Source organism: Rhinatrema bivittatum, chromosome 12 (genome assembly GCF_901001135.1).
Source record: "Rhinatrema bivittatum chromosome 12, aRhiBiv1.1, whole genome shotgun sequence".
Lineage (NCBI taxonomy): Eukaryota > Metazoa > Chordata > Amphibia > Gymnophiona > Rhinatrematidae > Rhinatrema > Rhinatrema bivittatum.
The window spans coordinates 56,544,565-56,598,523 of record NC_042626.1 but is presented as its reverse complement, the minus strand read 5'-3'; the positions used below and the strand labels follow the sequence as shown (position 1 = coordinate 56,598,523).

Genomic DNA, 53,959 nt, shown 5'->3' with positions numbered 1-53,959 from the left:
GGAGGACTGGATCACCCCATCCCAAAAACAAAAATCCACAAAATAGGCAGTGAAAGGTGAATTTTAAAACTGGCACGTGGGCGCAAGGCTACTTTATAACATATGTGCATATATGTGCTTATGTTATAAAATTGCCTGGGTGCGGGCACAAATGCACCCAGTTTTAAGTGGACGCGCACTTATAAGCGCAAAAGCTGCTTCTCCTGCATAAGTGGGGAAATTTTTAAAAGGAATAGGTGCCAATGCCATTGCCTGTTTTACCAGGTCCTCCCAGTTTGCCCAATGACTTTTTTTTTTTTTTTTTTTTTTACTTACACATCATCCATACCAGAATTAGTGACATCAGAGATGAGCGCGCCGCTGCATTTACACATGTATCCGGATGGCTTTTAAAATTGGGCGCCCATGAGCCTGACATATTCGCGCCTCCCCCAATTGATGCGTGCGTCAGGCTTTTAAAGTTCGCCTTTAAAAGGTTGTAAAGTCATTCCGATATTCCTTTCACTGACTCGTTCCCTGGGCAGTCACTTTTTATTGTAAACTAGTCCATAATTTTATATCATCTTCCTCCAACCCCAAAAACAAATACGTACTCCCAATTTAATTATGCTACATTTTCCGCATGGGAAACCAATTTAAGCCCTAAAAGTAGTTTTGAAGGGAAAATAACCCCCAAAATACAAGACAAATCAGCAGCTCTGAATTAAACAACCCTCCAATAAGGTGATCACAGCGAGACGTCAAGCTTTCACCAAGCAGTACTTTTCTCGGTAAATATCCGTTTGATCAAAGACTAATATGCAAACGGCAAAAACCATGCAAATTCGGAGCTTATCTGATGTCCACCAACCACAAGGGCATGGTCCATCTTCTGCTGAACACAGAAAATCCCTTTATCTTTCCAAGGCAACCTTCAGGTCACGGCTTTGCAAAGGCTTACAGAAGAGGCTGGCTTACGTGGCTGCTTGTTGTTGTTGGGAGTTCCTCCTTGCACGCCAGGTCAGCCATATGGGTGCAGGGAGGACCCCCAGCATGCAGCAGAGGTGCTGGAGATCACAGCAGGAGGAGGGGGGAGGAGCAACAGTGGGCCTGTGGGGGAGGGAACTCTGGTTTGGCCTTTTAAGGGCATTCAAATGGCGCTATTGAGGCACGCAATGGCAGTGGCTGCACCTGGAGCCTGGTGCTTTTTTTTTTGGGCAGAGGGTGCAGTGAACGTGTCGTTTTACACCACTGGATGGCAAAGCAGTGCAATAGAGCAAAAACGTTCTGGGAGGGCACATGTTCACGAAGGGCACCAAGTCCCAGAAACCGCCGTGCCCCCCCCACAAGCACCAGCATGGCAGGAGCACTCTCTGCAAACCAATGGATTGAAAAAAATACAGACCAGTGTCCTTCAGCCTTCAGCCCCTTTTGATTCACCTGAACTGCAAAAGACTGAGGTTCAGGAGGAGGGGGGGAGGGAGAATTTAATCACCTTTCCGTATAAACAATGGATTTCATACAAACAAGGAGCAAAACTGTCCTCGGGGCTTCACACAAAGCGCCACTCTGGGATTGGGGGGGAAAAGGTGGACCCTGGACACCCCAAACCTCACAACACATCCAGTTGCTGTCGCTTCGTAGAAACGTTTTCATCCCAACGCAAGACTTTGCTTCTGATACATCTCTCTCCGGTAAGGCTGCACTTGTAACCAGCGGGGCAGCAGTGACGCCTGTCCTTACAGCAAATGCCCTGCGGAGGGAGAACGCAGAGTTACGGGGAATACACACACGGCTCGTAAAGGTCTCTTCATTCTCCGTGTGCCAATAAGAATTTGAACTCCCAGGCACTCAGCTAGCCTGAACCCGCCCCCCGCCCCCCCTCCCTTCTCTGCAAAGCTGCTTAGAGAACAATCAACCAGAGCAGATCTTGGGGGGGGGGGGGGGGAGAGCGGGAGGACGTGTGACTTAACTCCTTCCCCACCCCCCATTCCCTACTCTGCTAGGAGGCATGTGCTTTGCAAGATCTCCTTCCAACACCAGCGCATCGCCGGACCCCCCCCACCTCGTGGGACAAAACAGACAACGAGGGAACATTTCCAGCCGGCAAAAAAACTCCGAAGGCCAGACTTTCCGGCTCTTTTCCCTGGACTGCTAGTCATCAGCCGATACTAGCTTCCCCTCGTTATTAGGCAGACATGGCCGGGGTCCGATTTCCAGTGATGCACCAAAACGCAAGAGAATGCAGGAGGTACAGAGCGGATGCCCGGCTGCTCTAGCAGCGCTTGCAGGCCTGGGCGCTGGAGAGGGGCCGAGGCTGCCGAGCGTCCCGTGTCCTTGTGGCGCACACAGACTGGACAGTGGAAAGGGTGAAGGGATAACCTGCAGGCCTCAGTAGAAGCCTCGGCACCCTTACACTGCCTTCTACTTTTATGGGATTGGGGCATGCAGGAGGCGGGGGCTGGGAGATTTACCTAGTCATAGGGGCAGCAGGCCCAGCCCGCACTGGTCTGGCAGCAGGTTTGCGCTGTCTTGCAATAGTGCAGGCTGTCGCATTTCACGTCGCGCTCGGCTGCATCCGCAGGTGGCGGCAGCAGCACGCCCGAACGGTCCAGCCCCCAGGAGAGGGCCAGGGCCTGCTTGTCACAGGTCTGTGCTTCCAGGTTGCAGGTGTAGCCTTTGGGGCAGCAGTGCAGGTGGTCCTCACAGCACACAGCCTGCACCGGAGGAGAGAACAGCAAGAACAAGTTCAGGGATGGATTCTGCTAAGAAGCCTTCTGGTTCCAGGGGTTGTGGGGGGGGGGGGGGGACAAAAGAACAGAATATTAAAGCAATGCCACAGGATCCTCAGACTCGGGTGACAAGGACCAGCTGCTCTCAGGTCAAAAGAACAGATCGCTCAGGAGAGAGGCTCATGCAAAGGAAGAGTAAGGACAGCAGTTTTAGTACAGGGTCCTCTTATTTTAGCAGTCAGGGCCTAAACTGAAAAAAAAAAAGGTGGTAACAAGGACACGGGGAGGGGGAGCCAGAGGTCCTATGCATGGGACTTACACTGGGTAGCTGACAGCAGGCCCACTCCCCCGATGACGTCCTGCAGCAGGTCTGTCCATCTGCACAGCTGGCCTCGTCGTCACATTTCACGTCCGTGCTGCGCGTGCTCTTCCTCACTTGTGTCAGCGACCTGGCGGTCCAGGGAATGGACAGACCTCCCTGCTCACAGCTTCCCTTTGCAGTGTTACAGGTGTAGCCCTTGGGACAGCAGTGGACGTGGTCGCTGCAGCAGACGGCCTGGGGAGGATTCAAACAACTGTAAAACCCTCACCTTGCGAAGTCACAGTGCCAGAAAGTATAGAACAGGATGGCAAAGAAAGCCCACACAGTCTGCCTCTTCACGTCTGCTAAGCTTTGTAGTCCCCGTCCCTCTCCCTCAGAGATCCACTGGGTGTGGGCCACAGCCTCTCGAATTCTGGCACTATCCTTGCCTTCACAGAGAGGCTGTTTGCATGCATCCACCACTCTTTCTATAAAAAAAATATATATATTTCCTTAGATTACTTCTGGATCTATCCCTTTCACTCTCATCCCTTGTTCCAGAACTTTCTGTGCACTGATACTTTGGAGGTATTGAAAATGTCTCTATCATATCTCCCCTATCTTGCCTTTCCTCTAGGCTGCACATGTTTAGATCTTTAAGTCTGTCCCCTAATGCTTTATAATGAAGACCACTGCCCATTTTAGTAGCTGCCCTTTGGAACAACTGTCCAGTTTATATCCTTTAAGAACGTGTAATCTCCAGAACCATATACAGTATTCCATATGTATATGGAATACTGCCTCTCTTTTTCTGCTAGCTGTTCCTCTCCTTATGTACCCAACCATCCTTTTTGCTTTTGCCATCATCTCACCTACCCGTTTGGCCACCTTAAGACCAGATATCACCCCCAGATCCATTTCCTGTTTTGCGTGCATAATTTCACTCCCTTACACTGTACTGCTCCCCTCATTTTTTGAAACCCAAAGACATGGCCCTACATTTTTTTTTAGCATTAAATCTTCACTTCCAAACTCTAGACCCATTCCTCAAGCCTATCACTAGGTCCCTCTTTTGTAGAGTTGGTGTCGTTAGGAAAATGGCAACGCTTTCTCCATAGCTCTTCCACAGTTTCAGTTACAAAAAAATGTTAAGCAGAAAGTGACCAAAGGCCTGATCCCTGTGGCACACCACTGGTAGCTCCCCTCTCCTTGGAGTGAGCTCCATTTACCACTACCCTTTGTGGCTTCCCACTCAACCAGTTTCTAACCCCAGTCAATCACTTTAGTTTATTTATAAATCATTTATGTGGAAATCCAAGTTCACCATCTCTAATTCTCTCCTGTGATCTAACTCTTTGGTGCCCAGTCATCAGATGTCTGCCTTGGATCCTGGATTCCAGATACTGCAGAAACTTCTGTTTTAGCAGAGACTCCATTCATTTTCTCACCATCAAGGTCAGACTAAGTGGCCTACAGTTCCCGGCCTCCTCCTTACTTCCAGTAAGGCCTCACCATAACTCCTCTATGAAGTCTCTACAAATAAAAGTCTTGGCATTTTTAGTCCTGACTGAAGGCACTAAGCCAGTATTAATTCGGAGTGACTAAACCATGCTTTAGCTTTCTGTGCATACAGCACAAATGATGTCTAGTTGACAACCCTCCAAGGAACCAAGTGCAGAGGATCCAGATGTGGCTTTCCCCTCCCCCCCACTCCCAAACCTTAAGACACAGTAAGCTGTTAGCATTTCCAAAGTCCTGGCAGTTCCTGCTTCCCCTTTGATTACTTAGTTTTCATAATGGTGGAAGCAGCCAGGAAGGGGGAGCCTTCAAAAAACATCCTGTCTGTTCATTGGTAGAGTAAAGGGGCAGTGCTGCAGGTGGGCTTAATAAAAAAAAAAGACACCCTTGATGTTTGTGTCCAACTAGTTGGAGTCAACATTGCTTGTTCCCATCTCCTTTCACAGTCAAGCACACGTTCCTTTCATACGGTAGTAGTAAACTGCCCATACTTCAAAGACACCCCCCACCCCCTATAGCCCCAGATATAAAATTCGTTTTGATGTAGTCACATGACTGCTGTGAGGTCTAACAGTTTAGGTGTAGAAATATTCCTCATATGGTCAATAGCAACGAAGACTACCAATGACTGTAGCCAATAAAATGTTTACAAAAAAAAAAGTAAGAGGGCTGGCCCAGTGGCGTAAGGCAGCACTGTGCAAGCCATGTGTCCCAAACAGGCCTTCCACCCCTTGGGTCAGCTGCAGAGGCAGCGTTCACAGCCCCTGGGAGTGAGGAGGGAATCATGATCATCATTAAGAGCGACACCTGCTGGCTGAATTTAAAGTCCCCGATATAGGATTCTAGAACGGAGCCCTGCTCCAATGACCAGACTAGGAACAGCAGGAGGGAGGGTCTATCCACAGAGGGGAGGATATCCGTGGCTAATTGTGAATGAAGGCTCAGGATGCAAGGATCATGACACTGGTTCCAATTGTGCTTAACTAAAATGAAAGGGAGAATCCACTGGGTCAAAAGCCCAGAACAGAACAAAGAGCTGTGAAGAAAAACCCTGGGGACCTGACATTCGAAGGTCTATCTACAAAAAAATTAAGTCGCCCAAGCCAAGATTGTTAGCTGATACAATCTACCATTTTTTTTTTAGATGGATTAATAGATCAACACAGGCATTCTCTTCCATCCAGTCCTTGATCAGAGAATTAAGGAAACAGCTCCACTGCCAGCAGTTAAAATCCAAGGCCGAACCTTCCTAGGAGAAGCACTGGTGAGGTCACATGATCTTCTCTCACCTCCGGCAGGGGACAGCAGGCCCACTCCCCTGACGCCATCCTGCAACAGGTCTGGCCGTCCGCACAGCTTGCTGTGTCGTCGCACTTCACGTCCTTGCCGCTCACGCTCTCCCTCCCTTGTGCTGGGGTCTTGGCAGTCCATGGAATAGAGAGAATGCCCTGGTCACAGCTTCCCACTGCGGTGTTACAGGTATAACCATTGGGACAACAGTGGACGTGGTCACTGCAGCATACGGCCTGGGAAGGATTCACCATAAAAAGGAAACAACGGTTAAAACTCCCAGCTTGTAAAATCTCCATGAAAAAAAAAAGTCTGCATATAGCAGGACCTCAGCAAAACCCCCAGAATTCCCTCAAAAGCTAGCATAGAAAGTGCTGAAACAATTTACAATGTTTTCCCCTATCTCCTGTTTGTTTCTTAGCCTGACTATAATCCAAACCCCATATATGCTGCTTTGTTCTCTTACCTGGCCCCAAACAAACTGTACCCCAATCCTTATGTTAAGGGTAACTATATATAAACATACACAATCCACTGAACACAACACAAGTATATTGTTTTACATATTGCCTATCAAATAAATCTATCCAGGAATTAGCTATTAAGATCCCTTCCCCTTATTTCGTTGGACTTGATATTACACGTTTACAGATTAAGCCCCAAACAGAATACAACAATAAAATCCAGCATAGACAGCTACTTCATTACCATCACAAACCATCAGGAACGCACAAGCAATAAATCCCAGAAATGGTCCTCCTTCAAACTGTATCGACCCTTGAAGTTTCCAATATTATATCTGCCATGATCATCTCGAGCTGTCTGTTAAATATCTGTAGACCCCACTATTCCCAGGGCAGAAAAGGACCACGTCTCCATTTTTAATTGCTCTTGCTAATCTATCCTGGTCAGAAGGCTACATGCCAGGTTCCTTTAAAAAGGTAGCAAATTCAACCCCTTTTAAAGAAGCCCAAATTTAGATCTTACAGATTTGGCTAATTATAAACCTATATCATCACTGCCATTTGTATCCAAGCTAATGAAATCTGTTGTCCTAAAACAGCTCTGATTTTGTGGATGAGCATCACATATTGCACCAATTTCAATTTAGCTTTAGAAAGTCTCAGTATAGAAATTCTGCTTTCTCTTTAGAATTCATTAAGGCGAGGTTTAGATAGTAATCAAGTTACATGTTGGTTGTGCTAGATATTACATCTGCATTTGATATGATCAACCATGAGATCCATCTTTACTATTCTAGGTTCGGTATAGCAATGGTTTGAATCGTATCTCCATGGCAGAATGCAAAGAGTCAATGGGGAGATTTCCTCGGACTGGTAGCAGATAAAGATGGGAGTCCCACAGGGGTCAGCTCTTTCCGCATTATTTAACATTTATTTGGCTACCATCTACAAGCTATTAGCTGGCTTCTGTGAAGGCTTCTATCTGTATACTAACCATTTTACAGTTCTACATCCCTATTTCTAAGTCTTGGTATGATATGATCATAATGCTGTCTTCTCTGCATGATCTTTATAAAGAGCTGGCTTACTCATAATAAGCTAGCTTTAAATGTGGCCAAGACTGATTGTGGTGATCCGCAACAAGGAGACAACTGTGATACCACCAACTGTAAAGATTGGAGACATTGAGGTCAAAATTCTCTCTCAATCTAAAAGTTTTGGAGTAATCATTGATACCAAATGATCTATGGCTCCCCAAGTTAAGGCAGTACTTACAGGAATGAAAATTAGCAGGTAAGAACCAATTTTCTTTTAATACCACAGATCAGTCCAGACAAGTGAGTGTGTTTTGCATCCCTACCAGTAGGAGGCAGAGAAGAAAAACTTTTCAGGCACTGCTACATAACTGAGTGTGCCACCTGCAATCCCTCAATATTGATCTGTACCCAAGCCAAGATGTCCAATCCAATAAACCAAAATAACTCTGGACAAGCAGAGAAAGTTGGAGCTCCCTAAAACTAGGACCCCGTGTCTCAAAACATGGATTATACTAACTAGCAACTCTAAGACATAACCTATGACGATTTTAGTAATTCTGCATATGATTACACACGGTCTTAGCAACATTCAGAAGCGAGGAAGTCTTTCGAAAAGGGGATGGGTCTCTGGAATGAAAATTAACAGGTAAGAACCAGTTTTCATTTCCTGTTCATATCCCAGATCAGTCTAGACAAGTGGGATGTACCCAAGCCCCTCTATACTGGGCGGGAACTCGAAAGACCCACGTGCAACACACTCTCCCCAAAAACCGTTTCCTCGGGCACCCGCACATCCAAGTGGTAATGTTTGGAATAAGTGTGAAGTGTGTCGCTGCACGACAAATCTCTTGCAGAGAAATCAGTTGGCACTCCACCCAGGAGGTTGCCTGTGCCCTAGTGGAATGAGTCCGCAACCCCTCCAGAACAGACTGACCCTTATAGATATAGGCTGAACTTATCGCTTCCTTCAGCCATCTTGCAATCATGCTCTTGGAAGTTTAGTTCCCTTCTTTGCTCCTCAGAACAGGACAAAAAGATGACCTGATTTCTGAAAGACATTTGTCACCTTAAGATACCGCAAAAGAATTTGCCACACATCCAATATGTGAAGCTCCCTCACTAGAGGAGCATCTGATGACAAATGTGGGAAAGCTGGCAGCTCCACCATCTGGTTGAGTGGAAATGAGGAAACAACCTTAGGCAAAAAGGAAGGAACCATACGCAATGACACACCAACTTCCGAAAAGTGTAGGAAAGGGTCCCTACACGATAATGCTTGAAGTTCTAAATTCCTCCCCTAGCTGAGCAAATGGCCACTAAGAAAATGGACTTCAAGGTAAGGTCCCTCAAAGAAGCCCTTCCAATCGGTTCAAAGGGAGGACCACAAAGAACCAGAAGGCCCAGATTAAGGTTCCAGGCCAGCCCTATCTTCTGGATTGGAGGACGCAAGTATTTCACCCCCTTCAGAAAACACACATCCGGATGAGACACCAATGGTCTTCCCTGCAACTTGCCTTGAAGCACCCTAAGGCTGCCACCTGAACTTGGAGGGAATTATAGACCAATCCGCTTTGCAAAAAGGCTAAAACTTAAGGAACATCTACATGCAATGGTTGCAGCTCATTCTGCAAACACCATGACTCAAACACTCTCCAAACCAGGATATAAGCCAAAGACAGGGAAGGCCTCCTTGCCTGAAGCAAAGTTGCAATCACTGACTCAGAGTATCCTTTCAAGTGAAAACATCACCTTCAAAAGACAAGTCACTAGACAAAAGCAATCCGGCCTGACTGAAAAGATGGGCCCCTGTTGCAACAACCCATGCAGATGGGTCAAGCAAATGGGACCGTCCACAAATTTGTTTGTTAGATAATTTAATATACTGGCACAGCTATTCTCTTCCACCTAGTCCTTGACCAGAGGAGGAAACAGGAAACCACTCCATTGTCAACGATTAAAATCCAAGGCCCAACCTTCCTGACAGCTCAGGAGAAACATTGGGAAGGTCACATGACCTTAATCTCACCTCTGTCAGGGGGCAGCAGGCCCACTCCCCCGACGCTGTCCTGCAGCAGGTCTGTCCATCCGCACAGCTGGTCTCCTCATCGCACTTCACATCCTTGCCGTGCACGCTCTCTCTCGCTTGTGCTGGGGTCTTGACGGTCCAGGGGATGGATAGTGCACTCTGCTCACAGCTTCCCGCTGCGGTGTTACAGGTGTAGCCCTTGGGGCAACAGTGGACATGGTCGCTGCAACACACGGCCTGGGGAGGATTCATTACAAAAAGTGAACTGCTGTAAAACAATCAGCTTGTAAAATCAGAATGACAAAGTGTCTGCATACAGTAAGGCCTCATCATAACCCCTTTATCTTATTTAATACATTTTTAGACCACATAAATAAATAAATGTGCTAGCAAATTATTTATTTAATTCCATAGGAACTAAATGCAGGGTGGAAGGGGCTAGGGAAGAAGGCTCAGATTATGTGTTACTGTTAAGAATGTGTCAGCTCTTGACTTCAGAGCTGTCTAAGCCTTTTTCAATACCCTCCCTTCCAATGTATTATCAAGCCCGAATAATTCTCATTCGGAGGACAGGAAAAACACAAATCATCGTCTAACAAAATGTTCAGTCCTCAAGTGGCAAGAGCATAATAAGTATGCGGAGACCCAAGCATAATCGCAAGAAAAATAAAATTGTACAATAAATTTCCAGTATCAAAAAGAAAAAAGATGTCCTCAAACTACAACTCACACTTTAAGCCTTTCACACAGTTGAATAAAAAGATTCCTGTTCTTGATGATTATTAGAGGTATGCACAGATTTATTTATTTTTTTTAGAACATCCCCAAATAAACGAAAAAAAAATTTTTGTCATATGTGTAAATATATATATATTTATTTTAAAATGTTTGTATACCGCTTTTACAAACAGTAGATCAAAACAGTTTACAAGATTTCTATACATGAATAATGTATGGGTTCAACATACATAATTAAGAAACACGAATAATCAAATTGAGATCAAAATAAAATAGTTCCAAAATTAAGACAACAGTCACTACCTGGGAAAAAAGGTCCTTAGAGTCCTTGTGGACAATAGGTTGAAATCTTCAGCTCAGTGTGTGGTGTCGATTATAAAAGCAAATAGAATGTTAGGAATGATCCAAAAAGGAATAGAGAATAAAACAGAAAGTATATCTCCTCTGTACTGAGCCATGGTTCAACTGCACCTTGAGGACTGTGTGCAGCTGTGGTCGCCCCATCTCACAGACATAGGGGAACTAGAAAAGGTACAGAGGAAGGCGCCAACAATGATAAAAGAGGATGAAACAGCTCCCTTATGGAGAGACTATGCAGGTTAGGAAAGGAAAGTGCTGAGAGAGGCCATGATAGATGTTTTTAAAATCATGAGTGGGGTGGAACGAGTAAATAATGCTTAAGCTGCATTTCCCGATTCGTAGCAGAGGACAACAGGTAGCCCTGAGAAATCCCCAAAGATAAAAAAAAAAAGAAAAAAATATCTTGATTTTTTAAATCCTGGCTGAAGCTTACTTCTGAGGATCTCTGAAATCACCTCAGGAAATCTTGACTGGGGGCAGGACCCTTGGGTATCACCGCAGGAGAACGGGGCTTGTTTTGGAGGTAAGTTTTTCTTTGTTTCTTCTTTAAATTTGGAGTTTGGTTTTCTAACGCTGTGCAAGCGTGTGTGAAATCCCGAACTGCTATGGAGACGGAAAAAACTGAAGAATAGAGCCTCGTGCACGGGTATATGTAGTGCTGAATTCAGATTGAAATCTGACTCCATCTCCAACTGCTATCAGGAGCACACTATACCCATTGGTCCTGAGTCCATCTGCTACACGCTAGGAAATAAACCATTGGTATTTCCAGAACACCAGCCTGCCAGAGTCCTCGCTCTCCTGCATCTCTTTTTGACCTTGTTTTAGGGTCACTTCTTGATCCAATTTAAAAAACAAAAAACTGTAGAGATGTGTGTTCTTATCACAGGGTATTTGAGGGTGCCTGGCACCAGATCCCAACCCTGGTTTTTATTAGGCAGGAAGACTAAAAAACAGGTGGAAAACAGCCATGTTAAAAAAATAAAATTTAAAAATACAACATTTATCCTTCAAGAGTCCCTTAATCTCACCTCTAGTAGGGGACAGCAGGCCCAGTACCCTGACTCCGTCTTGCAGCAGGTCTGTCCATCTGCACAGCTGGCCTTGTCATCGCACTTCACATCCTTGCCGCGCACGCTCTCTCTCGCTTGAGCTGGGGTTTTGGCAGTCCAGGGGATGGACAGTGCGCTCTGCTCACAGCTTCCCGCCGCGGTGTTACAGGTGTAGCCCTTGGCACAACAGTGGACATGGTCGCTGCAACACACGGCCTTCAATGCAAGAAGCAAACCGTAAAACTCCCAGCTTGTAAAATCACAAAAAGACAAACTCTGCATATGAGGTCTTCACCTTAAGAAGTCCCTACAGATAAAACATCTTGGTGTTTTTAGCCCTGGCTGAAGTTGGCATAAATTCAGAGTGGTTAAAGCCATAACTTTGCTGCTGAATGCACAGAAAGCCAAGACATCTGGGTGACAACACTTCATTAACCTAATGCAGAAAGCACAGTTGCTTACCTGTAACAGGTGTTCTCCTAGGACAGCAGGATGTTAATCCTCACATGTGGATGACATCATCCGATGGAGCCAAGCACGGAAAACATTTGTCAAAGTTTCTAGAAGCTTTGACTGGTACACTGAGCAGGCCCAGCAGGCCTCTATCCATGCATCCATGTGAGGTTCCCCTTCAATCTCGTAACAAAGAAAAAAAATTTAAGCAAAAAATAAAAACAAAATGGAAGGAGAACTCAACTCCGCAGGGAGGCAGGCGGGATTCTTGAGAACTAACATCCTTCTTTCCTATGAGAACACCTGTTACAGGTAAGCAACTGTGTTTTCTCCTAGGACAAGCAAGATGGTAGTCCTCACATGTGAGTGAATACCTCCAAGCTGTCCTGTTAGCAGGTGAGACCAACAATTACCGAACAAAGTGCCAATGGGAACAACAACTGCGGTGCTGTTGGTCAGCAGGGGATTGCCTGGCTTCAACCAGGGGTTCTAGGCAGGAAGAGTTGGGTTCAGATCTGGAAGAGATTGTGTAAGATGAACTGGCTGAAGGCACTGTCCTGTTGACCATCTTTATCTAAGCAGAGTGGGCCACGAATGTGTGAAAGGAACTCCACGTTGCTGAGTGAAAGTTTCGATGACGGGAACCGCTCGCAGATGAGCCACCAACGTCGCCATGGCCCGCACAGAGTGAGCTTTGATTCGGCCTGCCAGCTGAAGGTCCGCATGCGCATAGCAGAAAGCGATGCAATCCACAAGCTAGTTGGATAAAGTTTGTTTACCACCGCCACTCCCAGCCTATTGGTATCGAAGGACACAAAGGGCTGAGTGGGCTGCCTGTGACAGGCTGTGCATTCTAAATAGAAAACCAAGGCCCTCTTGCAGTCCAAAGTATGAAGAGCCCGTACCCTTGTGTGGGAATGAGGCCTGGGAAAGAAGGTGGGTAAAACAATGGACTGATTGATGTGGAAATCAGTCACCACCTTAAGCAGGAACTTAGGGTGCGTACGCAAGACCACACGATCATGAAAAATCCTTGTGTATAGGGGGTACGTAACCAAGGCCCGAAGCTCACTGACTCTACGAGCCGAAGTAATCGCCACTAGGAATATAACTTTCCAGGGAGGAACTTCGGGTCACAGGAACGCAATGGCTTGAAGGGAGGATGCATGAGCCATGCCATGCCAATGCTGAAGTCCCAGGATGCAGCAGGAAGCCGAAGAGGGGGCTTCAATTGAAGCAGGCCCCTCAAAAACCAACCCACTAAAGACTGCACCGTTATGGTTGTGCCAGCAATACCTCGATGGTATGCCCTAACAGAGCTAAGATGGACCCGGACTAAGCTGGTTTGAAGCCCAGACTCAGAAAGGTACCATAAGTAGTCCAACAGCTTGGGAAGGGGGCATATGAATGGATCCAAGGCATGCCGCGCACACCAGGTGGAGAATCTTCTCCATTTCAAACTATGTCTTCCTGGTGGAAAGCTTTCTAGAAGCCACCAGCACCTGGGAGACACTGTCCAAGAGGTCCAGGGGCTGAAGAACTAGGCGCTCAACATCCACTCCATCAGAGCTAATGCCCGGAGGTTCGGATGGTGCAAGGTGCTCTGGTTCTGAGTTATCAGATCAGGCATGGTCCCCAACCGAATGGAGACCCTGATCGACAGATCCCAAAGGAGAGGGAACCAGAGCTGTCAGGGCCAATAAGACGCCATGAGGATTATGGTCCTTCTGTCCTGTTGAAGCTTCAGCAGGGTACGCATGTAGCAGACCCTTCCCCCACTGAAGGAAGAAAGCGTTGCAGGCCAGATGTCCGCCCCCTGGCAACAGGGAGCAAAAACTGCTTACCTTGTAACTGTACAGGGAGGCAAAGAGTTCCACATCTAGGGTTCCCCACCAATGAAAATTCTGGCCGTTACCTCCAAATTTAGGGACCACTAGTGTGGCTGAAAAGAGCGGCTCAGCTGGTCCAAAAGCATGTTCAGAGTCCCAGGCAGGTACGATGCTCGCAGTGACATCCCCTGTGACAGGGCCCAGGACCGCCTCGTGACGGAGGAAGAATGATCCTGTGCCTCCCTGTTTGTTGACATACCACATTGCAACTCGGTTGTAGGTCCGGATCAGGACTTTCTTGTGCGACAACTGGTCCCCTGAACGCCCAGAGGATGTAACGGATCACCCGAAGCTCCAAAACGTTTGACAGCAGGCTTCATGAGCGGTCCAGAGACCTTGCGTGTGAAGGCTGCCCACATGAGCTCCCCCAGCTCTGAGGAGAGGTATTGGTGGTGAGGGCTACTTGAGGCGGGACAGCCTGGAAGGGTATTCCCCGCTCCAAATTGGAGGGGTTTCCCCACCAGGACAAAGATGCCCTCAGAGGTTCCATGACTGAGACAGATCTCGAGATCCTAGGAGGCCTGTTGCCACTGCGACCGCAAGGTCCATTGTGCCCTTCGCGTGCACAAGTGGGCGAGAGGGGTAACATGGATAGAAGCTGTCATGAGGCCTAACAAACAGAGCAGAAGGTGTGCACTCACCTGCCGGTTGCTGCGCACAAAGGTTACCAATGAGGCGAGGGCAAGAGCCCGATCACGGGGTAGAAACGTTTTCACTTGCGCTTTGTCCAGCCTGGCTCTTATAAAATCCAGTTGGGGAGACTGGCAGAGATGAGACTTTGGGTAGTTGATTACAAACCCCAAGGATTGCAGAATCTGCACTGTCAGGGATAAAGCGCTCAGCATCCCTGTGCGGGAGTTGCTCTTGATCAACCAGTCATCTAAGTACAGGAAGTTGTGCACCACACTGCGACTGAGGTACGCAGCCACCACCGCTAGGCATTGGGTGAAGACACGAAGGGCTGAGGCCAACCCAAAGGGCAGTACCTTGTACTGGTAGTGAGCCTTCCCCCATCACGAAGCGGAGGCATTTTCTGTGGCCGGGAAAGATAGTTATATGAGCGTAAGCTTCCTTGAGATTGAGGGTGCAGAGCCAGTCTCCTCTTTTGAGGAGGGGTATCAGAGAACCCAGAGAAACTATCTTGAACTTTTCTCTTAAGAGAAATTTGTTCAACGCCCTGAGGTGGCGCAAGCCTCTATTTCTCTTCGGAATGAGGAAATACCTCAAATAGAACCCTCGGCCTTGCTGAGGGCAAGGAAAAGGCTCTACCACTCTTGCTGTGACAAGGGCGGAGAGTTCTGTCCAAAGCATGACCTGCTGGGTGGACGAATCCCACGACGGTCATGGGGAGAGTTCTCTGGAAGCAGTCTGAAACTGAGTCGGTACCCCTGACAGACTATAGTAAGGACCCACTGGTCCGAAGTGATGGCCCTCCAGTGGTAGGCAAGGCCGATGAGCCTGCCTCCTACTGGGGGATCCGGTGCCAGGGGTACGTTTGACTGACTCGTGCTCCCTCGCCGCCAGTTAAAAGCCCATAGCCAGGGCTTGCTGGGGTGCTGGTTGAGGCCTAAGTTCTCACTGTTGATGGGAGCAGCCCCTGGAGCTGGTGCGTGGCGTGCAAGCTCGAGAGGCGGGGGGACATTTCCTCTGCCTGTAAAAGGGCTTCCTGGAATTTGGCCTGGAAGATTTCCTGACAGAGGAAGAAGTGTCTGATGTGTTAGCTGAGAGCTGTTGGAGGGTTTTGTGGTGGTCCTTCAACCGAGCCACTGCATCCCGGGCCTTATTCTCAAAAAGGTTGCCACCTGTGAATGGGAGGTCAGCCAGCTTCTCCTGCACCTCTGGATGGAGGTTAGAAGCCCGGAGCCAGGCCATTCTATGGGCGCCGATGCCCACAGCGGCTACTTGGGCCGTAGTCTCAAACATATTGTAGGTGGACCTCGCCTCGTGCTTGCCAGCCTCTAGACCCTGTTACTGCTGTGGCAAGCTCTCTGCGAGGTCCTGGACCCATTTCCACAGGTTCCGGTTGTATTGGGTCATATACAACTGGTAGGCGGCAATACGGGCGATGAGCATAGCGCCCTGAAAGACCTTTCTGCCCAGAGCATTGAGCTCTCTATGTTCCCCGTCCCAGAGGGGAAGAGGCATGGATGAGGGAGGTGCCGCCTCTCGAATCCCAAGGCCTGCTGTTCCATAGGTGGCATCGGCCTTCCTATTGGCTGGAGATATGGAGATTGGGTGTTCCCACATCAGAAGGAGAAGGTCCTTAAAGATGTCGTAGATGGGAACCACCATGATTTCCTTAGGAGCACTGATAAACTGGAGTACTTCCAGCATCTTATGTCACACATCCTCCTCCATAAGAAGTTGGAAGGTAATAGCCTCGGCCATGGCCTTAACGAACCATGCAAAGGAAAGATCCTCTGGGGGGGACTGACGCCTTTCCTCAAGCAAGGAAGGCTCAGATAGGGGGTCGAGTATTTGGATGAAGACTCCGAGGAATCCCCCCCCCTCCATGGGTCATAAGGGCCTTCTTCCTCACTAAGGCCATTGCAGGGCTAGCAAGGGTGAGGCCTGGGAAGGATCCTAGCCCTGGGCTCCTAAGGCTTCAAAGGCACAGAGTGCCCCATGGGAATTGACGGTTCCCCTGGCAACGGGGGGGTCTGAGAGCCATGGGAGGCCAGAGGGCCCGGGCAAAGGCTCATGGAACCAAGGCCTCGGGAATGCGGCACCGGCCACATCTTCCTCCTCCTCTGATCCAATGATAGGGATCGCTCCCAAGGGGGGCATTGGGGCCACTGGGGAACCGAAGGTCCCTCGGGCACTGGCTGCATTGGGAGGTTGCTGAGAAGGATGTCCAGATGCTCAAGTAGGGGCGCCAAGATAGATGGCGCAGGTTCTAGCACAGTTATGGGGGCCTGTGGCGGGGGCAGCTTGATGCTCCGCAGAGTTCGGAGTAACGCACTCTGCGGTCCAACTCCTCCTGAAAGTCCAGTGAAGCCAGGCCTGAGGGAGGGAGACGAGGTGTCACTGGTGCTTCCTCGGTCCTCCGAGGAGGCAAGGTGGTTGGCACCGATGTTGGCAGGGAACGCCTGGGACTCCTGGGTATATCGGAGGACGGGACCTCTGGGCCACAGGGTCACTTTGGTGGCATACAGCAGCCGCCAGTACCGTACCGGAACCAGAGCCGCACGCCGACGGGGACCGGTGTTGATGTTTGCAGGATCTCCCACGGTGCTCGGCCCAGTCTTTCCCTGGCACCGAGAAAACAGAGGATCCCAATGACCTGGAAACCAGCAAGATCATAGAAGACCGCTCATCGTTCCCTCAGTCCTTTGAAGATGCAGTTGGAAGGGTAGCGAGCCGAGCAAACTTTTAAAAGTTTCTCCATTTTATCCAGGCACGCATGACGGCCCTTGGGAGGGGTCATCTGGTCACACAGCTGACACCCTTGGACGTCGTGCGAGGCCCCCAGGTAGAGGATGCAAACCTCATGTGGATCTGTGATGGACATGGTCCAAAGGCACTGGGGCTCCGGCAAAAACCAGATGCCATGAAAAAATAACCGGCACGCGGTTGATGACCAGGAGCCACCAAGAGTGGGATGCTGGGAATCAACCGCGAAAGGGACAGAAAAATAATTTCTACCTACCGCATCAAAGAGAGGAACTGACTGCGAAGGGGAACCCAGCGATGGGACTGAAGAAAATCCAGATTCTAGAAGAAAAAAATGAAGTAGAAGCAAATCTCTAGAACCACAAGGCAACTGCAACTGTGGAAAAAGAGAGACTGAAGGGGACCTCGCGAGGACACACAGATAGTAGCATGCTGGGCATGCTCAGTGTGCCAATCAAAGCTTCTAGAAACTTTGACAAAAGTTTTCCGTGTCAGGTTCCATTAGATGATGTCACTCACATGTGAGAACTATCAACCTGCTTGTCCTAGGAGACGACCCAGATATGGATTCCTCTCCCACCAAATTATTTCCAGAACACTGATCTGCCAGAGCTCTGGCTCTCCCATTTTCAGGTCACTTTTCTTAATCATATTTAAAAGGGGGCACATATCAAGGGCAGACCTCTTGTACTTAAAAAGTACAGACCCTCAACTGGGCCACTCTGCAGCTCTTTATGCTGTATTCCTGCTTTCTGATGATCAGCAGAACAGTTCCAGACTTCCAACTGCCCCCCTCCTCCTCCCGTTTTCTTAACTGTCTCAAGGGTGGAAGCAGCCAGGCAGGGAGAAGCCTTCTAAAAGGTCAACCACCACCATTCTACCCAGGAACTGAATATAATTAATACCCTTCTTCCGATTGATTTAGCAGTAAAACACACCCTGCCTTTGGGTCGTTCCAATCCCTCAAGCAGCCCCATTGAGGTGCTTTCCTGAAGCAGTCGCATGCACTCTATGAGGTCTTAAAAGTACAAGGGTTAACAATATTTAAGGCCTTCCTTAGTTTCTTTCTCAGTCAAAAAGAACTGTCCAAACTGGTATACAAGTAAAAAAAAAAAAAAAATACAAAGACATACATTAAATCACACAATCCAATCAAGAAACAAAAAAAAAAAAATCACACACAAAATCTACCAGAGATACTTTACACCACTACAATTTACATCCATAAACAGAATTTATGAGCAAAAGCCATCGAAAGCTTCACATCCATCACAAAAAAACCGCAGAAGAGCCAAGACTACCATTTTATGAATGGCCCAGAAATTTGGCTATCCACTGACCTTGGAAGGGAACCTACTCCATAAGGTAGGATCTACAATTAGGAAAGATCTAGACCTCAGCGAAGCCTTCCTCATTGTTTTAATTGTAGAATTTTCCAACTAAAGCTTCCTGCGAGTGCAGAGCCCTTTTGTTTTAAACAGGCAGGCCCATTAGTGTGTTGGGTGCTGCATGGTAAAGATACTCTCTTGAATTGAACCCCTGCTTCCCTGGGAGCCAATGAAGGAACCGCTATAAAGAGGAAAAGAGATAAAGTGCACCCAGGTTGGTCCAGCACAGGTTATTACAGTTGTCCAAGGTGGGACACCACCGGACCTGGGCAGCAGGACAGGGTGGGCCACTGGTGCCATGGCCCCACCGACTTTTTGCTCTACACAGTCAGTAAACAAGGACCTTTGGGGAGGGGGGCGGGGGTGAAGGCAGAGGGTGGTTTGTCTCCCTCTCCCACAACCAAAAGATTATTCTGCTGCCCCTACCACAAGAGTATGAACAGGCTTGAAAGGACTGCATATTTAACCAGGGTCACGACAGCTGCACCACACACAATTTACAAGAGATACTATGCACCAAAAAACACACTGCACAGAGAATGAAGAATCGAAAATAACCCCAAGCAAGATACTATGCACCAAAAAACACACTGCACAGAGAATGAAGAATCGAAAATAACCCCAAGCGACTTTACCAATTTTACCACCCTCGGATCAGGAAAAATAGCCACACTGGTGCACAAATGAGGGCCTTACATTTAACAGGAACTGGGAGGGGGGGGGGGAGCCTGATGGGATGGGCTTCACCTTAACCAGGGTGGAAACATTTTAAAAAGCAATAGAACAGCTTTTAAAGTAAATCATGGGGGGAAAGCTAATAGTTGCTCAAGAGGGAGGCATCTTCCCTCCATCACAGAATATTCCTATAGAGAGATTGTGATAAATAGCCCAGGTGAAATAAAAAGAGCAAATATGAAGATTTGAAATGACTGCCAGCAATTGCTAAGAAGCAGGTTCTTAATACAGTTAATAAAAATAGCTTTTAAAATTGCCTGTATATGAATGCTAAAGTCCAAAGAATAAGATTAGAGTTAGACTGCATGGCATTATATGAAGATATAGATATAATTAATAGGCATCTCAGAGATGTGGTGAAAGGAGGATAATGAATGGGACACTGACAGGGCAGATCAAATTGGTGGAGGGGTGGCACTGTATGTCAAGGACAGCAGAGGCAAACAGGATACAAATTTGCAGGAAACAGAATGCATTGTGGGATCTATGGACAGCCATTCCATGCGTGATGGTGAAAGTATACAGCAGAGGCGGGGGACACTACCGTCTACCTGGCCAAGATGAAGCATCAGTGAACTGCTAATAGCAATTGGAAGGTAAATAAAATTTGGAGATTTCAGTTATCCCAGTACTGATTGGATAATGTCTCATCGGGACAGCTGGGGAGGTAAAGTTTCTCAATGCCATACATGGCTGCTTCCTAGAGCAGTTTGGTCCTGGAACAGATGATTTATTTGGGGGGGGGGGGGGGGGTAACTATTATGATTTTAGACCTCTGCAAAATGTAAGACCTGGTGCAAGGGGTAATGGTGGTTAGCGGCAATAGTGATCATAATGTACTCAAAATTTGTCCCAATCACAGAGGAGAACTTTAAGTACAATTACTGCAGAAGCATTCAACTTAAAGGGAGACAACAATACAATGAGGACATTAGAAAAAACTAAAAAGGAGCAGTTTTGAGGGTTAAAAGTTTGCATAAGGCATGGACATTGTTCCAAAGCAGCATACTGAAAGCCCAGATAAAATGTAAGTCAAAAGGAAGACCAAACACTTATCAGCATGCTTGAATGGTGAAGTGAAAGAGGAAGTTAAAACCGAAAGGCCATCTTTCAGAAAATGGAAAGTTGATCAGGCAAGAGCCCGGGCACTGGCAAGTTAGATGTAGGACAGTAAGAAAGGGCAAAAGAGAATTTGAAAAGAAGCTAGCCACAGAGGCAAAATCTCATAAAAACATTTTCCAGTACATCTGAAGCAAGAAGCCTGTGAGGGAGTCAGATGGACTGCTAGATGACCAAGGGGTACTCCAGGAGAAGAGACCATAGCAGAAAAACTAAATAAATTCTTTACAAATGAAGATGTTGGAGAGGGACTGGCAACGTTCTTAGATGGTGATGATTCAGAGTAATTGAAGCAAATCACTGAAAATGGAAGTAGCAATTCAGCAACAAATCAATAGTCACCCACAGTCCTGAAAGAACTCAGATATGATGAAACTGCAAAATTGTTGCTAGCAATCTGTAACCAATGATTAAAAACAACCAAAGTACTTGAAGAATGGAGGGTGGCCATTCCAATGTATGCCAATTTTTAAAAAGGGTTCCGGGGTGATTTGTGAATCTATAGACTGTGAGTGATGCCTTCTTAAAAAGTCCTCCTTAAAAATAAAATTACTAGCCATATAGATACAAATGACCTACTGGGGGAAGAGCAAAAATGGATTTAGTAAAGGGAAGCATTGCCTTCCCTTAGCATCTACTGGATACTTTTTGAAGGTGTAAAAAAAAAAAAAACAAACCATGCGGATAGGGGTTGAGCTGGTCGCTATGGTGTATAGGAAAATTGGTTCTTACCTTCTAATTTTTGTTTCTGGAAGACCACAGATCAGTCCAGACAAGTGGGTTTTGCAACCCTACCAGCAGATGGAGGCAAAGAATAAAATCTTTTCAGGCACTGCTACATAATAGAGAGCGCCACCTGCAGTCCCTCAGTATTGACCTGTACCCAAGCCAGATTAGAGATCAACCACCCCAACTATTGTGTACTTAAGGGGAAAAAACACTTAATCCAAACAATAGGAAACCCCTGAACATTGCATAACCACTAGCAGCCCAAGGGAGAACAAAAACAACCAGGACATCTTCTGAAGGCTCTGAATATGTACAACTGACAGTTCTTCCCAGAAAGTGTGACAGAAAACTGACTCACCGCAATGGTCTTGAGCTAAAAGTACACAGGGATGGATCTCTGGACTGATCTATGAAACTTCAGGAACGAAAATTAGCAGGTAAGAACCAAATTTCCTTTCCTGTTTGTACCCCAGGTCACTCCAGACAAGTGGGATGTACCAAAAGAACCCTTCTCTGGGCAGGTCCGCGAAAACCCCCCACACAACACACACTCAGCCAAAGGATGCTTCATCCGGAGCCTGAACATCCAACCAGTAATGGCAAGGAAAAGTGTGTAAATGCTACCATGTCACCGCTCTACAAATCTCCTGCGGTGAAACCAACTGACACTCAGCCCAAGAAACTGCCTGTGCCCTAGTAGAGTGCGCGTGCAATCCATCCGGAATCCTCCTTCCTTTGCAAATGTAAGCTGAGACAATTGCTATCGTGCCCTTGGAGGCCTTGCAACCCTTTCTTGCATCTCCAAATATCACGAACAAATGATCCGACCACCAAATCTGTTGGTGACTTTTAAATAACGCAACAGAACTCAAACATCCAACAGATGGAACTCCCACGATTCATCATACAGCTCTACTGTCTGATTCAGATGGAAGGCAGAAACCACCTTAGGTAGGAATGAGGGAACTGTACGCAGTGACACTCCATTTGAGATTCTCAGAAAAGGCTCCCTATAGGATAAAGCCTGCAGCTCCAAAATTCTTCGAGCTGAACAAATCGCCACCAAAAATAATACTTTCAGAGTGAGGTCCTTCAACGAGGCTTTCTTCAAATGGCTCAAAAGAAGGACCACAAAGCACCCACAATACTAAGTTCAAACTCCACGCCAGACACAACCTAAGCTTTGGCAGATGCTTAACCTCTTTGATGAAACTCACCACATCCGGATGCAAGGTCAACGACCTTCCTCGAAGCTTGCCTCAGACAACCCAGCAGCGAATTGTAAGCCAAACCTTTGGAAAGGCCGTGCTGCAGAAAAGCCATCACTTGTGGAATATCCACCCACAACAGGTCAACATCTTCATCCACGCACCAGTTGTCGAAAACTCTCCATACCTGGACATACGCCATAGATGCGGCCAGCCTCCTAGCCTGAAGCAACATGGAAATCACTGGTTCCGAGTAACCTTTCAATCGCAAATGTCTCCTCTCAAAAGCCAAGCCGTGAGACAGATGTGATCTGCCCGATCCAAGAAAATAGGACCTTGTCTTAGTAGCCCCTGTAGATAAGTCAACCTCAGAAGCCCATCCACTGTGAGCTGAACCAGATCCGCGAACCATGGATGACGCGGCCACTCTGGCATGACTAGCACCACTTGACCTGGATGCTTTTCGATGCATTGTAACACCCGGTCTATTAGAGGCCATGGAGGGAACACATACAAAAGAACCCGTGCAGACCTTGGAAGAACCAGAGCATCTATGCCTTCGACTCCGACCACTTGCAACTGAAGAATCTTGACACCTTGGCATTGCTTCTGAACACCATTAGATCCAGACCTGGACTGCCCCAACGGGACCAGATAAGATTGAAGGCTTGTACAGACAGCTCCCTTCTCCCGGGTCCAACTGTTGAAGCTGTGATGGTCCGCCTTCACATTGTCCACTCCTGACACATGAGAAGCAGCCATTCCCTTCAAATGTAGCTCTGTCCAGACAAACAGTTCCTGAGCCTCCTAGGCTACTGTGCGACTCCTCATCCCCCCCTGCCGTTTGATATATGCCACTGTAGTGGCATTGTCTGAAAACACTCTGACCATGGATCAGCGGGAGGAACTCTACCAACGCTCTGCGCACCACCCTCTTCTCCAACCGGTTGATTGACCATGCCACTTCTGCTGGTGAACAAAGTCCTTGCGCTGACCGCCCCCCCCCAGCAGACTGCTCCCCAACCCCTGAGGCTGACATCCATGGTCACCATCACAGAGATCGGGATCTCCAGATCCATCTCCTTTTCGAAATTTGGCTGAAATAGCCACCATGAGAGACTGGACCTGGAGGCTCCCAGTAGCGGCAACTGTCAATGAAACTCATCTGATAACGGATTCCACCGTGAGAGCAGCACCCCCTGAAGTGGACGCATGTGAATAAATGCCCAAGGCAACAAATCCAAGGTCGATGCCATCGACCCTTGCACCTGAAGATAATCCCAGGCTCTGGGGACGGACATCCTCAGTAATCGTTGCACCTGAACTTGCAACTTTTGAATCCTCTGAGGTGAGAAAAACTTTTCCAACACGGGTATTGAAGCTTGCCCCCAGGTACTCCAGCGTTTGGGTGGTGCACAAGTGGCTACTCAGCACAAGGACTGCAACAGATCCAGCACCCTCACCACCAACTGTCGACATCCTTCTTCTGATTTTCCTCGAATCAACCAGTCGTCCAGGTAAGGATAAACTAAGATCCCCTCCATGCGGAAGGCCGCCACTACCACTACCATCACCTCTGTGAACATGCATGGTGCTGTTGCCAGACCAAATGGAGGGGCCCAAAACTGGAAATGCTGCCCCAGGACCACAAAATGCAGGAATTGCTGATGCTCTACTTGAATAGGAATGTGGACATAGGCCTCCGTCAATTCTAGAGACTCTAGAAATTCTCCTTGACGAACCGCTACTATAACAGTCTGCAACATTTCCATCCGGAAACAGGGAACCCACAGCAATACATCCATGTTCTGCAAATCAAGAATGGGACGATGCAGAGGCTCGCTAGGGATGCAGGGTTTTCCCTAGCGTCTCCTTTTTAGCACAACCCTGCATTTAAATATTGCATTGCGCGCCCAGGAGAGATGGCTGGGCGTGCGTTAGGAAAACGGCCGCTCAACAGTGAGCGCCCATTTTCTACGCACATATATTGCATCGGCCCCTTTGTGTGTCAAATGAATCATTAGAAAATTATCAAAATACCTAAGACTCCTGGAGGCCAGAGGGTAAGGATTTTTATGTTTCACAGTCAATGGCAGAACTCCCTGCTAATACTTCACATGACCACACTGTGAAATCTCGCAAGGAAAAAAAAAAGCAGCATTTAACGATTACCAGCCTGTGAACTGGTTTTGTTCAGAAGAAAAAAATGCTCCCTTTGAAACAGCAGCAGTTTGTAGAGCTGGGGTTAGTCACAATGGGCTCCAGGACAGAAATTAGAGAGTCGCCAAGTGTCCTGAAGTTCTGCCTCAGTGACATTATGCAGCTTTGCCAAGGGGGACACCCAGGCAATTGCCCTTCCCCTAAAGCCAGCCCCATCAGAACTGTATATTCCTGCAGTCGCCACCCCCTCACACTGGGCAAAAAACAAAGAAACCGTACGTTCGGGAACATCAGCCAAAGCAAAGATCACTCGCCTCGGGCAGGGGGCAGCAGCCCCACTCCCCCGACGCCGTCCTGCAGCAGGTCTGCCCGTCCGCACAGCTGGCTTCATCATCGCACCTCACATCCTCGCTTTGCAAGGTCTCCCTTGCTCGTGCTGGGATCTTGGCGGTCCAGGGGATAGGCAGAGCACTCTGCTCACAGGTTCCCACTGCGGTGTTGCACTTGTAGCCCTTGGGACAACAGTGGACGCGGTCACTGCAGCAAACGGCCTGGAGAGGATTCAATATCAAAAGCAAACAGCTGTAAAAACTCCCAGGTTGTGAAATTAGAATGACAGAAAGCATCTGCCTCACAGTGGCCTGTTTCTGTTCTAGGGGATTTTAATCCAAGGGTAATAGAAATTTGACTGAGGCCAGTGTTTTTTTTTTAATTGATAAGAGACTATAACCTGGTGGTCAGATTACACAAATTCTGAGGAGATGATATCTTCTCTTACTGAAAATCAGTGGTTAGATACAGTTCACCTAATCTATCACTCCTCTTTGATAATCAGCACAGCGTATTATAGCTACATGCTTAGCTTCAGAAGAATATAAGACCTTGCCTTATTGGGATAATTAATTTCATTACTGGTTACAACGTTGATGGTCTTCAAAGGTATGATTAACTTTTTTTTTTTAATTTTATCACAACACATATACACAATACAGAGTTGCAGATGCAATGAAGAACATAAGTACCCTTATGGAATGGTAGAGTACAAATGGAAGTGTTGTGAGAGATTAAACACTGGTCAAATAATATATATATTCCCCTGAAGAAGCTGGAAGGCGAAACCAGGGCCCGGTTGGGATAGATTAAAATCGACAAGAACAATATCAGTGTCAAGCACTTCGTCATCATTTATAGTGGTTCAAGGGTCAAATTGGTAACATGTACTTTGATGACAACGTGTTAACATTAAGATGAGTTATATCAAGTTGTACAAAACTACATAAATGTTTGTTATTGTAATATTTTAAGGGAATACTATGTAATTTTTATGTTGCATACATTGCACAAAAAGTGAGAGTGGTGTGGTTGAGTATGAATGGATGGTGATTTTAGTAAGATAGAGCCTTGTTGCGTCATTTTATGATAGTCAGAATTTGTTATAACTGTCACAATTGTTGGTATAAGAAATCAAATAAAGCTAATATTAATAAGAATCAATTGTGCTTGTATTCCACTCGGCAATGAGTGTTTATGGTTGTTTGTATATATTTTTTTTTTTTTTTGGAAGATTTAGTACAACAGAGCTATTCTGCTTAGCAAAAGGTCTTCTCAATTATGGCTGATTTGACAAGCCACAGAAGAGAATTTCACAACTGCTTGCTAAAACCCATCCCAAGTGGCCCAGCTCTTAAGATTAAACGGTATCCACTATACCTCCACATAAGGGCAGCAGCCCCATTCTCCTGACGGCAGGCGACAGCAGGTATGTCCATCAGGGCAGCTTTGTGTTTCATCACATTTCACATCCTTACCTGTGGGAAAAGGGAAGATGAATGGCATGGGGAGGGAAGGTAGGAAGTAAGCAACACAAATTCCATCAATGTATGGAAAGGGGACTTTCGTTTCTCCTGTCACCTTACAATCAGTCCCTAGAATTATTGGTCACCCCACCCCCCAGGAGTCTCAGTCATTGCTCAAGGGTGACACCTGGTGGCCAGATTCAGGGCCCAGGATTGCAGTGCTCCTTTCATTCACAGCAGTGAAGGGACCAATCTGTGGCCATGAGGGAGTGACTAAAATTAATATTAACTAAAGTTACAGCTCAGATTGACAGCAACAGCAGCAGCCCCAGCTGGAGGAAGTGAGGGGAGCTGCGAATGTGAGCGGGGGGGGGGGGGGGGGGGGGGTGTCAGTCCTCATGCTTGAGGGGGCAGGGAGAGAGGGAGGGTTCAGCCTGCAGCCCTGCTAATTGCTGAACTTGGGTGGGTGGGAGAGAGGAGGCTGGTGCAAATGGCATGCAAATGAACCATGAGAAAAAAAAAAATGTTTTTTTTCCAGTTTAACACTTTTTTCACTCCTAGTCTAATTGCATGTCATTTGCTTTCTGCATGCTGCAGGGCTACAGTTTTATTGTCAGAAAAAATTAAAACCCAGGCTAAATTTAACTTGGATTTTATTACATCAGCCTCCATATGAGGGAAGAGTATTCTTGCACAGTTTTCTCCTGGACACATTCCTCTCCCCCCTTTAATGAAGTAAACCAGTGCTGTTCTGCAGTTCTTTATTTCCTGATCCTCTGCCCCAAGTGAGAGAACCGGGTAGGGATGGCAAAAATGTAGAGCAAGATGGGCCCCTTCCCTCAGTTATAGAGCGGGAGGTCGCTAATGAAGAAGTGCACCAGCCTAACGCAAAACCTGAATATACCTCTCTCTGGCAGAGCAAGGACCCTCGTGAGCATCTGGCTCTGGCCCTTGCCATCGGCATCGACGCACATGGAATGGGTCAGGTCGCACGTGGTCCCCTCTGGGCAGCAGTGGATTTGGTCGGTGCAGCACACGGCCTGAAAGACAGGATTGGATTCATTTGACTCCACTTTCACCTCCACAGAGCATTGGGTATGTCAGAGTAGGCATACGAGCAAGAGTGTGAAGCCAGGCACACCCATCGTGTTCCTTGGCCGCCTGCCTGCAGAGACCACCCTGTACTCTTGGCTCCCCTAGCTCACGTCACGTCACCGTGCTGGTGCACAAGATGGCCCTTGCTGTATCAGATTCCTGGAAAAGTGCAGTTGCTTACCTGTAACAGGTGTTCTCCTAGGACAGCAGGATGTTAGTCCTCACATGTGGGTGACATCATCCAATGGAGCCCGTCACAAAAAACGTTTGTCAAAGTTTCTAGAAGCTTTTACCAGCAGACTGAGCATGCCCAGCCTGCTGCTATCCGCGCGAGGTCCCCCTTCAGTCTCATAACATAGCAAAGCAGACGATTGAAAAATAAAATAAACCGAGGTGAACCCAACATCATGGGGAGGCGGGCGGGATTCCTGAGGACTAACATCCTGCTGTCCTAGGAGAACACCTGTTACAGGTAAGCAACTGCGCTTTCTCCTAGGATAAGCAGGATGGTAGTCCTCACATGTGGGTGAGTACAGAGCTCCAGACTGCCCCATTCCACCGGAGAGACTAACAGAGGTCGAACAAGGTGTTAATGGGCACAACACAACTGCGGCACTGTGGGAAAAACAGGGGCGGTCTGTTCCCACAAGAAGCACGAGCAGAGAGAGTTGGGTTCAGGTCTGGAACAGGTTGTGCAAGACGGACTGACCAAAAGCTATCCTGACAGCTATCCCTGTCAAGGCAATAATGAGCTGCAAACATGTAGAGAGAACTCCAGGTTGCGGGCCGGCAAATTTCCGTGGACATGCGGATAGTAGCAGGCTGGGCATGCTGAGTCTGCTGGTCAAAGCTTCTAGAAACTGACAAAAGTTTTCCGTGCCGGGCTCCATCGGATGATGTCACCCCACATGAGAGGACAACCATCCTGCTTGTCCTAGGAGAATAAAAGCTTCAGGGTTTCTACAAACCTTTACTCATGTTTGCAGGAAAGAAAAAGAGCTGTAGTTCAGTTCATTACTGCAACATACGGAAGGACAGATATTGGGGGTCTCATATCAATGAAAGCAAGTTTTGACATACAGAACAGCAAAATTCTCCAATTTTAGCTCTGCAACATTGTTTCTTAGTGTTTCACTTTAGCATTTAGATATAAAACTGAAGGTGTTTGAATTTGTGTATGATAAGCAGCACAGGTCACCATTTGGCTAAAACTTTAGAGAGTTAGGGGGGGCTTGGCAGAATGGACCAATCCCAATGCTTCAATCTGTAGGCAGCAGCAAGCCCTAACAATGAAATGTGATTCAAGCATAATAAAAAATATTGTAATTACAAATTAAGTATAATGTTCCTGTGTATCACCCATTCTGGTTTTATTGTGTCCCAGGGCACTACCCTGCTGAGCATCCTGTTAATGTGCATCTCTTTGCTGCTGCATCACGGCTGTAAACCAGGTCTGCTATTCTTGGTTTACCAGCCTGGACAGCAGCCAACCCAAGTAAGGTCTTCACTAGCTGGTAACACAATTAAAAGGCTCAAGAAACACAATTTCCATCGACAGGTACCAGCAAATACAATCTGGCTTCAAAGCCTTAAACCTTCCAAAAAGTGTAAAAGGGAGCATTTTAAGGGGAAATGTCAGTTGAGCACCATACTTTGCTTAACTTCTAAAGGAAAATTGGTTCGTCCCTGCTAATCTTTGTTCCTGAAGTACCACAGATCAGTCCAGACAAGTGGGTTTTGCATCCCTACCAGCAGACGGAGGCAAAGAACTAAAAGCTTTGAGGCACTGCACATAACCAAGAGTGTCACCTGCAGTCCCTCAGTATTGACCTGTACCCAAGCCAACTTTAGAGTAACAACTCCTCAAGAACTCAAGAAACCCCTAAATGAGGGCAACTTTTGGTTTTGGGTTTGGAGACCCCCGAACAGAAAAACCACAAATCAACCCAAGGGGCTAACCACAACTTGGCAAAACTTCATTAGGTTCTGTATATATACATTCTGACAGTTCTTCTCAGAAAGCATGCCAGACCATGGCCATGCTGTAAAGGTCTTGAGAACATTAAGGGACTGGGTCTCTGGACTGATCTGTGGTACTTCAAGAACGAAAATTAGCAGGTAAGAACCAATTTTCCTTTCCTGTTTGTACCCCAGATCAGTCCAGACAAGTGGGATTTACCAAAACACCCTACACTGTGCAGACCCGCGAAAGACCCCCTCTCAACACACTTTCGCCAAAGGTCAGCTCTCCCGGAGCATCTGGTAATGGCAAGATAAAGTGTGGAGATAAGATCACGTCACTGCTCTACAAATCTGCGGCGACACTGACACTCAGCCCATGATGCTGCCTGCATTCTAGTAGAGTACGCATGCAACCTTTCTGGAATTTTTCTTCCCTTACTAAGGTAGGCTGAAACAATAGCTTCCTTCAGCCAACGCAATATCATGCCCTCGGAGGCCTGACATCCATTTCTTGCACCTCCAAACAATTAAAACAAATGATCCAACCGCCGAAAACTGTTTGACCATTGCCTCCGGCGACTCAGCAGACCAATTCGGGGAGGTAGGAGCTCCGCCGTCTGATTCAGATGAAACTAAGATACCACCTTAGATAGGAACGAGGGTACCATGCGCAAAGACACCCCCTCGTCCAAAATCTTCAGAAATGGTTCCCTACAGGACAAAGCCTGCAAGCTCTGAGATCCTTCTGAATGAACAAATCGCCACCAAAAATACAACCCTCAGCGTGAGGTCTTTTAACATCATCTTCCTCAATGGCTCAAAACTGAGGCCCATAAAGCTCCTGCAAGACCAAGTTTAAACTCTACACAGTACCCAATCTATGCACTGGCGGCCGCAGATGCTCAACCCCCTTCAAAATCCTCACAGCATCTGGATGCGAGGCCAATGACCTTTTCCCTGGGGTATACCTCAGACACCCCAAGTCTGCCACCTGAACCCGCAAGGAATTGTAAACTCAGCTCTTGAAAATTATGGGCTCAGAGTATCCTTTTTTGTCACAAGCGCCTGCTCTCAAAAGTCAAGTTGCGAGACAAAGTGACCCACCCAATCCAAGATCATAGGACCTTGCCTTAACAGCCCCTGCAAGTGAGCCAATCTCAGGGACCCATCAATTGCTCGCTGAACCAGATCCACAAACTACAGTCGACGCAGCCTCTCTGGCACCACCAGTACCACCTGGCCCGGATGCCTCTTGATGCACCTAAATACTTGACCTATTAACGGTCACGGAGGAACACGTACAGCAGGATCCTTGTCGGCCATGAAAGAACCCATGTATCTATGCCCTCGGCTGTGACCTATCATCTGTGGCTGAAGAAATTTGCTGCCTTAGCATTGCTCCTTAATGCCATCATATCCAGAGGGGACTGCCCCAATGAGACTGGATAAGGCCGAAGGCCTCCTCTGACAGCTCCCATTCTCCTGGGTCCAACTGTTGCCTGCTGAGAGTCTGCTTGCACACTGTCCGCTCCCGCAACATGTAACATGGTTATCCTCTGCAAATGTCGCTCCACCCAGGCAAAAAGGTCCTGGGCTCTTTGGGAAACCACTCGACTTTTCTTTCCCCCTTGCCGATTGATATAAGCTACCATTGTGGCATTGTCCGAAAATACTCTGACCATTTGACCTTGGACTTGTGGAAGGAATTCCACCAACAACCTGCTCACTGCTCTTGTTTCCAAGCGATTGATAGACCAGGAGGCTTCCACTGGCGACCACAGTCCTTGTGTCATCTGTTCTTGACAGATTGTCCCCCAACCCTTGAAGCTGGCATCCATAATCCCTATAACCCAGTCCAGAACCTCCAGGCCCATCCCTTTCTCCAAATTAGGATGACGGAGCCACCACGAGAGACTGGACCTGGAAGTACCCTGCAGTAGTAAAGGCCGATGAAACTCCTGACAACGGATTTCAGCGCGACAGCAATGCCCCTATAGAGGGCGCATGTGGGCAAAAGCCCATGGTACCAAATTCAACCTAGATGCCATTGAACAGGACCCAAAGATAATCACTGGCATCCACAAAATTTGCACCACCTGGGATTGTAACTTCTAAATCCCCTCCGAGATGAGAAACACTCTGCCGAGCTGAGTATCGAACTTCACCCCAAATATTCCAGCATCTGGGTAAGTGACTTTGCCAAATTCAAAGTCAAGGACTGCAACATATCCATCACCGTGTGCACAGACTGTCGGCATAACTCCTCCGATTTCCCTCAGATAAGCCAATCATCCAGATAAGTATGAACTAGGATCCTCTCGCTGCGGAGAGCCGCTGCCACCATCACCATCACATTTGTGAACATGCGAGTTGCAGACGCCAAACTGAATGGGAGGGCCTGAAACTGGAAAAATTATCTCAGACCCAAAACATGAAGAAACTTTGATGTTCTTCCCGAATGGGTATGTGCAGATAGGCTTCCATCAAGTCCCATGAAGCCCAAAAAACTCCACACAACAAACTGCCGATATCACCATCCGCAACATTTCCATACAGAAAAACGGGGAACTTGCAGTATCACTTTTCACCTTTTGCAGATCAAGATGGGACAAAAGGCTCCTTCCTTTTTTTGGCACAGCACAGTAAATAGAGTACCTCCAGCAACTGTGCTCCCTAGCTGCCACCGGTACTATCATGCCAGCAATTGAAGGAGACATAACATGTCCTGAATCGCCGCTTGTTTGCTTCAGACACTGCAATGAAACACCATGAAAACTTCTGTGATGGGGCGAAAAAATTCTAAAGCAAGCAGTCCCTTATTACCTCAGGACCCATTAGTCTGAAGTAATCCTGGTCCACTCTTCGTAAAACTGATAGATGGCCTTCCACCACCATCTCGAGAGAGTAGACCAGCCTGGCTTCATTGTGAAGCCTTACTGCCGCTGGCCCCCTGGTCAGAGCCCTCTCTCAGGGACGTCTACGGATGCCTCAAAAGGACTGCGGCCTACTGGACCCCTGGTTCTGCCCGAAGACAGTGCAGAACTCTTATTGGGATGAAAACCGCCGCACCTCCCGAAACTAGAGAGAGGCAGAAAAAACTTCCTGTCATCTTATCCTCCGGCAGCTTATTCCCTTTAGACTCCCCCAAAACATTTATCAATTGTTTCAGGTCCTCCCTGAACAACAAGTTTCCTTCCTTTAAAGGGAAGATTATTTTATTTATTTATTTAGAGTTTTTCTATTCCGGCATTCGTGATTAAAAATCACATCATGCTGGTTTACAGATAACAGGTGGTGTGAGTCAAAAAACAGAACATTAAACAAGTGCAAAGGTCATAAAGTTACATTAAAAACAGGGTTAATCTAACTGTGGGAAAGAATTAGAGCAAGATAACTGAGCAGTTAAGGATTACAGAGCTGAGACTTGGACTGACCAATACTGCAACCACAGCAGACATCACACAGAGACCGCTGCGACCATATTCCTGGCTGAAGACCAGCTCAAGTCATAAAACGCATCAGCCTCATATGCAATCCCAGCCTCCATCTGAATTGCCTATTAACACCAGTGTCTGCTGAAGAGTTCTCCTGAGACTTCTGGACCCAGCATAAACAAGTCCTCTGCCATCACCGCTCGCAGGCTCAGCGCCAAGACTTCAAACATCTTCTCCCGATGAATTTCTAGCTTACGGTCCTGCGCGTCCTTTAACGCTGCCAAACCTGCAACTAGAAAGGTCATCTTGTTAGTGACCGCCAAGACCGAAACATCCACCTTCATCAGCAGCTGCAGGATACCCTCTGTGAGGGGATACAACTTTGCTATGACTATCTACCTCTGGGAAGTTCCACTCCTCGTTCACCAGCTTCTTGATCCTTTTAGGGAGAGAAAAGGCTTTCGGTGGGCCCTGGAGTCCAACACTGGATCCACCCTTTCATTGTCCAAATCCTCCTTGACCATCTTAATACTCAGATCCTGCCGAATATGGGAAATAAGGGGCCTCAACTCCTCCTTACAAAACAGATGCACCATCTGTGGGTCATCTCCTTCCATTATCAGGACCTCTTCCAAATCAGTCATGTCCTTATCCTCGTCCTGATAGACATCCACCAGGAGTGGAGGAGTAGCCAAGTGGTTAGAGCAGTGGGCTACGAACCAGGAGACCAGGGTTAGAGTCCCATTGTTGCTCCTTGTGACCTTGGGCAAGTCACTTTACCCTCCATTGCCTCAAGTACAAACTTAGACTGTAAGCCCTCTGGGGATAGAGAGATACCTACAGTACCTGAACGGGTAGATGTGAATCAGTTATTTACTCTTTCGGATAATAGAAAGACTAGGGGGCACTCCATGAAGTTAGCATGTGGCACATTTAAAACTAATTGGAGAAAGTTCTTTTTTACTCAACGCACAATTAAACTTTGGAATTTGTTGCCAGAGGATGTGGTTAGTGCAGTTAGTGTAGCTGTGGTTAAAAAATGATTGGATAAGTTCTTGGAGGAGAAGTCCATTACCTGCTATTAATTAAGTTGACTTAGAAAATTGCTATTACTAGCAACGGTAACATGGAATAGACTTAGTTTTTGGGTTCTTGCCAGGTTCTTATGGCCTGGATTGGCCACTGTTGGAAACAGGATGCTGGGCTTGATGGACCCTTGGTCTGACCCAGTATGGCATGTTATGTTCTCATGTTCCACTTTGCAGCGCAGATATAAATCGGAATATAAATCTAAATAAAAAAAATACATGAGATCTGCTGGGTCATCCTGATCCACTCCCGGACCAACCCCAAGTCCATCTTCCGAGTCATCCAGGCCTGAATTATTGAAGCCGCCAGGCCCCACAGGATGGTCCAGGCCCAGCGAGCGAAAGTGGTCCCCTGACCCCCTGGCCAAGGAGCCCCTCGACCTCTTTGCAGAAGGATGAGATGGCTGACAGAAATGCCCTTTTATAACGAGTGCTTTTCCTGGTTAAAAAGGCCTTATGCATAAGCAAGACAAATTCTGAGAAAAACTTCATGTCTGCCTGAGCCTTGATGGAATGAGCTTTAACCTGAGAAGGTAATGGCTTTCTTGCCTCCACATACACTCCTGTGACAACCTCCTTAATCCAGCGAGCTACGGTAGCTCACAAAGCTGGTTCGCCCTGCTTCCTTCCACCATGAAGGACAAACAGGTGGCCCTTCTTTCGAACCACTTCTGAAACTTCTGGATACTGCACCAAAGTCTACCAACATTCAAATGATGGAGGCGGCAATATTTCTCCGCATCCCTGTGCTTATCTAGGAAATGCAATGAAATGGACTGATTCAAATGAAACTCCGAGACTACCTTGGGCAAGAAGGATGGCATGGTACAAAGCTGTAACACTCCTGGAGTCATCCGGAGGAACGGTTCCTGACACGTCAATGCCTGCAGTTCAGAGATGTGATGTGCCGAGCATATAGTTTTCAAGGTTAATAAACCAAGGAAAGACTGCGCAGCGGCCGAAAGGAGGGCCCTGTGAAAAATTTCAATACTAGATTAAGATTCCACAAGGGAACCGGCCACTGTAGAGGTGGCCGAAAGTGCTTCACCCTTTCCAGAAAACGACCATGTCCAGATGAGCCGACAGGGAGGTTCTGTTCACCTCGCCCCTGAAACAGGAGAGAGCCACTACCTGCACCTTCAAGGAGTTAAGGGCCAAACTTTTATTTACGCCGTCCTACAAAAATTCCAGCATAATTGGGATTTTGACCATCCAAGGTGTGGTTCTTCGTACAAGGCCTCAAATACTCTCCAGACGCACACATACACTAAGGAAGTAGAGAACTTTTGAGCACAGCGTAAAGTGGCAATTACCGCTGCAGAATTTCCTTGCTTCATCAGGTGAGCCCTCTCAAGGGTGAGAACTGAAGTCAGAATAGAGTCTGTTTTCTCACTTGAATGGCAAATAATGGCTACAGAAAACTTCTACATAGTAAAAAAAAAAAAAAGAAAAAAAAATCTAAGGAAATAAACAGAAAGCCACTTATGTATTAAGCCCTCAATAAAGATCCAATTCCACTACCTCAGAAAAAAAACAACAAATAGAATACAGAGAAATAAGCTGGTGAAACAAGGAGCACTTATGAATGGTATCCAAAGGCTTATACTGATTCAAGCAAGAGGAGAAGAACTAACTACAGGAGTAAGTCTTTCACATAAGAAAAAGGAAAGCTGTGAAGGAGTAAAGAAAGTATATGAGGCGCTTTGATATTTGACAATACATTTGCAAGGGAATTTATGGAAAAAAGCAGCCCCTATTTCTAATATAAGAAACTGTTTCCTTTCTCTGAGTCTCTCTTGCCAGGTCAGGGAAGATTCGCACATTCATCCCCAGAAAACCTTTTGAGCGATGACGAAAGAATTTTTTAAATATCCATTCTTTATCAGACTCCAAAAGAAAGGAGACAATGAGTGTGGCTGGAGTAACCAATTCCTTCTGTGTAGTTTCAGGAATATTTGTAACTTCCAGTTGAGATTCAATAGTCGTGAAAATCTGACCACCACATTTCTCTTCAGTACCCTTCCCAAAGGGTGAAATATAATAAATTCTTGGTACAGGAGGGAGTCTGCTCAGGGATTTTAAGAATTTTTAGTAGGTATCTCCTCCACATATCTCTTGATGTAACTAAAGGTTCTTTAGGAAAATTGAGTCGTATGTTTTTTGTACAAGTGATTTTCCATCGATCCATTTTGTATTTTATCCCTGAATTGCCCTTTAAAATGAAATGCAGAGTATCTTTTAAAGCTGTAACTTCCTTTTTCAAACTCTCACAGTCTTCCCGATATTTTGGAATCTCAGTTTCTGCATTTTTCATGCAATCCTCCAAACCACTCAAAGACTTAGCAAAAGGCTTTAACTGTTTAGAAATATTAGTATTTAGTAATTGTATTGCATCTCAGATTGTATCGAGAGTGATTTGTGCAGGTCTCACCAACTCGACAAACTGAAAAATCAGTCCCTGTAGTTGTCTCTCCATTTTGTCGCCGAACTTCAGATCCAGGATTATCCCCAACAGACGCCAAGATGTTAAAGGGCTCTGTAATGGGACTCACACCAGGTACTCGGGTTCCAGCGGCACCATCTCCTGAGAGAGGCCCCAGGATCTAACCTCGGCCGGATTTGCTGGGGCAACCCGTTCTTCCGGGGACAGAGATGTTTGGTGTTCAGGGGGAGCATCAGGTGCAGCTTCCTCCCAAACACTCCCCAGTGAACCAACTCCCGGAATCTCCAAACCTTGCCGCACATGGGCGTCCATCGGACCCGTTGTTGAGAGAGCTGGCAAGGAATCTCGTTCTCTGGCCCTCCGCTTCCTGCCAGAGTAAGGAATGACAGATAAACAGGTAGGACCCATGGGAACAGGTTCAAGTGCGTCTCACCAGCGCAGCCATCTTGGATCCCTAACTCTGGAATACTTCCAGTTAAGGCTGCCAATCCATCATCTTAATCGGAGGAGCTGGGCTCAGCAAAGTCCGGAGAGACCAAATCCCCTTGGGCTTCCTCACAGTGCTGACAAGCAGTGCAGAGAGCAAGGTGCTTGTTTCTTGGCTGCCAGAGCCATTGGTGGCGGTAACTGTGCATTCGATCGGTTCTTGCTTAAAAATTTATGCGCGCAAATTTTGAGTGCTTGGTCGGGGCGTGGCGAGGCACAGCCCATTCGCTTGGCTTTTCCTGTATCCTGCACTTACTTTATTGTGCGCATAAGTACGCGTGCGCAGAGCAGACACACTACACGTACCGACGTCCTATGGTGGGCAATATGAATCACACAAAGACGTGCACAAGATGGCGCGCTGCGGCCTACCACGCAGTGTGCCGACCAAGCTTAAAGCGGGACCTAACCCACCGGGGGAGCTGTTCAACCCACTTCTCTATGCCCCAATGGGATCGGGAACTATGTCGGTTCGGCGCACCAAAACCCCTCTTCTCTAAAGGTAAATCTTCTTACTTTTTTTTTTTTTGTTTTAATTTACCTGGACTCAGCGCCTATCGGTTGAGTACAGACTATCTCCAACTGTGGGGGGAGAGGGCTTTGGCCGTTAGCAAAGTCCACGGCGGGAACCGGCTATCAGACCAAGGCACACATCTGAGGGATCTCGGAAATCATCTCAGGAATTCTCAAGTGGGGGAGAGACCTTTTAGGTATTATCGGAGGAGAGCGGAGTTCAATCTTTCCTCCAATTTAAAAGTAGAATTTCTTCTTCCAAAAAGGTACAGCGATCCCCATAGGGAAAGCACGTCCGCATCTGCTGGGAGACAGAGAAATACTGAAGGGCTGAGGTCACTGCAGGGGTGTATATCTAGGGTGACGTCAGCTGGCAGGGGAACACAACCTGAGTCCATCTGGCTACATACTAGGAAAGCTGCGTGATTGCAGCACATGAGAGAGGAGGGGAATATGGCCCAATACAGCCTCCAGCTCCCTGAGCAGCCCGAAGCTGCGAACAGAGGAGCTACACTGCTCCTTTCCCCAGCCCGGGCCTGTCCCGATGATCAAACCAGAAACAGCCCCAGCAGTTGTTGCTGAAAGAAAAATGTAACTTTTTAAAGAAATTCAAGCAAAAAATTGAATACTTCCCTGCTGCTGGCATCACCTCTGGGAAGGAGCCTTCAGGGGATAAGAAGGAACCAGGACCCCTGGATTTGCTGCAGACTAAAGCTGATCAGGGATTACCAACCCTCCGCTCACCTGGCTCAACCTGAGGGATGGCTCACGAAGGAACCTAACACCTCAGGGAGCGTTTTCTAACTTCTCTTCTTCTGTCCCTTCTTTCTTTTTTCTTAACTGCAGGTTTGCACCTCTGCCATCTGCTGGAGACAGAGAAATACTGAGGGACTGCAGGTGGCACTCTTGGTTAAGTAGCAGTGCCTGAAAAGTTTTGGTTCCCTGCCTCCATCTGCTGGTAGGGGTGCAAAACCCACTTGTCTGGACTGATCCGGGGTACGAACAGGAAATAAAAGCATAAAGCATTTAAACAATCCCTATTTATAATGGAGCAGAGCATGCCACAGAGGTCTGCTTCTTATGTGCCAGCGAGTACAGAAGCAAGTCGCTCACATTAGCCATGGGGCAGCAGCCAAACTTTGAGCTCTTCTGCTGACAGCAGGTAGTCCAATCCGGGCAGGATGAGCCATCCCGACACTTGCCGTTTCCAGAGGGGTCGTCTGTGGGAAGATAAAAATGGAAGCCTGGGATGTGAATGAAGGAGAAACACCACCACTGAAAACCAGAGACACTCTTGCTTCCTTTCCTATCCTCAAATCCACAATAAACCAAGGATAAACCTTGATCAGATCCCAGGTTGGTGTATAACCAGGAAGACCGGATTCTCTATAGGCTCCAGTACCTTTTATTGGACCAAAGTAAGAATTAGTCAGAAAATGCCAATGCCACAGTCTGCATTATCAGAAAGTTTAGCGTTCCACAGCCTGTGTGACGCTGAAGGACTGCAGCAGCTTCCAAGCCACAGGAAGTGAGTCCCGTGCTATATCCCACGAGAGAACACTATTCAAAAAAATCCTAAGTGCACTGCATAACAAAAAGCAAAAACACACACACAAGAGGTGAAGTCATTCCTTGCCTGGGACTGCGTCACCAGGTCAAAGTTCTTGAAAAGTCAACACATGCAGTGCCCCAAATGGGTGTGTACCAAGCAAAGGGCCTTTAGTGCAAAGGTAGAGCCCAGGCAAAGATCAGCTATCTCAGATTGCATAGCTATGCAGATCCTAATGAAGTAAAAATATTCAGCATCTCGGGGCACCTGCTGCACACACACACACATTTTGTACCTGGGGGGAGGATGCTTTCTCACTGCATGATCCATACCTGCTGTATCTTTCCAGGTTGTACGTTTTCTGGCAGGAAATTTACTCCACAGGGGTCTGTCCCCATCAGCGGAGAGACACTTGGCATGTGGCAGGTCACAGGTGGTGCCGTGGGGGCAACAATGTGCCTTGTCTTCACAGCAGACAGCCTAAGAGATCAAGAGAGTTGATTAAGCACCAGGAAATTTGCAACAGCTCCTTCCTTTTGCCACCGAAATCATGAGGTTCTGGGAGCTTCTACAGTCCACTTTTTTTTCCCCCTCGATTTATAGTCAGTAATTTTTTGTTTGTTTGTTTTAAAGGATATTTTTTCCCATTCTGCTATCAAATTAGCTTTCTTTTTGGTTTTACTGCCTATCTGAATTTTTTCTTTTCTTCTCGTTGGTATCAGCAGCTCAAATTTTGTTTCTGCTTTTTCAATTGGATTTATGACTGCATAATTTTCTGCTTTTCTATATTTCATGAAGCTGCAATTTCTGTAGACAACATTAACCAACTTTGCCATCTCTCTGGCCATGGGGAAGGCAGCCCATAGTTGTCACCCTTCCCCTCTCCCACCCCCATAAAGCGATGTTTGATGCACACAGAGCTCTCCTGAGCCCCTTGGAGGGTGTGAATTGGGGAAAACAGCTTCTGATCACCTGTGGGAGAGGACAGCACCCCCAGGATCCATCCATAGTTAAGCAACATGTGGTCTGGTCTGGGCACTCCAATTCCCCACCTGGACAGATGATTGCTTCAATCCCATTACTCTCTGGAAATTAGAAAGCAACATAAACCCTTTGAAAATTCCATGCATGGGCCAAAAAGGCTCTTGAATTATCTAGAATTAACCTTTTACTATGGATCATATCTCAGAAAACGTCTCCTCCACATGAGTCCACATCTGTGGTGCAGATGAGAATTCATAGAATGGCACCCAGTTTTATTCAGACAGCACATGGTGGAGTTGACAAAAAAAAAAAAACAGCTTTCAAAAACTAAGGCAGCAGTGACAGATTTGAAAAACATCCTAAACATTCTCCCCTCCCCTTCCCTCTGTGTTTAGTTTCTTTTCTTTAAGTTTGCATTTTCTGGTTGGCCCATTTCTGCTCCGGGCATCTTGAGTTATTCACCATTTCCACCCCCACCCGGACCTGCTATTTAACCAGTGGGAACTCACATCCCATGGGGTACTTGTGGTGTGGTGCGCTCAGACTAGGAAAAGCTCTAATGGTGCAAGGTTATTCCACATTTCAACTGACCCGCCAAAAATTATTAAAAAGAGTTTCTTCCTATCAGTTTGGCTGAGTAATACAGCCATGTTTCCCAGAAGGTTCAATTAGGTCTTACCTGCTAATTGGCTTTCCTCAAGTCCCGACAGTCCAGTAACTGTGGGATTCTCCCTCCCACCAGCAGATGGGGGAAGAGTGCGAAAGTTTCCTGTCTGATGTCTCTATCATAAAGGCTGGCCCAGCAGAGGGGAAGTCAGTAGTCTTTTGCCAAAGTGTGTCTTGTTGCTTGTATTCTTATAACCCCTCTTTTTTTTTTTTTTTTTTTTAATTTAAGGAGAGCAGGTCCGTCTTGTCCTCCCCAGGGTGGCATTTTCCCTGGTATTATAGGACACTGGTTCCCTACTTTTTGCAGTAAGGGATCCAAATCACATCACAAAACAAAAGAAATTGGGAAGTGGAGATCAGCCTGCCTTTGCATTCAGCTGTACTCCCTTGTTCATTATGTTTTATTTATCAAACTCTGTTCCCTTATTCACATGCCTGCTTATTCTTTTCTTACAGGCGGGATCTAGACTGGTCTGTCAGGACTCTAGGAAAGCCAATCAGCAGGTAACTTCCTCTTCGTCCTACCAGACCAGTAACCTGTGGGATTCACCTAAGCTGTGCTGCTTCCAAAAGCCCAATACCAAAACTAGTTTCCTCCCTTTCTTGAAAGTGTAATCTTTAGTGTTTTGTAAAAGTTTGAACAGACGACCACATGGCTACCCTGCCAATGTCCCTAGGTGTAACTACTCTGTATTCTGCCTAAGATGCTGCTTGTGCTCGCGTGGAATGCGCCCATAGCCCCTCCAGCGCTGGTTTGTTCTCCGTTACATAGGCTGTTGCTATTGTCTCCTTAATCCATCTTGCGATTGAGGCTTTGTACACTGCCTGCCCTTTTCTGGGTCCTATGAACAAGATAAACAGTCTGACTTCCTAAAGTCATTGATCACTTCCAGGTACTTTAAGAGGCTCCTGCAAACATCTAGGACCCTCAAATCTCTGCATTTCCTTATGCATTCCGCCTTCCTAAATCCAGGAAGAGAAATGGGCTGATTGAGATGAAATTCTGATACCACCTTGGGCAGAAATGTGAGTACCGGTCCGATTGTCATATTTCCTTTGAAAAGGATAAGTATGGATTCCTGCAGGACAGCGCTTGCAACTCCAAGATCCTTCTGGCCAAACACAGGGCCACTAACATTGCCGTCTTTAGTGTTAGGTCTTCCTGGGAAGAGCCCTCCTCCTCTCCTAATCCCCCCCCCCCCCCCCGGGTTCCACTTCAGGACTCCAATCTTCCCAATCTGGAAGAGGCTTGGGCTTTTCCCCTGAAGAAGGAGCCTTATTCTTACCTTTCAACTGGGGACAGGCTCGGTGCATAGCCAAAATGAAGCCAGAGGAAAACGCCTCCCCCCCCAGGAGCTCTGGACGCTAACGCTGCTTGCCTGGGGCTGTCCCACCCTCCAAAACTGCGAAGGAATGCCTTGACTGCCCTGAAACTTGCTCCCGAGGCAGAGGAAAGGACACGCTCCCTGGCGCGTGCTGTTCAATCGGCCCAGCTCCACCTCCTCCCTCCTCCACCGGGGCCTGTTTTTCACCGTCACAATTGGAGCACAAAGAGCCACAGACACTAGGGACCCGTTGGGCCCTGCACCTGGGGCAGGCAGCAATGGTTCGGGCCGGGCTGATTCCCGCCTTTTTTTTTTTTTTTTTTGACTCACAGGTAGGCGATTTTGTCAGGAAACCAGGAGACCAAAAACAACTGGTTGCCCCGAGGAGGGAAGATCAGACCTACAGAGGCTGTCATCCCGCGGGTCTCCACCCTGGCCCAGGCTCCAGGAAAGCGACCTTAGGGAAGGCCGTTGGCCCTAGAGCCCCTTCTTACACTGCTGGACCAGCGACATCTGTGCTCCGTCCCATCTGCTGGAGGCAGAGGCTACCAACTTCCCCCTCTGCTGGGCCAGCCTTTCCGGTAGTGACATCGGAGAGGAAGATTTCGCACTCTGCCCTCCTCTGCTGATGGGAGGGAGATTCCCACAAGTTACTTGTCTAGCAGGACGAAGAGGAAGAGGTAGCTCACGGTATATGCCCTCTCTCAAATCTGACCAAAGCTAGAGGGTACACAGACATCCACCAAGCAACATCCTGGGGTTCATCTAATTCTGAGAAAAAAAAATAAGACCAGTACAGCCCCTCCACCCCACAAAACATAAGCTGAGCTCTGCAGCAAGAAAGCCTACATACTACAAGTGAAGTGGCTTTTTAAGTTATTACTCAAAGTGTATTTATAATCAAACAAATTAGTGGTACAACCGCGATCAGTGTCGTAGCGGCAGATGCACTTGCATTTGCATAAAAGGTCTGTCGAGGTGCAGAAGTGTCGTGCAAGGCAGATGTTCTGCAGACCTACCAGAACGCTGAAGACACAACTTCCCGTCCAAGCTGCACAAGGCACCCCAGGGACAGCAATGCCTGCCATCAGCACAGGAGACGGCCTGCTAAAGCAACCAAATCAATTAATGAAGCAGATCAGAGCACCCAGTCAGAAGAAACACGGCGAGGAGGAAGCAGTGCGGGCAGGTCTGGGAAAAAAAAAAAAAAACTCAGCACGGGAGGGGGGGGGGGCGGGGGTGGACAGAGTCCAGGCCTTCAGTAAAGCTGAACAAATGTTTAAGATACTTCTGACATGGTAAAACGAGGCAAGACCAGTTTAACTGCTATGCAAAAAGGGTGGGGGAGGGGGATCTCTTTCACTTATTAGAGACCTAATTTTGCTGCTGGTGGGCAGGCACAGCTGCTTCAAACACTAAGGAAAAAAGAGGGCACATAGCCTCCTAAGTGGCGTGCTTAAGATTAAATAAGAAAATATGATGCCCAAACTAGACCAGGTGTAACAGAATGAGGACAAGAGATGTGAAAGGACAGGTATAATACTAGAAGGAGAATACATGAACAGACCCGCCTGCGAGCAGCGCCAAATGCTTACCTCCAGCAAGGGACAGCAGCTGTAAGACCCTGCCGGAGCACGGAGGCAGGAGTACTCCAACGGACACGAGACGTTACCTGGGCACAGCTTCCCGGAAGCCTCACTCCTGCTCCCCGCTTTCACCATCGGCAAGGACCTTTCAACGCCCTGAAGAAAGAGGCCAGAATTACTGAGGTCAGCAGGCAGGTCACAGGCACTCGTGTAATCCAAGGCCTAACTTCCACTACTCCCTCCAGTGTATCTTCTTTAAAAATGTCACGCCTCAGACCATTGAAAGAACCTCGCCTTAATATTCCAAACGTTGGTTGGAGGTTAAATCTAATACCAAACAGAGGACAATGTGTTTTCTCATGTACATGGATGTCCAGTGTTACTAAATAAGCTCAGATTACATAAGAAAACACATTGTCCTCCGTTTGTTGGTATTTGGTTACATTAAGAGGGGCTACTTTTGGGTTTTATAAGTTGTGGAGGTTAAATCTATACAGCATTAACAGGGCCATCGTGTCTGGTCACTTTCTGAAATCGATCATAACAAGGTCTACATCGTCACATTTTAAACATTTCACATGCATGTTGCTTTCCTCCATCAATGGTTATGTCGTGGCCGATTTCTCAGAGGCCCCGCCAGGCATTGTGTGGGTTTCCCCGGTCCTCAAGGGCCACGATGCAGTCTGGTCAACAGGACAGCCAAAACATATGCGTGGACCGCGAGAGCCACTGCAGGCAAATCACGATCAAATATTTACAACAGCTATCATAAAACCAAACCTATATGGGGACCCCAAAAATGGAGCTTCAGCCCTCAATCTGAGCACAGTCTATGCCCGTTTGCCATATTTTATGCAAACTTCCCCTCACAGCTGCTAGCCTGGAATACCAGCTTTTCCACTACTCAGCTACTCCAGGATACTTTGCAGCACTAGTGCTTGCTTTCTCAGTTTTGTTAACTTTTGATCTGTCCCAGCTCCTTATCCTGCATCACCTGGGGTGGGAGTATGACGAAAAAACATCGGCCCCTCCGACAATATCTGTGGAGAAAGCGAGGTGTCTGGGCCCACCTCAGACACAGATGCTTTGCATGGATTTTCAGTATTTGAGAGGTTTGTTTGGGGTTTTTTTTAATATACAATCAATTCTCTTTTTAATGAAAGACAGGGTTTGCTTCAGCCTTATAGAATCAGCCTAGGTCATTTCCATATGAGAAACCAAATTCAAGAAAACACCTCATTCATTTAGAAGCAGGGGCATTACACAATATTTGTAATTTCTAGGAAGAGGCCTGGGCGGCAGCTTGACTTCTATGCTGTTAACAGAAGCTGGCTCAGAGTTACAACATGGCTTCAGGAAGCACCTGCTACCTTATTAAAAATCAAAATGACGACACCAGCAATCCATCCCGCCTGAGAGCAAATCTTATTAGAGATAATGCCTTCACACCTCTCCAACCCAATTCCCACCTCCCGCAACCCAATCCATAAAAACTCCCGCCTACCTGCGGACAACAGGCAGATCCTCCTCCAGGAAGCTCACAGCATCTGCCGCCATCAGCACAGTCCTGGCCACCGGGACACCGCAGAGCTGTCACCAGACCAGCCAGGGTCAGCCACAGCACGGATGACACCAACATCATCTGGAAAGAACATTCATGTGACATGCCAACAATAACCAGTTACCCTCACTGCTTCCCCTCCTTAGAAGCCACCTGGCGGTGGTTGTTTTTGTTTTTTTGTTTTGTTTTTTTTTTTTTTTTTAAGACTCAGCACTCCTGGATCCTATTTCCCTTCCCCTAGATCACCATGTAAGCAATTAGAAGAACATTAGACTCCATGAACCTCTGCTCTTTTTTCAACTCAGCCGTGTGCATCTTTCCCTATGGGTTACCTGCCCCACAGAAATAGCAGGCACAAGGTCCACAGATACTCTTGTCCCCATGCACTGTCGATCATTTTCAAAAGGAAGCTACCTGGACAAGTGAAAATAGCCCACAAGACGTTATCCTAGTGACTCATAAATAAGTTTTTAAGGGCTCAGGTCTTAGAGTGGGTTATGGTAAGGTGTGGCCTCTCAGATTAAGAACACATCTTATATTTATATTCTGCTTTCTGGCACATCAAAGCAGATTACCTACAGTACCTGAATGTATTTCCCCCAGAGGGTTTATAATCTAAATTTGGACGTGAGGTAATGGAGGGTAAAGTGACTTGCCCAAGGTCACATGGAGGGGCAGTGGGATTTCAACCTTGGGTTTCCAGCCCACTGCTCTAACCACTAGGCTAACTCCTCCATGTCATCTGCATTTTAAATACAAAAACAATCCTCTAACTTGCTATCAGATGTAACTTTTCACAGCTCTGCCAAATGCATCTTCCTTCTGCCCTGCAGAACCCCCTGCTATTCCAGTACTGACAGACAGCTCTGTCCATGCACCTCACTCCTGCCCTGTAGCATTCACTGCTAGTCCAGAAGAGAGAGACCCTCCGAGACAGCTCCGCTCATGAACCTCACTCCTATCCTGCTATTCCAGTACCGAGACCCTAAGAGCCCGTTCTGCCCATGCTATTCCAGTACTGGGTGCCTGACCAGACGCTGCCAGTGGTCTGAAAGGGTGAGGCACGTACACACAAAAAATGAAGACTTGTGCTAAGATCCACCCAGTACACATCAACACCAAATTAAACTGCAACTCTCAGGCAGCCAAACCTGGTACAATAAATCCTACTTGCCTGCAAATCCTCCACAAATAGAGCTGGTGAAAAAAAGCGACACGACTAATGAAGGATGGGTTTCGTTTCCCGGCTGAGAGAAAAAAAAAAAAAGCAGACTGCTTGCAATTTGTTAGCCATAAACACGAGTTGCACCACATGATTTCCCATGTGATTTACAAACACTCCCTTGCAGAATCACAAACCAGTATTACAGGTTCACAGGGGGGGGGGGAGGGTAGTACAGAACCTATACCCAGAGCAGGCTGGCATTTCGCCCCCTCCCACACCAAAGGTGGTCTTTAGGGTTGGACAACCCCCCTTTTTTTGGTCTCTGCTCTTCATTCCCTTCTCTTATGCAAGCAGGGGTCACCGGAAGTCTGGCAGCAGGCTATTTCCTCCGAAGACATTAACCACGCTCTTCGACGATAGGATCCGGGAAGAGAGATCTCATTTGGAAATTATTAAAGCTGGACCATGAGGAAAAAAAAAAGCCAGCCAGATGGTGGCAGTCTGAACCTAGATCAAGGGGGGGCTGTTGGATGCAGGATGATCTCATTCATCCCTTGTTATCAAAAGGAAGAGGAGAAATTCCATAAATGGATATTCCACAAGACGAGCATTTGGGTTGTGCTCGTCTGGGGTAGGAATGGTTTTGGATTTTAGATTTAAAAATTCCCTGCCTTCCAAATACAAGATCAAGGCAAGTTACAATCTTAATATTTGTACCACAGGTAAAGAAGGAACATCAATGGGAGAAGCAGGAATTGAACCCGGGCTTCTCTGGTCCTCAGCCTGCTGGGCTATTCCTCCAGTAACTGAGGACCTTTGAGAGCTGTGTGATATTTGTCTTTCCCCTATTCCTACCAAGTAATGGTCCTCTAGTGTAGCCAAGCAGACGATTTCACATAAAACAAGACCCCAAGTTTAATTCAAAAGGATCCAGTTATCCTGCACCCCTGTTACAATAAAGAGAGAGTCGCAGACTGCAGCCTTAAGACCAAGAACAGAAAAGGAGGAGAACAATTGTGATACTTCAGGAAGGGTAGTGTGGTAGGGGGGGGGGGAAGCTAACAGATCTGAATATGCTGAGGGCTCTCCTTTCCCCAGTGGAACCAGAAAGAGCTAGAGAAGAAAAGTCAGAATGAGAAAGGAGGAGGAGCAGATCAAGCCACAATTTGACCTTGCAGTTTTGTTTGTGGAAAACTGCAGAGCTTACAGATACTCACTTCCCTGTTCGGAAGGCATGCTTGGTAACTGAGCAGCTCTGAAATACAGCACCCAGAGCAGAACCGTACACGTCCTGGTGTTTGTGAACAATGGTATTCACACTACCTGAAAGCCACAACCAATGCTGGCAGATCTCACTACCAGAAAGGGGGGACGACTAAGGGGAGTGTGCAAATCCACAATCAGGCACAGCTTCACCCACACCTGCAACCCTGGCAATGTCAGCTACCCCATAAGCTCCCCAGTTGGCTTAAAAATCTTAGCATGGGCTATCCTGCACTAACAGGCCGATACAGTACAGTGCGCTCTGACAGAGCGCACTGTTAACCCGCCACTGGACGCGCGTTTTCCCTTACCCCTTATTCAGTAAGGGGCAGAAAACGTGCGTCTAATCCGCCGAACCTAATAGCACCCTCAACATTCAAATGCATGTTGATGGCTCTATTAGGTATGCCCGCGTGATTCACTAAGTAAAATGTGCAGCCAAGCCGCACATTTTACTTTAAGAAATTAGCGCCTATCCAAAGGTAGGCGCTAATTTCTTCGGGCACCGGGAAAATGCACAGAAAAGCAGTAAAAATTGCTTTTCTGTGCACCCTCCGACTTAATATCATGGCAATATTAAGTCTGAGGTCCCGAAAGTTTTGAAAAGTAAAAAAAAAAAAAAAAAAAAATGTTTTTTGAATTTGGCCCACAGCTGTCGGGTCGAAAACCGGACGCTCAATTTTGCTGGCGTCCGGTTTCCGAGCCCGTGGACTTCACTGTATCGGCCGAGCCCGCAGACTTTACTGTATCGGCCTGTAAGGCAGCGATGGAGTCCTTTTACCCTGGGAAAAATAATTTACATTGCAAACTATTTCAGCAACTCAGTTAAGAATGAAATTCTCAGCATGGAAGGGGCTCTCCCCCATGACCCTACATGCTGTGCGGATTCACGATCACTCGAATCACATGAACATTAAAGCAGGAGCCAAATGCATGGGTTTGGTGCCACTCCTCACTGAAAGTATCAGGATCAGCCCTGGCTAACCAGGAAGCAAGGGCGCCGCAGCCCGAGAGGCCCACATTCTCTAGCTTCCTGTTTTTAAGAGCATGTGACCCAACTCTGCCAGGGGAAAGAGAAGTCTGACTTCTTACAACGGGGAAAGAAACCAAACAAAAAAAAAGACAGCGGTCAGAGCCATTTTCACATGATCACAAGCCCAGGCCTGTCCCTTGCAGATCAGGACAACATGCAGGGGAACAGGAGGAGAAGGAGGGATCGTGGAGGAAAGAAACCAGAAAAACATGCAGCGATGCACACAAAAGGTTTAGAGGGGAGAGCAGTGAAAGGCAGGCAGGAGAAAGATAGAGAAAATAAACAAGGTAAGAAATATGGAGACAGAACAGCTGGGGGGGATGAGGGAGGGGAACAAGGAAAGACACAGCAAGCAAATCAAGGCCGGAGTCAAGGAGGTTATCTGCTCCTATCTGGCTTCCCAGGTCAGTACGACCATATCTAGATGAGAAAGATCAGTTCCCCTCTTTAACAAATCACTGCGCTGGTGGCAATGTCTGCACACCAGACAAGACTGGAGATAACCTTCACCTCTTCCTGCCACAATAAGTCACCCGGAAATTCACACTAACACAGCAACACTGAAAACTCTTCATGAAGAAAGCACTCGCCAATGTAGAAACCTGAAGCTTAAATTATGCTCACCTGATCATTTTCTCTCTTTGAGTCCTGCTAGACCAGTTATTAGGGAAGGGAATTCCCCCCTCCACAGCTGATGGAGACAGAGGACGCACCTCTTTAGGACCTCACCTTGGGCTTATAAGGGAGATGTGGCCCTGGTCCAGATCCAAACCAAGGAACCTACTGCCAAAGCACTGCGACTACATGAAATCCCTCCAATGCAGGGATTGGAGGGATTTCATAGTGCTGAGCCCTATCAGCGACACTATCAGTGACACTACTTAACATCTATATGTTACCCCTATGCCACCTCCTAGCAGGACTTGGTATCACACACCACATCTACGCAGATGACATTCAACTAATCTTGCCCATAGACAAAACAATTGAAAACACTAAACCTAGCAATGATGTAAGAACATAAGAAATTGCCATGCTGGGTCAGACCAAGGGTCCATCAAGCCCAGCATCCTGTTTCCAACAGAGGCCAAACCAGGCCACAAGCACCTGGCAATTACCCAAACACTAAGAAGATCCCATGCTACTGATGCAATTAATAGCAGTGGCTATTCCCTAAGTATAATTGATAAATAGCAGTTAATGGACTTCTCCTCCAAGAACTTATACAAACCTTTTTTGAACCCAGCTACACTAACTGCACTAACCACATCCTCTGGTAACAAATTCCAGAGCTTTATTGTGCGTTGAGTGAAAAAGAATTTTCTCAGATTAGTCTTAAATGTGCTACTTGCTAACTTCATGGAATGCCCCCTAATCCTTCTATTATTTGAAAGTGTAAATAACCGAGTCACATCTACTCGTTCAAGACCTCTCATGATCTTAAAGACCTCTATCATATCCCCCCTCAGCCGTCTCTTCTCCAAGCTGAACAGCCCTAACCTCTTTAGTCTTTCCTCATAGGGGAGCTGTTCCATCCCCTTTATCATTTTGGTTGCCCTTCTCTATACCTTCTCCAGTGCAACTATATCATTTTTGAGATGTGGCGACCAGAATTGTCACAGTATTCAAGGTGCGGTCTCACCATGGAACGATACAGAGGCATTATGACATTTTCCGTTCTATTAACCATTCCCTGCCTAATAATTCCTAACAGTCTTGTTTCTTTTTTGACTGCTGCAGCACACTGAGCTATTTTAAAGTATTATCCACCATGATGTCTAGATCTTTTTCTGGGTGGTAACTCCTAATATGGAACCTAACATCGTGTTACTACAGCAAGTGTTATTTTTCCCTATATGCAACACCTTGCACTTATCCACATTAAATTTCATCTGCCATTTGGATGCCCAATCTTCCAAGGTCCTCCTGTAATGTATCACAGTCCGCTTGTGATTATAGGACATGATTCAAATAGATATTGTATGAAATTATGTTACCGGTTATCTATTCAAAATAATAGATCCAGATGGTGCCAGACACTATGATAAATACTAAATTGTGAAAAAGTCTAGCTAGAAAATGAAAGTATGTATTTTGAACTGGGGAACCTCATAAAGTGCCAATACTGGGCTATATGAAGAAGCCTCTTATGGCTACTTAATCCAACTCCAATGTGCAGGTTGTTGGAGAAAGGTTATAATCATTGGAAAACCCCAGCAGACCAGTGTGGTATACAACTAAATGATGTTATACCACTTCACAACTCACAGTTCTGTCGCAAAGATGCTGAATCGAAAACTTCATGCAATAAGTCTTTTAATCCCGACACTGCAATGTTTCGAGTGGACTCTCTTCATCAGGGAATGACTTTTAAGCATGGATGGTATCCATATGTCTAGGCTGTGAGAATTCACCAATCAAATGTTGTGCTTACGCTGAAATTGTGGCAATGCTATTTTTCTGGGTCAAAGAGGTTCTGTATTCTTATCGCTGCCACAGCAGTGATAAGAATACAGCACACATCGCGCATTCTGAGTGAAGAAGAACCTCTTTGACCCAGAAAAATAGCATTGCTTGTTTAATAGGACACCAAATTTCTTGAGCACTTATGGGACAATTTAAAACCAACAATTAGTCAGGCCATCAATTTAGGTAATGAGGATTCCAAATATGCATGTAAAGCAAGTATAGCTTCCTTCTCAGTTGAATATAGGTCTGTATAAAATTGAGAGAATACATCATTAATCTTTTCAGTGGAATGTACTAAGTTCCCAGATTTATCCTTCAAAGCAGTGATATAAGTATTACCCATCTTATATCACAATAAATTAACCATCATGCATCCAGATTTATTCCCATATAAAAATAATCTTTGCTTATAATATAAAAGATCCCTTTTAGTTCTCTGATGAAAAGTCAAGTTTGCTTACCATAAACTTTGCTTTCTGTAGACAGCAGGGTGAATTAGCCATGCTAATCTATAAACTGCTATTAATCAATAAACTTGAGATCTATTTAATGTTTGGGTACATGCCAGGCACTTGTGACTTGGATTGGCCTCTGTTGGAAACAGGATGCTGGGCTTGATGGACCCTTGGTCTGACCCAGTATGGCATGTTCTTATGTACTTATGTCATCAGGCAGCACCAAGTGGAGCTGACTCTCAAAGCTTTAGAGCTTTCGCTCTATTGGGCAAGCGCAGCAGTTCCGGCGCGAATAATCATTCTAGAAGTCTCCTCAATTCATATCCTAGCAAGGAAGATATCCAGAGGTATACAAATGTTGCCCAGGGAAGAGGGCGGGAATGCATGGCTAATTCATCCTATCTACAGAAAACACCATTTATGTTATACAAACTTGCTTTTTTTCCCCCCGTTGATGAGCAGGCTGAATTAGCCATACTGAATGGGGAGTCCCAAGCTAAGGGTTGTCAAAAATGAAGAGTTGATCTCATCTAGGAAAGTTTCCTTTTAATTTTATTTTTTTTAATCCTGGATTTCCTCTGTATACAGCACTTATCTAGGCAATAGTTGGTGCAATGCTGCCTTCCCCACTGAACCATCTGCATTTGCCAATTTGTCAAGACATCAGTGGGATGTGAAAGTGTGAGCAGATGACCAGGTGGCTGCTTTACAGAATTCTTCTAGAGGCACATTTTGCAAGCATGCTATAGAGGCAGCTGTTGCTCTGACATAATGCGCCTTTATAGGATGCGTTAAGAGTAAGGCAGAAGGTTAACCAATTGGAGAGAGTTTGTTTCGCAGCTGGTATACCCAATGTATTGGGATCGCATGACAAGAAGAGCTGCTAGGAGTGTCTATCATCTTGCGTTCTGCGTTTGTAATAAGCTAACACTCATTTACAATCCAAGGTATGCAGCTGTTGGTTCTGATCCTGTTTGAGTGGCTTTGGAAAGAAAGCAGGGAGTGTTATGGATTGCTTCAAGTGGAATGCTGATATCACCTTTAGCAAAACTTTGGATAGGTCCATAGAACCGTCATGGAAAAATTGTCAGCATGGTGAGAAGTGTACCAGTGCTTGCAATGGTCTCACTCTTCTAGCAGAAGTAATCGCTACCAAGATTATTACTTTCCATGTCAAGTATTTTAGGTCGGCTTTCTCCAGGAAGCTCAAAAGGCAGTTCCATTAAAACTCTGAAATCTACATTTATGTCCCAGGGCACCTGAGGTTTTTGCATGGGAAAATGTATATGAATGAGTCCTTTCATGAATCAGGAGATGAGCGGATTATCGGGACAGAATTTCTATTCTCTTGCTGATGATATGCTGCTATTGCACTTAGTTGCACTCGAATGGAAGAGGTTGAGGCCGTTTTTGGAATTCCAGTATTCCAATAACTGATGAGGTTCACAGATAAGTGGAATAATGTGACAGTCTCTGCACCACACAGAATAAAACTTCATTTGAAGGCGTAGTTACGGCATGTAGATTATTTCCGTGGTGATACTAGGAGGATCTTGGACCGAGGGGGGGGGGGGGGGTTGACGCTACCTGTTGTGAGAAGCCCCACAGGTCCCCATCATCAGTAGGCAAGGCTGGACTTTCACCAATACCAGCCCACGTTCCCCTTGGGTTGAGCCCTCAGGTGCTGGGGCCGGCAGGACTTATGTGGGGTCTCTGAAGGACGAGGCAGGTGAAGTAACTCGTGGTCGGGTTCCAAGCAAAGGGTCGAGGCAGGCGGCATATCTCATGGTCAGTATTCAGTCTGGGGTCAAGCCAAGGAGGTCCAACGAAGCAAGGTGGAAGGAAGGAACGCAACTTGCAGCATAAGTAAGGAGACCTGTTGCCAAGGCGTCTCCTAGCGGCAGGGTGCAGCCTTATATAAGGCTGAGGGGCTGATGTCGAGGAGGGCTGGTGGCGTTTCCCCGCCGCGGGCCCTTTAAGAATCAGAAGAGAGTGCGTGTGCATGCCTATGGGAAATCCCAGGCAGGAGGAGGATGGCAGCATCCCTGCCACAGATAAGGCAGGGGAGACGCTTGAAGCACCTATACCTCCCAGCTACAACTTGACATCATTGGCATTAAAATTTGAACTAGGATAGTCTGGCCCGGTGCCTCCATGTGGAGGGTCCCGAGTTCGAATCTCAGCTCAGGTCTTCTGCTCCTTGGGTTGGCTGGGGGGGGGTGCTGCGGAAACAACATTCACAGCCTCCCCGGGGGCCTGAGAAGGAAAGAGTCAATGGCAGCATCTAGTGGCTGGATTTAGGACCCATGATCATAGGGGTCTGGAAAGAGCCAAAGCCTGTGACTGAAATGATGGGGCCAAAGTCAGTTTAGGGAAGGGATATAAAATGGGAAGGGTGAGGGAAATCCCCAGGAAGGTGTGAACCACGGTTCATGGTGCCAGATCAGAGTCTTGCCTCGGATTGAGCTGGAAGGAAGAGAAGTAAACTATTGGCTTTAAAAAGATTGTATTAGGA

At 46.9% G+C, this 53,959-nt stretch overlaps 1 protein-coding gene across 3 annotated transcripts; it reads right to left on the bottom strand.

Annotated features, from left to right (window-relative positions):
- Window positions 1–253: 253 nt before the first annotated feature.
- Window positions 254–46,312, bottom strand: GRN (granulin precursor). 3 transcript variants are annotated; one of them, XM_029572889.1, is made up of 16 exons: window positions 46,234–46,312; window positions 45,003–45,140; window positions 43,508–43,654; window positions 42,932–43,019; window positions 39,910–40,022; window positions 39,270–39,417; window positions 38,502–38,608; window positions 27,272–27,407; window positions 26,282–26,379; window positions 24,886–25,122; window positions 11,477–11,713; window positions 9,348–9,584; window positions 5,820–6,056; window positions 3,031–3,267; window positions 2,454–2,696; window positions 1,596–1,732 (listed from the first exon to the last, which is right to left on the bottom strand). In XM_029572889.1, the coding sequence occupies exons 2-15, from the start codon at window positions 45,138–45,140 to the stop codon at window positions 2,454–2,456; spliced, it is 2,403 nt and encodes an 800-aa protein (XP_029428749.1). In that variant the 5' UTR covers window positions 46,234–46,312; the 3' UTR covers window positions 1,596–1,732. The 3 variants fall into 3 exon arrangements, with proteins under 3 accessions (XP_029428750.1, XP_029428749.1, XP_029428751.1); XM_029572890.1 differs by lacking the exon at window positions 2,454–2,696 and having other exon boundaries at window positions 254–1,732; XM_029572891.1 differs by lacking the exon at window positions 5,820–6,056.
- Window positions 46,313–53,959: the final 7,647 nt, after the last annotated feature.

Excerpts from the sequence above, each read along its gene's own strand:
- GRN (XM_029572889.1), bottom strand. The coding sequence starts at position 45,140 with ATGATGTTGGTGTCATCCGTGCTGTGGCTGACCCTGGCTGGTCTGGTG. Across the intron at positions 43,020-43,507 it reads GCTGCTGTCCCTTGCTGGAG|CAGGCCGTCTCCTGTGCTGA; the intron begins GTAAGCATTTGG and ends TGGTTGCTTTAG. Across the intron at positions 2,697-3,030 it reads CCTGCTGTCAGCTACCCAGT|GCTGTGTGCTGTGAGGACCA; the intron begins GTAAGTCCCATG and ends CCTCCGGTGCAG.